At 41.2% G+C, this 72,089-nt stretch overlaps 1 protein-coding gene and 1 long non-coding RNA gene across 4 annotated transcripts; one reads left to right on the top strand and one right to left on the bottom strand.

Moving 5' to 3' along the window:
- Positions 1-39,940: 39,940 nt before the first annotated feature.
- LOC118723484 lies at positions 39,941-51,190 on the top strand. Its single transcript, XR_004989271.2, has 3 exons — positions 39,941-39,952; positions 42,467-42,472; positions 51,124-51,190. It is a non-coding gene; the product is annotated as an uncharacterized LOC118723484 (long non-coding RNA).
- A 6-nt stretch (positions 51,191-51,196) lies between these two features.
- On the bottom strand, positions 51,197-69,863 carry MRPL39 (mitochondrial ribosomal protein L39). Of its 3 annotated transcripts, XM_036445817.2 has the most exons (11): positions 69,720-69,862; positions 68,403-68,609; positions 65,930-66,069; positions 63,873-63,972; positions 61,830-61,897; positions 60,843-60,955; positions 58,383-58,448; positions 57,352-57,505; positions 54,648-54,695; positions 51,307-51,342; positions 51,197-51,270 (listed from the first exon to the last, which is right to left on the bottom strand). In XM_036445817.2, the coding sequence occupies exons 1-11, from the start codon at positions 69,781-69,783 to the stop codon at positions 51,253-51,255; spliced, it is 1,014 nt and encodes a 337-aa protein (XP_036301710.1). In that variant the 5' UTR covers positions 69,784-69,862; the 3' UTR covers positions 51,197-51,252. The 3 variants fall into 3 exon arrangements, with proteins under 3 accessions (XP_036301710.1, XP_045441303.1, XP_036301711.1); XM_045585347.1 differs by having other exon boundaries at positions 51,197-51,342; positions 69,720-69,863; XM_036445818.2 differs by lacking the exon at positions 51,307-51,342 and having other exon boundaries at positions 51,197-51,296; positions 54,644-54,695.
- Positions 69,864-72,089: the final 2,226 nt, after the last annotated feature.

The following is a 72,089-nucleotide window of genomic DNA, read 5'->3' as shown; positions in this document are numbered from 1 at the left end:
GCCCCACATTGGGGATAGAGCCTGCAAATCAAGCAAATGCCCTGACTGGGAATTGAACCGTGATCTCCTGGTTCATAGGCTGATGCTCAACCACTGAGCCATGCTGGCTGGGCATAAGTAAATAAATAAATAAATAAATAAATAAATAAATAAATAAATAAAATTTTTAAATAATAGTAATTATTTAGGGTATGGTTTGCAGAAAGGTGAGTTACCTGGCACAAAATTTCCAACTTACTGCTCTGGCCACTTAGTAACTTTATAATCATCTCTCTTGGTAGTTGCTCCCTGTCATTCAAGGAAGAGAAGAATACCCAGGCACAGAAAGCAGTATCCAAGGACAGAGGATATAAACTAGCGAAGAAGGAAGGTGGACCTTTGTTATTGAATCAGCTGCTGCTTGTGCTCTTCCCAGACATCTCAGCCACATGCAAGTATTCCTCGCTTAGGAGCAACCCTAACGCTTAGATGCCTAGGACAGATAGTCAGTAATATTGTACCTGGCTGAAGTCTTTTGAGGTTAATACCCCAGAAAGACTGCCTACATTTCCTTCCTTTAAATATAAATATTGGTTTCAGATAAAAAGGGAGAGGGAGAGAGAAATCGAAACATCATGATGAGAAAGAATCATTAATTGACTGCCTCCTGCACGCCCCACACTAGGGACCAGGCCCACAACCTGGACATGTGCCCTGACCAAGAATCAATTGTGACCTTCTGGTTCATAGGTCAATGCTCACCCACTGCAACATGCCGGCTGGATGACTTCCTGCATTTTCAAAGATCATTGCATCACGTTTAATATAATGACCTACTAGATATTTGAAAATTGGTTTAGAACATCAGAAGCCTCTTAGAAAGGTGATGATCTAATTTCAGTAAGAATATTTGTATCTTCCCCATTACAACATCTTCGCATAGAATTGCCTTGGTGTTTCCTAGAGGTGTTGTTCTTTTGGTAATGGAACATATCAAATAAACACTCAACCAAAATAAATACAATATCTTTCAGAATTTGTCAGTACTTCGCACTTCTAGTCATTCTTCATAAACTTTGTTACAACCTTGGAATGCAAACAATAATTATTATTAGTCCACTTAGCATAATGCTTGGTGCTTTTTAAAATGTAATAGCTGTCAATATTGTTATATTACATAACAATATGTTACATTATAATGTGTTACAAAGCCAACAGGAAAGAAGCCAGGCTATCAGAATCCATGCATATCATTTCAAAGCTGCACCTCTATTTGTTGTATTTATATTCACACACTTCAGTTGCTACCAAAACAAAAAACCAGCTGCTTCCTGTATGTATTGCCATAGCATTCCTCCTGAAATCAATTGCAGCTTCTCTTGATTAACCAAGAGTGGAATGACTCACTATGTCAATAAGTGTCCCGAACCACAGACACGATGTGGAGGATATGGCAGACGCAGCAGAACTTACTTAAAAACCATCCGCTATTGAAAAGGCATATATCCTAACGTGTGTCAGTCTTCACATGTTAGGACACAAAGTCTCTGTAAGTTCAAGAAGATTGAAATCGCATCAAGCACCTTCTCAGATCACAGCGGAATGAAACTAGAAATCAACCACAGTAAAAACACCCCAAAACATTCAAACACAAAGTAGGAGGCCAAGTACCATGTTATTAAACAATGAATGGGTTACCAACGAGATCAAGAAAGAAATAAAAAACTTCCTGGGAACAAATAAAAATGAACACACAACAACCTAAAGTGCATCAGTCTTTGGACAGCAAAATTACAAAGGTGTTTTAGCTTCCCTCACTAAAAATTTACACCCCAATGGAAACACTTTTCTGAAATAGTAGGTCAAACTTTGCAAGCAACTATCAAACAGTGCTTTGCAATCTCATACTGTTACCAAGACCTCGTCCACAGGAGATTAAAGTGATGCACATAAATGATAAGCCTTGGTGATATATTTTAAATAACTGGGAAGCATGTCCGTTCTCTTTAACAGAACTAATTTAAACATGTACCAATCATGTGTAATACTATGTGGGAGAATGGGGGGAAATGAACAACAAGAATGACCAGAGAGAGTTTCCCTAGCTCATACAGAAGGAAGATTGTTTCAGCCTCAAATTCAGAATGGCTACCTCTCTGAATTCTGTAAGAATCACTGTACTCTTGGTTTCACCATAGGATTGATCAGTCCATCAAAAACAGAGAACAACTAGAAATTCCTATTTCATGGACAAAGTGGCTGTGAAACTTAACAGCACACCTACTAGTACCCAGATACTCCCCTACCATGGCCAAGTCATCAGCTGTGACATTGAGTATGACCAGAACAAAGAATAGCCAAATAGCATGCAGGACCAGTAGACGTTAACATGATAACATAGCTAGTTGCACCAGGTATTATTATGAATGCTTTACATAAAATAACTCAGTCCCCACAATAACCCTGTATGGTAAGACCTTTTATTGTCCCTATTTTAAAGGTAAAGGGACCAGGTACAGGGAAGTTAAGTAATTTTGCTCAAGGTCAACCACTAGAAATTAGCAGCCTGTCCCCAGAGTCTGTGATCTTACCTATTATACTGACCTAAAGGTATATATTCTACTATCAGTAAACTTAAAATCACCCTACCTGTGTTGGGTCCCAGGTTCAATTCCAGTCAAGGGCATGTACCTCAGTTACAGGCTCATCCCTGCACCCGGGCCCTGGTCGGAGTGTGTGCAGGAGACAACCAATTGATGTGTTTCTCTCAATGGATATTTCTCTCTGTCTTTCCCTCTCTCTTTCACTCTCTCTAAAAATCAATGGAAAAATATTCTCAAGTGAGGATTAAAGAAAGAAGAAGAAAAAAAAAAAAACCTTAAAATCACCCTAAACTGGCTCAGAGCATCAGCCTGCAGACTGATGGGTTCTGGGTTTGATTCCATTCAAGGACACATTGCAGGCTCTATTCCAAGTAGGGAGCATGCAGGAAGAAGCCAATCAATGATTCTCTCTCATCATTTATGTTATTATCTCTCCCTCTCCCTTCCTTTTGGAAATCAATAAAAATATATTTTTTTAAAAATAAACAAAATTTGCCGAAACCGGTTTGGCTCAGCGGTAAAGCATCAGTCTGTGGACAGAAAGGTCCCAGGTTCGATTCCAGTCAAGGGCATGTACATTGGTTGCAGGCACATCCCCGTGGGATGTACAAGAGGCAGCTGGTCGATGTTTCTCTCTCATCGACGTTTCTAGCTCTCTCTCTCCCTTCCTCCCTGTAAAAAATAATAATAATAAATATTAAAAAAAAAGAAAAGAAAAGAAACAAAATCTTATTGAAAAAGAATTTTTTTTCAGATGAAAAAGATGTGAGAATACATCTGACATCTTTAGTAATTGATTGTACTGAACAAAAAATAGTTAAGGACTGATAAGTGACAGACCATGTTAATTAGCAAAGCATTTTCATCAAAAAACAACCCAATTCTGCTTTCATTAGAAACAAAAGATGCAAATACATCTTAGATGAATATTTTCTTTAACTTTATAGAATCCTGGACTGTAACAAAAAGTTTTTTAATATTTTAGTCAAGAGTTCTTAAGTTATGCTAAAGACTAGAACTGACTGCCCAGCCAGTGTGGCTCAATGGTCGAGCGTCGACTTATGAAACAGGAAACCACAGTTTGATTCCCCATCAGGGCACTTGCCTGGGTTGTGGGCTCAATCCCCAGTTTAAGGTGTGCAGGAGGCAGCCAATCAATGATTCTCTCTCGTCACTGATGTTTCTATCTCTCTCTCCCTTCCTCTCTGAAATCAAAAATATTAAATTTTAAAAAAGAATAGGACTGATTGGTCATTAGCGGACTCAAATTTCCCTGTGTATCAAGAACTGGCCAGCACAGATATCTAGCTATTTAAGAAAACAGCTTTCTGAATTTTCTCTCACTGATCAGAGACATGGCCTCACCAGTGCAGATAATCTGGCAGGAATAAAAAGGTTCTGATAGAGCAGAATGGCCTTGCTGACTATGCAGTCGCTATGCGCATGCTGCAGATAAAGTGACCAACTCCCCTGGGTTTGCCCAAGACTTTCTCAAGCTCAGCACTGAAAGTTTCATGTTCTAGGAATCCCTGTTTCCTGGAAAAACCAGAAGATTCAGTCATCCCAGAGCCAGAACTGCCTTCGGCCTTGAGCGAGACAGCTGCAGGTTGAGGGAAAGAACAGAGGTTCAGAAAAAGACAGCCTTTTATTCCAGCCCTGCCTCTGCCACTTACAGTAGGATCCGAGACAAGTCCCTTACCCTCTGAGACCCCATCTTCTTTACCTGTAATGTGAGGGCAACTTCCCCATGACTTTTTGAGAAACCACAAAAAGTTACTGGAAAAGTGTCTGGCATAAAGTAGTTGCTCAGCAAATAGTAGGTGCTATTACTATATTCCAGGAATTCTAAAATCAAACAGTAATTATATAAGCAACTATGTCTAGACAGGTTTGGTTTGGTTTTTGTTTTGTTTTGTTTTTTCTTTTAATTGGGGTGAGAGGAGGTGTATCTATGACCATGATCGTCACAGTTTTTTAAATGTCAGTTCATTTGACGGGATTTCTTTGTCAAAAATCCATGCTGATTCATGCCCAGTAAGATCATGTACTTTCAAATCTCATTTATGAGTAAAATTCAAATCATCTTTCCCAAAGTAAATGCTTAGGTTAAGAATATAAGTGCATATTACTACTCACGGAACTCTTTTTTTTTTCCAGTGGAATTTTAAGAAGAAAGAGGTGTGTAGAAACATCCAGTTATCTCAGTTAACCTGTAATATTCTGTATTAAGCTCGGTTTTTATCTGATAAAACTCTGGTTTATACTAAATACAGTATAAACTGTTAATTAAATGAAAACCAATATATAACCCAATGCTTTAAATTCTTGAAATTGACAAGCAATAATAAGTATCCCAGAATAAGGTCCACTAAATTCTGTGATTTTAATTTTTGTAATGATATTAAAAATTCATGTTTCACTGATGATAACTTTTGCATCCTATATTGTTCTCTAAGTACTTACTAAAGTATATATAATTTACTATATTTGAACTTTTAATAACATAAATAGGAGGCATTTTTATTATGAATTTTAAAATTTAGTGTCTAATTACCTGTCTTTTATTACACAAGGGCTTTAATTCACAAGTATGGATAGAAGATTGATTCACTAGAAAGTTCTTTTTTTCATCTATTGGGTACCATATTGAATAATCATTTTCAAATATTACCAAATTTTTTATTACTAAAATTATTTTTCTACTTTATTTTCTAATATGTTTTATTGATTTCAGAGAGAAGAATAGAGAGTGGGGGAGAGATAGAAACATCGATGATGAGAGAGAATCATTGATCAGTTGCCTCCTGCACGACCCCTATTGGGGATTGAACCTCAACCCAGGCATCAAACAGTGACTTCCTGGTTCCTGGGTTAATGCTCAACCACCACTGAGCAACACCAGCTGGGCTACTTAATTTTTAAGAATCAGTTTATACTTGAGCGAATAAATTTTTTAAGTTTATGACATGATACATCACCCAAAGCAATTAAAAGATTCTGAGAGGGAAACTCAAATTGCTCAGAGAAAGTGTGAAATCCCATGTGTTACTAAAATCAAAGGTCTGTCTTGATCAAAATTTTCTGAATATGTTGCAAGTGGATAAACTCATTCTAAAAACTCCCCACCCACATTGTTCTCTGAAGTCCCAGCCCTCACATTCCTTAGCATAGAATACATGTGGGGTGGGTTTTTTTCTCAACATGTGCTTTTTAAAAGTCAAATATATAATATTCAGTCTTGGGACATTACAGGAAATGTGATGTAGACTCTTCTTGTTACTGCAACCTAACACACACAAAAATCCCCTCTCCATACTGCTCATGTTCCTTCTTCAACAGCAGCTCTTTACATAGATTCTGTCAATATTTTAAGAAATACAGGATTGCCTTTTCCATTCACACATTTTTAATATTTCATATCCTGGTTTATTTGTTCTCTGTGTCCAGATTTCTGATGCCTCAAGGGCCTATAAAATAACTCCAGATTATATAGTCTATGTCCATCCTAAGCATCTTCAGCTCAGGGCTCAGAAACTTAGAGCAGGTTTCAATTTGGGTAGAGAAGGTTCTGAATAAAAAGCCTTTCTTTTCCTAATAGATTATACTTGTAAAGAAAAGTATTAGAACTGTCAGGTAAGTAAATGTTTTATTAATCAATTTTGCTGACAATATTACAGCACATTACTTCTCAAATGGCTGATTTGGAACTTCCGGAGTACCAAGAATTTCTGAAGTGACTTATGTACTCACGTGCTTTTAAACCTTAGTGTAGAACCACGTTGCAATTCCAAAACCAAATTCACCCAAGTGCCTAAGAGAGCCCATCATAAACCTGTATTTCAATTTTTATCCTTAGAAGAAGAAAAAAATTAAGAATACAGATTACTCCAAATCTTCTCTAGTACCCTCGGGATCCAGGGGGATCTCAAACTTCAAACCCTTACCATCAAACAGAACCCCTTTATTGAAGGGAAAGGGGTAAGTGGTTAAGTTTCTGAGAGATTATGCTGAAATATTCATTTTCATTTTCAAAATTAACCCAACTCTTTCATGAATTGCTGTCTATTGGAAAAATGAACTGAAAGTCCATTAGAGACTTTCTATTCTTCCACTTCATTGGGCTAAGAATTGGCTTGATCTTAGAGGTAGGTAATTCAGCCAAAGAGTACTCCAAGAAACAAAACCAAATCCACTTGTGTCATGTAGCTCTTAATATGGTATGTCCACTGTTTCTGCTGTTATCCTGACATGTTCTTTTTAGTGGCATTTTTTAAAAACCATGATAGTACATATTATCATATTTTCTCAGTTATCATTTTTCCTCAAACTATTATTGTATATTTGAGATAATCTTGAAACTGGTTTTTTGTAGTAAGAAATCTAAATATTTCTAGGTTGTTTTAATTGTTGCCCACAACTAAGTGAAATTTTAAATCCTTATTTATAGGAATGGACATTGCTTTGCCTGTTAAATAAAAAATAAAGGAAAATAAGAATTACTTATAATTAAAATAGAATATAACCACATTTTCCAGGTTGCCATTTCAGAAAGTTAATATCATCAGTGTGCTTTAGATCATTTTTTCTTTTATTGTAAATCCAGATTTATAATAGAATTGAATAAAATACTTAAATTGTGTGACAAAATAATTCCATACCACTCAAAACTTCTTCAGCCATGACCTAAAGCTTTTGTGATTTGTCGTGAAATTTTCCCCTAATTTTTCATGTATGTCAGCGTAATATAAAAGCTTCTTGACTGCTTTCACATGATTAATGGCTTGACTGGCATTTTCTCTTTTAAAAAAATGTTCTCTACTCACCTTCCCTCTAAGTGCAAACAGAAATAATCTTGATTTACTTTGCATATCTTGTAAGAATTTTAAATGATGTGTATTGCCTCTTATACTTTGGTTCTGCAACTCTCATAATCGATCTCTAACATTGTTCTTAACTGCAGTAAAGCTGCTTGAAATATAAAGCAATGAATGAGTTGGCATTGAAAATTTAAGAACAGCGGCTAGTACCACATAACACCAAGTAGAAGGGCAGTACCTGTTCTTTTCCACTGATGCAAACATAGGAGGGCTCATCATAATGGCTCACTATGGTTATCTCTCTCATTAACAAAGAAGTTAATGGAATGACTTGCTCAAAAACAAATGATAAGACGTGCTTAGAATTCAAAATTGTGGTTGATAATAGATGAAGGAGAAGGCAGGCCAAAAAACATGTCAGGCCTGGGAGTCAGCTAGGTTGATGGCTATGGAAGTGCATTAGGTGAAGAAGGGATGGGATGGGATTAGGAGTACAAGAAATCAACTCTTCTAGAGACAAAAGTGCATGGGGGGGAGGGAGACAAGAAATTAAACTTTTATATTACCTTATAAGAAAAGACAAGCATATTCTAAGGGATCATGCGATAGAGAGAATAATGTATCCACCAAAGAAGTCTGTGTTCTAATCCTGGAACCTGTGAATATGTGATGTTACATGGCAAAGGGAATTAAGGTTGCCATTCAGCTGACCTTAAACTAGGGAGACTTCCCCTGGAGTATCTGGATGGGCCCAATATCATCACAAGGGTTCTTAAAAGTGGAAGAGAGAAATAGAAGGGAATCAGAGAGATGTGACAGAGGAAGCATATCTTGTTATTGGCTTTGAAGATGGAGGAGGGGTCTCCAAGCCAAGCAAGGTGGGCAGCCTCTGCTGTCAGACAGAAAGAGCAAATTATCACCTTCTGTTTTGTTCAGGTTCTGGACGCATTAGATGATGCCACACATACAGGGAGACCAATCAGCTCTTCTTCCTCCAGTGACAGAAAGCTCTCCACTTTTAAGGGTTTACGTGATTAGATTGGGCACTCTTGGATAAACCAATGTAATCTCCTGATGTTATGGTCAGGAACTTTAATTACATCTGCAAAGTCCCCTTTGTCATGTAACATCACATACCCGTGGATTTGGGAGATTAGGGTACAGACATCTTTGGGGGAGATAGGAGACATTCTATAGACTAAACCCCAAGTCTAAAAGGAGCTAAATGCAGTGTGGTGAGGGTACCATCTTTCCCCTCTTCTGACTCAGGAATACCATAGATAATTTCTAGAGAGAAATGGGACACAAAATCCAGAGCTATACATACCAACCTGCAGAACCCACCTTAAATACAAAGACATTCTCCCCCTAGGAATGGAATGTAGCCCCCAAGGAGGTAGGGAGGAGCTGGGAATGACTCCACTGGCTTACACAGTCTTGGACGTGAAAGCAGAACTGAGATCTTCCAACAATGGCACCACACCCCCTTAGGTGAGCTGTTTCTCAGGACCCCACTGTGCTTTGGTGCTACAGAAAAGTAGATGGATCACCAAAAAATTCAACACTCATTCTGTGGCGCAGTGGAGAAAGTAAATTTGTCAAAGGTATGGTGGAAAGGGACATAAGAATCCTCTCACATTCTACCAGAGCAAATAGTATTTCTGAGCACAGCCACCCCAGCATAAGCATGAGAAAGGAATGGCATGGCAAGTATTTACCCAAAAGAGTTGAAAATGTATGTCCCCACAGAGAAAGGGAGAAAGACACCAAGGAAAGAAGGGAGAGAGGAAAGAGCTAGCATGCAGAAAACAAACAAAAAAAATGTTTCTTTTTTATATATAGATATAACATCTAAGTGAGAAAAATCCCCAAAGTGTTACAAATTAATTAGAACATTAACAAAAATGTTCAAATGTAGATTTTTTTTTAATGACATGAAAAGCTTGCAGGTTTAATAAAACAACTTGAGGACCTAAACAATATTATCAAAGACCGAATGAGTGAATTTTTAAGAGCAGAACACATAATACACATGGCCACAGACTAAATAACTGACAAGGAAGAAAAATTGAAGATAGTCAGAGTGAAGACAGGTGAAAAAGATGGAGATTTTTTTTAAAATCAGACAAAAACTAAGAATGATGAAATCTAGGTAAAGATAGTCCGGTATAATTGATGTCTGAAACAGGAAACTCCCCAAATAATATTGAGATCATCCTTAATGGAAAAATATTCAATAACATTTATTAAAGATAGGGGACAGAGGTTGGGCTCAACTCCTAACCCAGCACAGGCACATGGGGATTTATTGCCAAGGAGCAGGGAGTGGGTCAGTGAATGGAAAATTACTAAGAGGAAATGTCCAGGTACAGGAGATTCTGGCTAAACTGACTGGACGGGATTCTTTGCTGAAGACAGGCCAGGATGACCAGACTTCACCTGGATGGCAAAGGGTGAGGAATCTGATCAGATATCAAGGGTGGGGCTGATTCTGGTCACGCTGACTTAACAGGGTTCTTCCTAAAACTGGTTTTTACAAGAAAGGGCACAGGTGGGCTGAAGAGAAGACTCAGGAGCCTGACTCAAGTTTGGTCAAGCAAAGGATCTTTGTCAACTGCCTGTTCCCCTTGCCTTGTCTTTCTACTGACAGGAGGGACACTCCACTCAATTCTCTTAGAGGGAAACAATATGAAACATTGAATTTTATCTTTGTTCCGTCCTTTCATTTCATTTTCTCCAGGGACAGAGTGATTTATCTGGGGAGTGAATTTTGAATAAAGAACTGGAAATGGTGGATGGGTGCCTTTTGGCCCTTGCTTCTGTTCCGCCTGTGGACAGTCTTCTCTCCATCTCAGAGCAAGTTGGAGAGTTGTCTGGGAGGCATGAGGCAAGGGAAGTAAATCTGTCTAATTCAGGAGGAATGTCATAAACTCACATGGCCTCAGCCCACAAGTCATATTTTCTGGCTTTACAGTAATAAAGATAACATATTAAACTTCAATTAGTCTATCTCCTGGTCTTATTTCTTTTTTCTTTTAAGTTTGGGAGGGAAAGAAATGGTTGATATTCATAGGTTTTCCTAAATCCAACAGAATATTTTTTATTAAAAATATTCAAAGATATAATACAGAAAAAAAATCTTTCTAAAATGAAAAGAACTTGAATATGCCAGGTGAAAGAGTATATGTGTTTCAAGTATATTTATTGTAGAGCATATCTCACTCATAACAATCCTTTTTTACTGGTTGATTGACCTGCGAGGATAAACTTTTAAAATAGTCACACATCCCTACAGAAAAAGCAAATATCTTTGAAGGGGACCTAGATATAAAGCCAAGATTTCCTGGAGACAATTATCCACAAAGTCCTAGGTAAGTGATATTATTTAACAGAAAAGACAAAAATGAAGTATTTTGTTTGCTTCTTTGACATTATCCTGAGAAAGCATTTATATTCTTCTTTATTAGATAAATATTTGCTCATAATCATTTTTGTTTTAAATATTTTTATTGATTTCAGAGAGGAAGAGAGAGAGAGAGAGAGATAAAAATGTCAATGATGAGAGAGAATCATTTATCAGCTGCCTCCTGCACTCCCCACACTGGGGATCAAGCTCACAACCCAGGCTTATGCCCTGATAGGGAATCATACTATGACCTCTGGTTCATATGTTGATGCTCAACCACTGAGACATACCAGCAGGTCATAATTATATTTTAATATATCTACTTTCCTCTTCTACTGAACAGCTAAGCCAATTGGAATCTATTTTAGTTATTGTGAAAGCAAAGAATGAATTTTAAATTTAATCTTTTTCTGAATATTTAGCACCTGTCTCAAGATAATTTTAAAATGATTCATTCTATCTTACATTGATTTGAAATATCAGCTTAATGAAGATAGTAAAAAATATCTATTGTCCAGCCAGAGTGGCTCAGTTGGTTGAGTGTCATCCTGTGTACCAAAAGGTTGCCAGTTGGATTCCTGCTTAGGGCATATACCTTTTTTGATTTCCGGTTAGGGTACATATAGAAGGTAATGATTTAATGTTTCTCTCTCACATTGATCTTTCTCTCTCCCCCTCAAAAAAAATCAGTAAAAGCATATCCTCAGGTGAGGGTTATTTAAAAAAAAAGAATATAACCTGATTAAAACTAGGTCAAAGACCTTTACAGACAAATCACCAAAGATGAGTTTCATTTACTTATAAATAGCTAGTAAGTATATGAAAAGATGCTCCACAAAATATGTCATCAGAGAAATGCAAATTAAAACAACAATGAGATACCACTACACATGTATTAGAATGACCAAAATCTAGAACATTGACAATACCAAGTGCTGGTGAGAATGTGGCGCAACAAGAATTCTTATTTATTGCTGATGGGAATACAAAACAAAACATCCACTTTGGAAGCCAGTTTGGTAGTTTCTTACAAAGTTAAATATCCTCTTACCATACAATCCAGCAATCATGCTCCTTGGTATTTACCCAAAAGAGTTGAAAACGTATGTCTCCACAAAAGCTTGCACACGGATGTCCATAACAACTTTATTTATAATTTCCAAACTTAGAAGCAACCAAGATGCCCTTCAGTAGTTGTATGAATGAACTGTAGTACATCCAGACAATAGACTATTCCACATGTGTCAAACACAAGGCCCGCGGGCCAAATCTGTCCCGCCAGGCCTTGCAATGTGGCCCGCACCGCACTGTCATCACTGCACTCCGCTGCGTTTCCATCACAATGACAGTTTATGACTGTTCAGTAAACCATTCGGCCCGCGATTTAGGCTGGATTTTAGATTTTGGCCCCTTCTCTGATTGAGTTCGACACCCCTAGTCACTATTCAGTGCTTAAAAGAAATGAGCATCGAAGAGAACCAAGATGGCAGCATAGGTAACTGTCTGTACTTGCCCCGTGCCATAAACACATTAAAATTACAACTAAAGCCAAAACCGGTTTGGCTCAGTGGTAGAGCGTCAGTCTGCAGACTGAAAGGTCCCAGGTTCGATTCCGGTCAAGGGCATGTACATTGGTTGCGGGCACATCCCTGGTGGAGGGGGTGCAAGAGGCAGCTGGTCGATGTTTCTCTCTCATCGACGTTTCTAGCTCTCTACCTCTCTCCCTTCCTCCTCTCTGTAAAATATCAATAAAATATATTTTTTTAAAAATTACAACTAAAATACAGAACCATTATCCAGAAACACCCGAAAGCTGGCTGAATGGAAGCCCTACTAGAGAAGTAAAGAAGAAAGCACACTGAAATTGGTAAGAGGGGTAGAGGCGTGGAAGGGTGGGCCAGCACCCACATGTGCTGCTTTTGTAATCAGGAGGGAGATCATCTCTGCAGAAGCTGCCCAGGGGAGCAAAGGGTTCCAGCCCCACACCAGACCCCCAGCCCAGGGTCCCAGAGCTGGGGAAATAAGTCAGAAGTCTCTACAGGCAGGAGGAACTATGGGCTGTAAACACCAGTGCAGATATGGGCTCAGTGACATAGAGGCTGCTAGAGACCCAGCTGCTCCTCTTAAAAGGCCAGCACACAAACTGAACTCACAAGCTCCTGCTTCTTCTGAGCTCCAGTACCACGCAAGGCTCTGGGGGACCCAGAGAAGAAACTGGACTGTCAGGTATGAGGCAGGAACTCGGGGGCGGCTTTCTTCCAGACAGAGGTGTTCTCAGGGATCATTGTTCCCATGTTGGGACCTCACTGGTTGTAGGACACCATTTCTGCCAATCAGCCATTCCTGTTTGCTCCACCCAAGTGATTCCCTGAGACCCCACCCCACCCAATTTACAACCCCACCCACGCTGTGTGCAGCTGTTTTACAAGTAAATAGCTTATTCTTTCTCAGGCTAAAAACCTGTCAAACAAGCTGCAGCTGGGTCAGAAGCCCCAAACCTATTAATAAAAGGCCCAAGACCCAGCACCAGCACTAGCCTGCCTTGCTTCACAGCTAGGCCTCATTTTGGGCACTTCCAAACTCAATACAAAGAGGAAGGTTCTGCAGATCTCTCTGTAGCTCCTGTTGGGTCACCTTCCTGGAGAGCCAAGAGCCACTGTACCCAGTGGTTAGTGTCAGGCCGTAGCAAATTATATCTCTACATATCCACAACTGACACACTCAAGGGGCAGACTCAGTGAGCATCAAACCCCCACTGAAGCAAGTCCTGCTCCATAGGTATGTCTCCTGCAAAGCAACTCTCCCACTGTAGTAGCAGCTGGTTCTCACAGCTAATTGACCTGGAGATCAATTTTTCCCAGTGATACTAATAGTAATGGGGGCTCAACTATAACAAACTGTGCTCACAACCCACAAAGGGGTGCACCTAGAGTGCCCAGCTCAGGTGATTGAGGAGGCTGAGCCACTGGCCCTATAGTGCACCTACTACACAAGGCCACTCTATCAACTCAAGGAGAGTTAGCAGTTCTATCCAATAACATAGAAACAAACACAGGGAAGCAGCCAAAATGTAGAGACAAAGAAACGTTACAAACCAAAGAAATGGGGGGAAAAAGCAAACTACAGGATATAAAGTTCAAAACCACACTTATACCAGGTGTACTGGTTAATAATGTGGATTTTTTTTTCAATAGATGGAGTTACACATATGTTGATATATATGCGATTTGGTATTTTGTTGTATTGACAACAAGCTTCAAATCTTCATATGTCAAATTTGCTGAAGGTGTTAACATCATAGATATTTTTACACTTAAAAATATCAAATTTTGTGCCTCCCCCAAAAAAAAAGAGCATTTGAGGGCAATTTTAATTCATTACTTTATTTTGAAGAAAAGTGCTGCTGAAAGTTATATACTTCAGGAAGCTTATTGTGAGCATGCTCCATCTCAAGACACTTGTGAATGCTGATTTAATTGCTTTAAAAGTGATAATTTTGATATGAAAGACAAAGAACATCTAGCTCAATTGAAAAAGTTTGAAGACTAACAATTACAAGCATTATTGGATGAGGATGCATGTCAAATTCAAAAACAATTTGAAGAAAGAATAAACATTGCTCAGCAAACAATTTCTGATCATTTACAAACAATGGAAAAGCTTTTAAAGGAAAGAAAAATCAGTGCCATATCAACTGAACAAAAGACAAATGGAAAATTGAAAAGTCATCAGTAAAATGTTGCTTCCATGGCACAAAAGAAAGTCTTTTTTTCATCAAATTGTGACTGACGATGAAAAGTGGATATATTTTGAAAATCCCAAATGCACAAAATTATGTGTTGATCGAGGTCAACCATCAACATTGACTACAAGGCCAATAGCTTTGGAAAGAAGATAATGTTCTGCATTTGGTGGGATCAGGAAGGTGTGGTGTATTATAAGCTTCTAAAACCAGGTGAAACCATTAATACAGATCACTACCAACAACAAGTAATCAATTTGAACCACACTTTGATCATAAAATTATCAGAATGGGCCAGAAGACATGAAAAGTAATTTTGCTTCATGATAATGCTCCATCACACACTTCAAAACCAGCTAAAGAAACGTAAAAATATCTTGCCTGGGAAGTATTAACACACCCGCTGTATTCACCAGACCTTGCTCCTTCAGATTACCACTTGTTTTGATCAATGGCATAAGCACTTTCCGAGCAGCACTTCAAAACATATGAATAAGTAGAAAATTGGGTCTCTGAATGGTTTGCCTCAAAATAAGAAAAGTTTTATTGGGATGGTATCCATAAATTACCTGAAAGATGGGGGATATGTGTAGCTAATGATGGACATTACTTTGAATAAAGCATTTTTGATGTTTCCCTTCATTACTTTGAATAAAGCATTTTTTATGTTTCCCTTGAAATTAAAGTGTTTTCTTTGATTACAAAAATCTACATTATTAATCAGTACACCTGGTAAGGTTACTCAAGAATCTTCTAAAAACCTCCAAGGGAATTAGTGAGACTTTTAAGGATCTTAGTGAGAATGAAAAAAAAAAAAAAAAAAAAAAAAAAAAGGAAAAGGACCCATCAGAAATTAAGCATACACTAAATAATATACATGGATTCAACAGCAGACAAGAGGATCCTGAGAATTGAGTCAATGATTTGAAATATGATTAAACACCCAACCAGAAAAACAAAAAGAAAAAAAAATTCAAAAATATGAAGATAGTGTAAGGAGCCTCTGGAACAACTTCAAGTGTACCAACATCTTAATTATGAGGGTGCTAGAAGAAAGAGAGCAATATATTGAAAACCTATTTGAAGAAATAATGACTGAAAACTTCCCCCACCTGGTGAAAGAAATAGACTTACAAGTCTAGGAAGCACAGAGAGTCCCAAACAAGAGGAATTCAAAGAAGACCACACTAAGACACATCATAATTAAAATGCCAATAGGAAAAGACGAAGAGAAAATCTTAAAAGCAGCAAGAGAAAAATAGTTAGTTACCTACAAGGGCATGCCCATGGGACTGTCAGCTGATTTCTCAAAAGAAACTATGCAGATCAGAAGGGAGTGGCAAGAAATATTCAAAGTGATGAATAGCAAGAACCTACAACCAAGATTACTCTACCCAGCAAAGATATCATTTAGAACTGAAGGTCAAATAAAGAGCTTCACAGATAAGAAAAAGCTAAAGGATTTCATCACCACCAAACCATTATTATATGAAATGCTGAAAGGGTATTCTCTAAGAAGAGGAAGAAAAAGGTAAAGATAAAAATTATGAACAACAAAGTGGCAACAACTACATATCTATTAACAATTGAATCTAAAAATCAAACAAATAAAAAAAATCTGATGAACAGAGTAAACTGGTGAATGGAATAGAATCAAGGACATGGAAATAGAACAGACTGATGATTCTCAGAGGGAAAGAGGTGTGAAGGTGCAGAAAGAGATTACCGGTTAAACAAAGATCTTATATGCATGTATGCATTACCTATGGACACAGACAATAGGGTGGTGAGGGCCTGGGGTGGAGTGGCAACTGGTTAGAGGGGAGGTATGGGGGAGAAAAAAGAGGGACATCTGTAATAATCTCAACAATAAAGATTAATAAAAAGAAAGAAATGAGCACCAAGTCATGAAAAGATACTGAGTAATTTTAAATGCATATTACTAAGTGAAAGTAGCCCATCTGTAAAGGCCTATATACTGTATGATTCCAAAAATATGACATTTTGGAAAATACAAAACTATGGGGACAGTATAAAGATCAATGGTTGCCAGGTTTGGAGTGAGAGGCAGGGATGAATAGATAGAGCACAGGGGATTATTAGGGCAATGAAAATACTATAATGGCAGATACATGTCAGAGTATATTTGTCTAAACCCAAAGCATGTACAACACTAAGCATGAACTAAGGTTAACTATGAATTTGGAGTGACTACACTGTTGGTTCATCTATTACAACAAATGTACCACTCTGGTTAGGGAATGTTGGTTACAGGGAGGTTATGCATGTGTAGAGGCAGGGGTTATATATGAAATCTCTATACCTTTTTCTCAATTTTGCCATGACCCAAAAACTGCTCTAAAAATAAACTCTTTAGCCAAAACTGGTTTGCCTCAGTGGATAGAGCGTCGCCCTGCAGACTGAAGGGTCCCAGGTTCGATTCGAGTCAGGGGCATGTACATTGGTTGCAGGCACATCCCCAGTGCAGGATGTGCAAGAGGCAGCTGATCAATGTTTCTTTCTTATCAATGTTTCTAACTTTCTATCCCTCTCCCTTCCTCTCTGTAAAAAATCAATAAAATATATTTTTAAAAATAAAATAAAGTCTTTAAAAAATGAACAAGAGTATGAAACTTATCCTGGATATTATTGTTCATCCTTGGACACTTGCCCAGGAGACACATGGTACCAGGATATTTAACTCCCTAAACAATTATATTAATGTTTGCACACAATTCATTCCTCCTGGGGGGGGGGGGGGGGCGGCGAAGTTGTTTATAGACTGATGTATTCACACTTTTTCTCTCTATGATATACATATCCCACAAGGGGTGTGCAGTCCAATCATCTTGTTTACTAGTAAAGTCCCCTGCAATAATTTTTCCTTTTTTGCTCCTAATTTAGTACACAATTAAGTTCACTTGTTTAACTTGCTTTCAATTTTTAAGTAGTGCCTTTTTTAAATTGAGTTATTTTTGCTTTATGTATTTTCACAAGTAATTTGCATGGTTTCAAACTCAAATATACAAAGTAAAGTATATCATATAGGTCCTCTGTGTTCTACAAATGGACCCAATGGGAGGAGAACTTCTTGAATTCTTTTAGATCTTTTCTCAGTTAGGGTAATTTGTAAATATAATTTCCAAGGACAGTGGTAAAGATGGCTTATAAATGCAGCAAGAGTGATTATTTAATGAAATAAGAGTGATCATTTAGAGAAACAACAAGTAGAGCTTTTGGGCTTAAGACTGTCAGATTTAGGTTACCAAGTGTGGCCAAAACTTAAAGAGTAGATAGGCAGATTTTTCTCATCAGGTGCATTTATCCTGTGTTAATCATTATTTCCCCAATGGTCGTAGATTGGTAGTCTACTTCTAAAAGTCATCTGTCTGGGCTGGTGAGATTGGGTTGGCGGTCTACTTACTATCAGGAGGGCATTTGTTTATGGACTGAAATATTCCTGTAAACTTTACAGTGTAAAGCCTGAGACTCAGGATTGGTGCAGCCCTTTCCTCTATGGTTCTAAGGCAGCCTTTCTTGGATGTCTCTTTCAGAAGACATGATATTCACCTGTAGTTTAAGGCAGAGATCTTCCAGCAGCATGAAGGGAAAGTAGGCACAGCTCACCAAAAGGGTTGGATTAACCGATTACAGTGACTGTATAATACAGAATGGAGAAGAGAGAACACACACACACACACACACACACACACACACACACACATCTCCCAAGAAAATGTGTACATGCTTAAATAGTGGATAGCTCAATTTTGAAAATTAAATGTATTTTAATAAATTCTGCCTTTATAATTATTCAGATTGAGAGAGAGAGAGAGAGAGAGAGAGAGAGAGAGAGAGAGAGAGAGAGAGAGAATATCTCTATTGGGGTCATATGTAAAGATGTGGGTCTACATAATTTTGTAAGGACTCAGATCATTATAAAGCATAATAATTATGTATTATAAAATGTTTTTCAGACTGTAAACATATTGACAAATCTTTAGGACATTTTTATTTCACACCTCAAGTATGAGTCACAATAGTCACTAATGGACAAGTATATTTTATTCTAGAAATGAAATTTCATGTAACTGTTGAATCTTTGTGTGAGTTCTTGTGTCAGGTATTTTTTAGATGAAATGAGCATTGACTTTGAGTAAAGCAGATTGCTGTTTATAACATGGGTGGGCTTCCTCTAATCAGTGGATGGTCCAACTGACATACCCCAAAGAAATGTAACATCCTCCCCCAAAGAAAAGGCCAACATCCTGCCTACAGACTCCAAATGCACCATCAACTCTCCCTGGGTCTTCAGTCTGCTGGTCCACCCTGCAAACTGGGGACTTGTCAGCTTCTGCAATCACCTGAGCCAGTTTCTTAAAATAAATACCTCTCTCATAAAAATACGTTTACTTATACACAAACATACATACACACAAATATGGGTAAGAGTATATTTCTACCCATCGTAAAGAGAGAGAGGGAGAAAGAGGTGGGGGGGGGAGAGAGAGAGAGAGAGAGAGAGAGAGAGAGAGAGAGAGAGAGAAATACATCACAGAAACATATTCTATGTATACTTTCTACGTACTTTTTTAATGTACTGACTTTCAAATGTTTGTCTCTAAACTGTCGACAAGCACTTATTGTTGAGCTAATTTTAAAATATGGAGCATGCCAAATATATTTCAATATTTTCAGCACCCTCCTTCAATAAGGTGAGGGATTAAACCATTAGCACTCCCTGGAAACTATCTGGAAAGCCTCAAGGATGAACTGGGTGTCAGAGACACCTGACACGGCCATTTCTCTGAGTTTAGCCTCTGATCTTCGGAAGGCAATACCAAACATTCTTGGGAGAGAAAATTGGTCCTCCTAGCAAACGATATATATAGCCTGTGCTATTTCATTAACAAAAGTGACAATGCAATATTTTTTTTAAAAACAGAGCCAACAATAAGGTATAAAATTTAAGAATTTTAGTACTTCCTATAATTAAGAGTCTTTGTTGTTTAACTTAAAATAACAGGTGATGCTGGGACCAGTTTGGCTCAGTAGATGGAGCGTCGGCCTGCGGACTGAAGGGTCCCGGGTTCAATTCCGGTCAGGGGCATGTACGTTGGTTGCGGGCACATCCCAGTAGGGGGTGTGCAGGAGGCAGCTGGTAGATGATTCTCTCTCATTGATTTTCCTGACTCTCTGTCCCTCTCAATTTCTCTCTGTGTAAAGTCAGTAAAATATATATTTAAAAAAATAAATAAAATAAAATAACAGGTGCTCAAGAATTAGAAGAATTCATAAGGTGAGGCTGAATGAAACTTTCTGAGAGAATATAAAAGACAAAGAATAATGTTTCCACATGGAGAGCAAACTATCTGAAATAATTTTATAGTTATTAGTCCTTTATTTTCTATTATAAACTAAAGCTCCTTTTGTTTATTATCAGCATAGCATCTATCAGTATATATCTATAGTATGAAGAGGTAATATGAAAATTAGGCCAGGACTCCATAACAGGTCACGACCAGACAGGAGGAGTTTGCATGCACAGGCGAGGCCCGGAGTGGAGACAAGACAGAGGCAAGGGAGGCCTGCCTGAGCCGGCATGGTGGCTCAGTGGCCCCGGAGCAGACATAGGCATGGGGGTTGGGGGACACTACAAGTCAGGCTTGAGTCCTGGACCCTCTGTGGAGCCATCCAGCCTGACTCCCGCGGTGGCTGGCGCTGCATGAGTCGGGTGTGGTGCCTCCTCGCCCAGCGGGAATCGGGGCACCTCCTCGTGCGATTTCAATCACATGTTGGGCCTCTACTATCCTATATAATAAAGAGGTAATATGCAAATTGACCATCACTCCAACACACAAGATGGCTGCCCCATGTGGACACAAGATGGCTGTCACAAGATGGCCAGTAGGGGAGGGCAGTTGTGGGTGACTTGTCCTGAAAGGGAGGGCAATAGGAAGTGATCAGGCCTACAGGGGAGGGTAGCTGGGGATGACCAGGCCAGCAAGGGAGGACAGTTGGGGAGGACCCAGGCTTGCAGGGGAGGGCAGTTGGGGGTGACCAGGCTAGCAGAGAAGGGCAGTTAGAGGTGACCAGGCCTGCAGGGGAGGGCAGTTTGGGAGGACCAGGCCTTAAGGGGAGGACAGTTAGAGGTGACCAGGCCAGCAGAGGAGGGCAGTTAGGGGTAACCAGGCCAGCAGTTAGGGACAGGGCTGCAGGGGAGTGGTTAGGGGGTGATCAGACTGGCAGGTAGAAGCAGTTAGGGGCAATCAGGCAGGTAAGTCAGGCAAGCAGTTGGAGCCAGCAGTCCTGGACTGTGAGAAGGATGTCCGACTGCCAGTGTAGGCCCAAACCCACCAGGATCGGGCCTAAACAGGCAGTCAGACATCCCTCAAGGGGTCCCAGATTGGAGAGGGTGCAGGCTAGGCTGAGGGACACACACACACACACACACACACACACGTGTGCGCGCGCACATGCGCGCGCACTCAAATTTTGTGCACTGGGCCTCTAGTTATATATATATAAAGAGAGAAGAGTACAATGTTAAATAACAACTTTTAAAGTAATAAACTTTTGCTTTAAAGTATGTAACTGTGACAGCAACATACAGCCAATGGGAATGGGAGGGGGTGCGCCTCTGGGAGCACCTCCGTGGAGAGAGAGGTGTTACTAGTAAACTGTCATCACAGGGTGACATCACCACAGCACAGTGTGACATCCCAGAACGGGGAAGCTTGTAGAAAGCACTGCCTCTGGTTTACCCCTCTGCCAAGAATGTACCACTGTTGAAGCTTTTCTGCGTGACATTCCTCTCAAGACATTTTAGCAATGTGCTACTGGCGTGTGGTGTGGGAAGCCTCAACGACCTAGCCTACCAGAATCTGTAACCCTCCCTGCGAGCAGCACACACACACAGGGATTCCCCGTGACCATCTTGGGAACCTGTGTTTGAGTTGGGAACTGAGGAGGAATTTCTGTGGTCTAAATGCAAGCCGCTTGTGATGACTAGTGTATGTGTCTACTTGGCTAGGCCACAGTACCCAGAGATTGGGTCAAAGATTCTTCTAGATATTTCTGGGAAGGTATTTTTTAGATGAAAAGAGCATTGATTTTGAATAAAGCAGATTGCCATCTATAACATGGGTGGGCTTCCTCTAATCTTACTGATCTCCCCCAAAGAAATTTAAATTCAGCTGACATCCCACCTACAGACTCCAACTGCACCTTCACCTCTTCCCTGGGTCTCCAGCCCGCTGGTCTACCCTACAAACTGGGGACTTGTCAGCTTCTGCAATCACCTGAGCCAGTTCCTTAAAATAAGTATTTCTATCCTACATACAAGTTTACTTATACATGTACATACATATTCTGTCTCTTTTTTTAATGTATCTTTATTGATTTCAGAGAGGAAGGGGGCAGAAGAGAGAGATAGAAACATCAGTGATGAGAGAGAATCATTGATGAGCTGCCTCCTGCACACCCCACACTGGGGATCAAGCCCGAAATCCGGCATATGCCCTAACCGGGAATCAGACAGTGACCTCCTGGTTCATAGGTTAATGCTCAACCACTGAGCCAAGCCAACTGGGTGGTTCTGTTTCTCTTGAAGATCCTGACAAATACACTGTTTAAGTTTGCCCTAGGAAAATGTTAGCGTTAGATCCATTACCTTGCCAATACCTAGGGGAAGGTATTCAAAACACTGAACACTTTGGGCACCAAATTCTGAGGAAATGGTCGCTTCATAAAAACTAGCGTAGCCTTAGGGAAAGACAATTGGTGTCTCTGAGCATCAGGTCTTCTGTGGGGCTTCAGATACACTCCTATTGTGTAAAATGTGCTAATCCTTAGAGTGGAGGACCAGTGCCCTGGACAGCAGTGACCTGGGCCCTAGAAACTGACACTCCAGCTCTGGGGATATGCTAATTGTGCTTTGAGGTATGAGGTATATGTGGTAGTACAAGAATCTGACCTTTGTCAAGCTGTCTTCCTCAGATTTCTATCATTACTCATCCTGACCTCGTTTGGGTCACCATTCCTCACAAAGAACCCAAATTATATGTAAAGATACACTGGAGTGTTCGCATTTCCCTTTGCGTGAAGTCATGTGGGTTTCTTGCCTGCCTTAATCACTGGGAGGGGAGTCAGGAGGGGGAAGAAGGGGCACTTCTATTTTACTGGCAACAGTGGAGTTGGTTCCCCTAAAATACCAGGGTTAGCAAGCGTCCATCTATCAGTTTTGTTTGCTTATCTTCGTAGACACTTCCCTCTTGCTGTCTAGGGAACATAAACAGAAGAAGCACAGAAGTCTTGGTGAAACAAATTCTTAAGATACAGGCAGGCACAATGAATTCCAGGAATAAAAATAAGGCCACTGTGGCTAGAAATACACTAAGAGTGGGAATCTATATAAGATGAGGCCCAAGGGGGTAGTGGGACCCAGGTGCTACAGGGCTTGGCAGACCCAGTTGGAAGTTTGGAATTTCTCCTGAGTGCAAAGGCAAATTTCGCAGAGTTTTCAGTAACATCTCATGTAACATTTCAGTAGGTTTTTTAAAAGATCACCCTGACTGTGTATGCATTCCCAGAGAGAAAGGGGGAAGCAAGACAGCTGACTAAGCAAAAGAGGATGGTGGCTTGGGATAGTATTAGAAATGTGGTATAGAGGTACAGTCCTTAAATTTTTCTCATAGAATTTAATAGGTGGATGGTGGCACCAATTACTGAAATGGGTAAGACTATTGAGACATTTATTAATGTGGCCACATAAATCAAAAGCTCCAAATTTCGGAACTTGAAAATTAATTTCTGCTCTTCTTTATTAAAGGCATTCATAAGTCAGTGAATTTGTATTAGTACATATATGTAGAAATCTATAAAAAATACTATAGTATATTCTATATGCTTTATTATCATCCATAAACCCTCAATTGGTTGACTCAATTGGTTAACCTCTTTAGGTTACCTTTGAATATATACACTTGCTACCCTTCTGTTGGCCCCAGTCTCCTAGAAATGTTAATTTAATTCAGGATTTATTAATTACTTGTGCTTAATACTAAGTACTAGGCTGAGTATTATGAGAAATAGTATTGCACTAACTAAAACATGAATGGAATTCTTGAAGAAGTTACATTTTTATTAGCAAGACAAAACCAAACTGATGATGCAGCTAAATAATAAAATCAAGTGAGAATATTAAATACAAAGCTTACTAATAGATTTGTGACAAAAACGTTTAGACTGTAAGGTTGGAAAAATCAGGGAAGACTTTGCGGAAGAATAAACAAATGGAATGCCAACAAAAAACTGTGTTCAAAAAATAGAGTGGAAATCAGCAGGACTAAAGTTCTGTTCACTAATATCAAAGATATTGGACACTTTTAAAAAAAATTACAGTCCTTTGAGGCTTCGGTGAATACAGTATTGTTGAAAAATTAGGTCTTTCAATTACATTTTCTAGTAATCAGATTACCTGAAAGGATTTTGTTGCTATTTCAAAGATAATTGAGTCTGGAACATACTGAGTTGTGTTTCATGTTAAGTACATTAATGCTATGTCACCTTTTGGCTATTTCTATGCTACTTCTATTATTACCCATTTGTCTCCACCAATGCTAACCCAGAACTCAAGATTAGCTCTGGTTTCCACAGTTTACTGTCACTATTCATGCTCCTCCCTCAGATCTACATTTTCCCATTTCCTAAGGCCAACACTGGCTCCTTCTTAAATTATACTCAACAGAATGGACATTAGAATACTATTCTTAAAACAAACCTGGAGACCTCACTGGTTTGGCTCAGTGGATAGAGCATCAGCTCACAGGCTGAAGGATCCCAGGTTTGATTCTGGTCAAGGACATGTACATGGGTAGCAGGCACGATCCCCACCAGGGTGCATGTGGGAGGCAACCAATCGATGTACCTCTCTCACATCAATATTTCTCTGTTTCTCTCTTCTCTCCCCCTTTCTTCCACTATCTCTAAAAATCAATGGAAAAATGTCATTGAGTGAGGATTAATAACAACAACAAAAAGAAAACAGATCTGGAGATGAAGAAGATGCTGCAAAAGAGCCATTGGAAATATTTAATTTATAAATAAGTCTCTGTGAAGAGAAAACTGGGATTATTTTTGCTTATTTATAAGGATATAAAGAGAAAACCAGACACCGTTACCATAATCAGTGAATGCTATGAATTGAATTCCGTCTATCCTCAAATTCATAAGGGTGGGATCCCCATCCTATAGGATTAGTGGCCTTATAACAACAGAGTGAGAGATCTCTCTCCATTTGCATGCTCTGAGGAATGGCCATGTAAGAACATGGCAAGAAGGTGACTTCTGTGAGGTAGGAAAAGCGTCCTTACCAAGAACCAAATTGGATGATACCTTGATCTTGGACTTCCCAGCTTCCAGAACTATGAGAAAAAAAATAAGCCCCACAGTCTACATTATTTTATTATAGCAGCCCAAGTTGACTAAGATAGTGAACAACATCAGAGTTTGCAGGGTGGCTCCATTCCAGTTGCCTCATTTATACACCTGGACTTTGGTAGAAACAAAACACAAGAGCAAGCTGTGATAGAAGTCTTCCTGGTCATTTCAAGGTAGAGGGGGGAAGAAAGAAGGGGGGGGGGAGAGAAAGGGGGGGAGAGGGAGGGAAGGAGAACAAAGACAGTGGAGAGTGATTTACTATGAGTGACTCATCGATTCACCAACTGAAGCTGAGAACAGTCAGGCCAGGGGAGCAGAGATAAGAACAGGCTGAGGTCAGATACTGAGTGAGTGAGTGCCATGGGGGTGGGCAGAAGAATTTTCTCTCTATGTGATGATAGTAGGCAGGGAAGCAGAACAGTTCCCTGTCAACATTGTTCATGAACCAAGATGTTTTCCAGAATCTCAGTTCAGTCCGAAGACCCTAATTCTTCCTCCATTACATGAAATTTTCCAACATACTAGGACAAATGAACTTCACAAAACATTAAAAAATAAGGAGGAGGAGGAGAAAGAGGAGGAGGAGGAGGAGGAGGAGGAGGAGGAGGAGGAGGAGGAGGAGGAGGAGGAGGAGGAGGAGGAGGAGGAGGAGGAGGAGGAAATGGGTCTAGAACAAACCAAAAAAATGCATTACCAAAAAAGTATAACCATTAAGGTTATAAAAGAAGTGATCTTCAGAAGGCAGCTTCTCATGAGACAACGGATGCACACAAATGATGTGAATTAGCACGCAGCAACCAGAGCCTGTAGCTCATCACAGTAACCACCACTCTCCTCCTCAGAAGTGTGGCTTCACCCTCCTGAGCTGTGGGGACGGGTGAATGGAAAGGTACAGTTGCAAGGTGAAGTCTCTGTAATTTGTCCATTTTGTTGATTTGTTGGAAAGAGATTTTTGAAGGCATCCCGACAATGGAGAATGTCACCTCACCCCCTAAACCAGTAACCCATTTCCAGAAGAAATGTGGGTGAGAAAAACACGCATTTCAGACTTGAGCTGCCAAGACGTTATAGGCAGTGAAAGGAAGACAATTGAATTAGGACAGAATGAATGAAAAAAAAAAACAACTTCTGATGCTTTGTGACTGAAAAAATAAAAACCAACACTCTTTATTGAGTCCGACCATCTCTGAGGCAACATGTTTAGCCGCAGGCATTCATTGTGGCTGTGCCACTGGTGGGTCTGGAGGAAGCCAACTCACCCCACTTCATCCCCAGGGAGAGAGAGAGTGTGGGTAAGTTCACAGAGTAATGGATTCTCTCCATGTGACTGTCCAACAGAGTACAGCGTGAACTGCCACCTTGTGCTACCCTCAGCGTGTGGGCCCATCCTGACATGTTAGTCTAATTATTCAACCGCCATCTAGAAAGTATCATCCACTCTGAGAAATGTGTCCTGAGCTCCAAGATGAGTTTAGTATTAAGCTCCCAGGGAATTTTTTCACCATGATTACTTTTTTTAAGGAGAGAGATGGTAGGCTGGTTTTTAACCATTCCCCGTGATTGTTGTGGTGTCTGAGGAATTCCGTGAACTTCTGGGGCTTGGGGTGAGACTTCCTCGTCGGTATGTAGTCATGCCAGCTGCCACAATCCATTCATCATTCTCTATAATAAGTAATACCGACAAGTCCCACTTTATCCGGGAGGTCCTCGGGCTGGCCTGCTCAGGCCCTGATGAACATGAGTCAAAAGGAGACATAAATGAGGAAATTAGCCCCGGGTTCGTTTGCTAGGTCTGCCGTAACAAACCGGGTGTCTTAAGCGACAGAAATGTGTTGCCTCACAGTTCTGGAAGCCATGGGTCCAAAATCCAGGAACTGGCAGGGTTGGTTCCTTTTGAAGGTTCTGAAGGAAGGATCTGGTCCTTCAGCTCTTGACCATCTCCTCTCTGTGTCTCTTCACATCGCCTTCCCTCTATGTGTGTCTCTTTCTCTACACACGGCACTTCTTTTATAAGGATACCAGTCCTACCGGATTCGAATCCCACCCTCAGACTCCATCATACTAATTACATCTAAATGACCTTCTTCCGCCGAAACCGGTTTGGCTCAATGGATTGAGTGTCGGCTTGGGGACTGAAGGGCCCGGGTTCGATTCCAGTCAAGGGCATGTACCTTGGTTGCAGGCATATCCCCAGTAGGGGGTGTGCAAGAGGCAGCTGATCGATGACTCTCTCTCATCGATGTTTCTAACTCTCTATCTCTCTCCCTTCCTCTCTGTACAAAATCAATAAAATAAAATTTAAAAAATAAAAAAATAAAAAAATAAATGACCTTCTTCCCCAATAGAATCCCAATCTATGGTACTAGGGGTTAGGACTTCAGTATGTAAATTTGGGGGAGACACAGTTCAACCCATCACAACATCATGGGATAACACTGTGTCAATAAGTGGCCCTTACTTTCCCAAGCTTTCATTTGGAGCGGGCACCCTGAAGCTGTCATCTTATTTAATCACTATCTCCCTGTCTTGATCTGCTTAGGATGCCATAACTAAATACTACAGGTGGATGACTTAAACAACAAACATTTATTTTCTCAGTTCTTGGGCTGGAAAACCCAAGATCAAGGTCAAGCAGGATTCAGTACTTGGTGAGGACTCTCTCTCTGGTTTGGAGGCAGCCACCATCTCACTGTGTACTCACATGATCTCTTGGTATGCAAATGTGGAGAGAGAGGGAGCTCTGGGGTCTCTGCCTCTTCTTTAACTTTTGTTTTTAATCCTCAACTGAGGACATGCTTATTGATTTTTTAGAACAGGGATGGAGGGAGGGTACCAGGGAGGGAGAGAGAGAGAGAGAGAGAGAGAGAGAGAGAGAGAGAGATCAATGTAAGAGAGAAACATTGATCAGTTGCCTTCCCATATGCCCTGACTTGGGGATCATACCAGCTACCTTGGTATGTGACCTGGCCAGGAATTGAACCCACAACCTTTCAGTATGCAGGCCAATGCTCCAACCAACTGAGCCACCCTGGCAAGGATTCTCCCTCTTCTTAAAAGCACACCAACCCTATCAGATTAGGGTCCCACTCTTACAACCTCATTTAACCTTTATCACCTCTTCACAGACCCTATATCCTAATACAGTCACATTAGGGGTTAGGGCTTTAATATACAAATTGGGGATGGCGCCATAATTCACTCCATAGCAATCCTCAGTGGAAGTCATAATTACCCTCATTCTCCAGGTGAGGAAACAGACACAGAGGTTAAGCCCCAAGTTCCAAAGCTAGAACTCGTGTAAAATGCAAGTTGGTTGGACTCCAAAAATCCAATTACCTGTCCACCATTACTGGGTCTCCCAAACCAGGCCCTATTGTGAGAAAAGAGATAGTTTGAAAGACTTTGCCGGTGTCATTAACCAGCAGAAGTATCAGGGGTTCCTTTTCCCTCAGCACACCACCCCTTCTCCAGCTCCTGAACAGACAGACACCTACAGGCAGGCAGTGAGACTGTGCTGGGGAACTATGCCCTGGGGACAACCTGGGTTTGAATCTCAGCTTCACCACTCCCTATGACCTAAAGCAGTGGTTGGCAAACCTCGGCTCAAGAGCCACATGCAGCTCTTTGGCCCCTTGAGTGTGGCTCTTCCACAAAATACCATGGCCTGGGCGAGTCTATTTTGAAGGAGTGGCGTGAGAAGAAGTTTAAGTTTTAAAAATGTGGCTCTCAAAAGAAATTTCAATCCTTGTACTATTGATAGTTGGCTCTGTTGAGTAATGAGTTTGCAGACCACTGACCTAAAGCAACGAGCTGAGTCTCTCTGTGCCTCAGTGCCCCTCCTCCTAGGATCATAGTGAGGACTGAGTTCATCCAGGTAACGAGTTTTAGAACAAGGCCTGACACGTGGTACCTGCTTTATAAATACATTTGCCTTCATTGTAGCCACTCTTTTTTGAATTACAACGAAGAGGGAAAATAGGGGCCTTCAGAATAGCGGGTTTTAAGATGCTCCCAAGTTCCTTAACCAACCTGGGCCATCTATTAGTTAAGAACATGCATTTACTAATTTTCTGGCATGGGCTTAATACAAACTACTCTCAATCATCTTTTTCCTTTGGGATAGAGATCCCAGTATATGGGGACTTGTGCTGGAATCCAGCAGCTGTTGGTCTTATCTAAAAAAAAAAAAAAGTCACATGGTGATGATACTAAATCCATTCCTGACTTCCCCTCCTCCTCCCCACCTCCTTCCCCAACCCCCGCCCCAGTTCTTTCTTTTCCCTCAAGGTCTAAAAGCTTATGGCACTGAGGCTCAAGAATGAGTTACTCAACTAGGCTTGCCGCTTAACTGTGCCATGGTCTGGACATAGTGTACCCGTTTCCATCCAACGTGTCAAGCAGCCTGTCTCGGGAAAATACCCCACCACCAACCTCCACACTTTGGTAGAATGGTGGAGAGTAAAGGAGAGAATGAAAGACAAATTAAAAATGACTGTTGCCCGAACCGGTTTGGCTCGGTGGGTAGAGCGTTGGCCTGAGGACTGAAGGGTCCCAGGTTCGATTCCAGTCAAGGAGTGTGCAAAAGGCAGCAGCTGAATGATGTTTCTCTCTCATCAATGTTTCTAACTCTCTCTTCCTCTCTGTAAAAAATCAATAAAATATATTTTTTAAAACCTTTTTTTTTTTTTTAAATGGCTGTTGCTCCAGGCATACGTCCTGGGGTGGGAAGGAATACTGCTGAGACCAAACTTAAAGAAGATGCGAACCCTCTACCCCCGCATCCCCACGGACACATGTGGGGAATAGCAGGCAAGGCAGGAACCTACGCACACCCACGGGGCCCATCCCAAACCCAAGGCTCACTCCGGAAGATAATGATGGGGGGGGGGGGGGGGTTCCCTGGAGGAGCCACTTGACCTCCCCCCAACCCCCACTGTTGGGGACACGCGGGCCCCCAGCTGGCTCCGTGGGGGGCGGGAAAAGCCTCCCGTCGCTTCTCTTCGCCTCCCCTTTTTTTCTCCTCTGCAAGGATCCCTGCAAGACACCCCTCAACACCCACCCACCCACCCACCCACCCACCGACCCGTCCCCAAAAGTGGCAGCTTCCCCTCCGCCCTTCCGAAGGCGCGTTCGCGTGCGTTTCCCCTCCATCAGGAACAAAGGCTGGGGAGCAGGAAAGTACGCGCCCCGCGTGGGGAGAGGCCAGCATTCGGGGGGTGTGACCCCACGAGAGAGAGAGAAAGAGAAAGGGGGGAAACCACCCCTCCTCCCGGCACCGACCGGGCTTTCTGGGCTTTTCCTTTAAAAAGAAAGAAGAAAAAAGAAAAAAGTTTTTCAGGCCGCAGGTTCCAAGAACCGGCGGGAGGGGGCGAGGCGGGGGCTTTCGCGGCAGAGGCGCCGGGTCGGGGATGAGTCACGGGCGGGTTATAAAAGGGTCGCGCGTCGGCCGGCGCGGGCTTCCTGTGCGCGGCCCGCCCCGTCGGGGGCCGGAGCGGACGGAGGGACGGAGGAGGCCGCCGGGCCGGCCGGCAGGTACGCGCTGGGCCCCCGGCTTCCCCCACCGGGCGGCGGCGGGGCTGCGGGGCCGCGATCGGGGCGGGGAGGGGGGCAGCGGAGGGAGGGAGGGGCGCGCACGTGGCTGCCCGGTGCCCGGCGCGAACCCCCTGCGCGCCCCGGAGCGTGGTCCGCGGGGCGCTGTCCGGCTGTCCGGCCGGCCTCCTCCTCGGGCACCCAGGTCGCTGGGCAGGGACCCGGGGGGAAGGGAAGGCGCCCCAGACCTGGCGCTCAGCGTCCCCGCAGTTTCCTGGCTTGGGGAAGGGAGGGACCTAGGACCTGGCGCTGGACCAGCTTGGCTGCTGGGGCGGCCGGACAAGGGTGTGCAGGGCGCGCTTAGGGGCAGGGTGGGTGGGCGGGCCCCGGGGGACCTGGCTGCAAGACAGATCTCTTCTGTTTCCTTTTGAAAGGTAACTAAGGACTCGAATTTTTTGTAAAAGTTAGAGCCGTCATAGACTGTTCGATTGCGTGTCTGCAACTCTTAGACGGGAGGACGGAGCAGAGGTGCAAGGAGCTTCTGTATGTGTTTGCTCCCAGGAAGGGTGGTGGGTGGATAGAGCGCTTTGATTATCTTTTTTTATTATTATTATTTTCCCAAACCCCTGGCTGGTCGCTATCCTTGCACATTTTACAGCTCCCAAGGGAGGGCCAGATCTTTTGAATTTTATATATCATCTAAAGCATATAATGCTATGATGATAGTAGGATGGTTATGGATAACATTTAACCTGGAATTACGGAAAGTGAGAGCTGACAGAGATAGAAGGGAGAATCCAGTCCTTTTAAAACACGAGGAGCTGAGGCCCAGAGAGGTAGTTACTTTTCCAACATCCTTCAGCACATCCAGACTCTCCTGTGATCTGAAGGGGCCAAGGAATCTAATGGTGCTCAATTTGGGTTGTATCTTGTATCAAATAGATGCGGTTAAGTGGAGACATGCTTTTTACATGGCATTACGTAGCCATTTCAAGCCAAAGTTAGAAGTCGTGCCTCTTGCATCCCTTAACAAAATGTGTAATCTCCATGAACGAGGGTGGCTGAACTCTTAACAGTCAGGGATCTGACCTTGTAAGATGGAGATATATATATATATATATATATATATATATATATATATATATATATATATATATATATATGAAGTATTTAATTGCTTGTCTATGCGAACAGTACTATAAGCTAAAAAGTTGACATGTCAATTTCCCGCCTTCTGTCTAAACGGGCAGCTACAGTAACAGACAATTGGCAGGGTAGGTGGCAGTCTCCCCATTTTGCCCCTGAGGAATTTGGGGCTCAGAGGACTCGTGTTCTCTAGTGAGGTCACCAGGTCCTTAGTGTACAGCCTGCTTTTAGGTACGGATGTGGGATGTGGGATGTGGGATGGACGAGGGGGTTCGGGGTGCACACCACAGCCTTTTGTCTCTCGGTACGGGCTCATTTCAATTACTTTCAGGGGACCAGAGCACATTTAGCAATTACTTCTGCCGCCTGGAGCAGTCCATAAAGGCCAGCAATAACCACGTTCCCTCCCACGGTGGGGTCAGCTCCCCCTGGCCACAGGCCCCAGCTTCCTCACCACACATGTTAAGAAAGAGACACAGGAGCCCTGGCTGAGACCTACACTGTTTCAAGGGGGAACGGTAACACGAGCACGAACTTCTACTCTGGAATTTGCTGGGCTCCTTAATTAGGTGGTGATTTCACAAAAACAAAATCCCACCCTAGCTGGTTTGGCTCAGTGGCTAGAGCACCAGTCCCCAGTTCGATTCTGGTAAAGGGCACCTGCCTGGGTTGCAGCAGGGGGTGTGCAGGAGGCAGCCAATCAAGGATTCTCTCTCATCCTTGATGTTTCTATCTCTCCCTTCCTCTCTGAAATCAATGAAAATATGTTTGTTTGTTTTTAAAAATCCCTAAGTGCTACCTTCCCTCTAGGGGAAGGCCACCATCACGTATGCCTGTGCCAGACAGTCTTCTAGATGCTGGACAGGAGACAGACATGAGGGAGCCCCACCCTCATGAATCTAAAAGGGAAAGAAGCCCTGACTGGTTTGGCTCAGTGGATGGAGCGTCAGCCTTCGGGCTGAAGGGTCCCAGGTTCGATTCCGGTCAAGGGCATGTACCTTGGTTGTGGGCACATCCCCAATGGGAGGTGTGCAGGAGGCAGCTGATCGATGTTTCTAACTCTCTATTCCTCTCCCTTCCTCTCTGTAAAAAAATAAAAAATAAAATAAAATAAAATCTATTTTAAAAATAAAAAGGGAGAGGAAAGACTGATAGGTCATGGCGATGCCATTTTATATTATTTCAGATGCAGTAACACTAATACTGACACTAGCTAGAATGTGCTGTATTTTCCAATGGCAACCCCTCAGCTTTCTTTACAGCTCATCAAATTGGTCTTCTGTGAATTAAAAAAAATAAAAATCCACCCCAAAAAGCCCCAGGTCTTAACTTTTGAAAAGTTTTTTCATCAGCTATTTTATGTTCTGACTAAGATCTACCATTCCCTTTAAAAGAGGGTGTGTGTGTGTGTGTGTGTGTATGTTAGAGTAACAATTCTTAACTCACATCCAATGGAGATTACCTGTGCTTTTCCCAGAATTTTTGTTTGTTTGTTTGTTTGAATGCAACCTCACACACAATTTTGCCTTCATGTCAGTGGCTCCAGGTTTCCTTAAGTCTCAGCCGCACCCTCCTGGGGGTGGGGTTGATGATCCCCGCGTAAAACCTGGGGGACTAAGTCCCTGAAAGGCAGAGCGGGTGTGCACTTTACCTTGCACCTGGACTGGGCACCTCTGTCCTAGACTCGCTGGCGTCTCTTCAGTTTTGTGAGTCATCGGCTATGGCTTCGCTGAAACTGCTGATTTTAGTCACTTCACTGCGCTGATGGGAGGCTCCCAGCTCTCCCCCTTTTCCCTCCCCCGCCCCCCCCCCCCCTCACTGTGCAGAAGCCTGTCCCGGGGAAAGAGCTCCAGCCTGAGAACCACCGCAGGCCTCCAGTTCCCAACTCGGTGCGAATTCCCGCGTCTCCTTTTTCACATCTCTAAAACGGGTGGCTGGGCCTGAGTCATTTCTGAAGTCCCTCAGACCGAGGAAACTCTGCGATTCCAGTATGACTGCCGCCTCACTTCACTTTCATGCATCTCCTAAGACCCAGCTGGACTCGGTGAACGCCCCTCCTCCACCATCAGAGACAGGGAGAGTCAGTGAGGACCAACCAGCAGAACTGGCTGGAGAATGTACACTGCGTGGCCAGAGTATGGTGATCTCTGAACGCATAATATTCTGGCCACTCAGTGTACTTCTCTTGAGTACCTCGTTTATTTGACATCAAAGATACTACCCTGTTTCCCCAAAAATAAGACAGTATCTTATATTAATATTGCTCCCAAAGATGTGCTAGGTCTTATTTTTCCATGAAGAATACAGTACACATTTATTGTTAAATGAAAATAAAGGAAATTTATTACCTGTATATGGTAAGGTAAATTAATTTTCATTCTGAGACAGAGCCTAGTGGGGGGCCTTATTTTCAGGGGATGCCTTATATTTCACTCAGAAGCAAACCTGTAAGTAGGTCTTATTTTCTGAGGATGTCTTGTTTTCGGGGAAACACGGTATAAACTGTGCACCTGATCAGTTTTCCCCTTTGCATTGGCTGATAGAGAAAGCTCGGGGCAAATTGGTGGTTCATCTCCAGCAAAAGTATCTAGAATACTTTTGGTTCCCATTTGAGATACAAATACTCTGAGTGGCCAGATTAGTAGGAATTCTGAGGTCATAATGATCTGGCCAACTCAGTGTATGTCTGTCTTCTACTGGTCTTACTGGCCTCAAAACTGTCCCATTGGCTGAAACTGGATGGAATAAGGAAACTGTCACATTTTGAAAGCCTCTCTTTACCCTCACCTTTTCACTGACTACAACTTCTACATGGAATATCCCCTTTATCTCAGACTGCTAAGGTAATGTGACACGTTTAATTTGATCACTGCTGTGTAATTCTCACTCGCCGTGAGACACTTTTCCCGTCCATTTTGGCTTTGGGGTTACAGTATTTCAGGTCCTTGAGCACAACCACCCAAAAGCAGGTTTTCCCTCAAATCAACACACCCCGTGCCTGAGCAGTTCAGCATTCTCACTCACGACTCCAAGATTCTCAGCAAGGTGCCTTTGAACCAAACGGCACCATTCCCATCTTTACACACAATGACACACTCAACGTTGGCCGAGTGGAATGGTTTTTACAGGTGGTGAATATCTGTGCCAGTTCCGAAAAGCAGTATTCACATGTGGGTGCACAGGGTTAAGGCGATGGCAGAAGCAAAAGTCACTAGTCCAGAGCATCAAGCAGCTGATTTGATGAAATGGTGATGCTATGTTTGGATGAGGGGAAGCGACTCGCTACAATGAGTGAGTGGCCTTTGTGCCATTTCTCCATTAGTGAGAACGGTCTGTATACAGAATGGGTCCCTGGCTGTCTTAACAAAAGGCTTGGCTCCTTTATGTTGCTTGGGTCTCTGTCTTGTGGTGTCTTCCCTGCCAGTGTTTAACCTATCAGGTCACTTGTCTGAGCTGCATCGCCCCAGGTGTGAGCAGAGGTTAATAATGCTCATTCCTAAGACTGTTACAAGGAATGAGCGAGTCCATGTACGTCAAGCTAGAGGCTGGCCCTGGGGTGTCCTTCAGAAGTGTTTGCAATGATGAGGTGAACATGGGTGATCCTGTAGATGCTACTAAACCAATCAGGAAAGTGGGGCACAAAAACAGTCTGGGAAAGTCAAGGGCATAGGGACAAAGGATTTTCTAAAAATTCTTGACAAGGGGAAAAATGGTTTGGTTAAACAGTTTCAGAATGAATTCTTCTTAACCCATAGAAAAATCTACTTCCGAAGAAACAGGTTGGTGTACCTTTGAGCAGTTACTTAGTCTTGTTAGAGATTAGGAAACCAAAGAGTTGCTTTGATTTTGCATGTATGTGTTTTTTCGATAACCTCTGATTTATGCAATGATTCTGTTGTACAGTAGTAAGCATATCTTAACTGTACTTTTAAAACCACACGTGATAGATGCACACATACCTGCAGGTGTTCATGACTGATGGCATTGTGACGGTGGCTAGCATCCACTGTGCCCTGACGGTGAGCCCAGTACCTGGCTGTATGCTTTATTCATTGTGTCACCTCGTCTCCCCAACGACCCTCTGAGGAGGTTCTATCATCATCTCCATGTTTAGAGATGCAACGAAGACTTCAATATTTAAAAAGAGGCTATCACGATCAAATATCACACAGCCAGTAGCGTTGCTGGGCTCAGGAATGCGACCCGGGCAAATAGAAAACAACAGAATAACACCGCCAGCCCTTTCACTAAGATCCACTGACTGTGTACAGTTGCCCTGTTTCTCTCTGTCCCTATCCACCTGTCTCTGTATGGCTCTGTCTATGTCAGACCTGCCAGGCATGTCCTGAGAATGAGGACCTGCTCCGCTCAGTGAACACACATGATCACAGCCTCCAAGTGTAGTTTTACAAAGACAGGAAGCTAACTAATCTTTACCTACAACTTTGGATCGTTTTTCTGGTGGGAGTTCCCATCTCTCTCCTAGGCCCTTGCCTGGAAGCCTCTGGATGTTAACAGTCCATTACTAATCTAGAATGCCAACAAACCTCATGCACGTATGTCCACAGTTGTGAGCTTCCATTACACTGGTCCTCCAGGAATCTGAATGTCAGTTAAAATCTCACTCTCAGGCTCCAGTGCAGGGTGATGAGTGGTCTGAGAGGATGGAGAGAGGACTAACCTGCCGAGGGAGGGCAGAGAGGGAGGGTCACACCAGGAGCTGACAGGAACCCAGCCTCCAGGAGTTTGCTGTCTGTGAGAGAAAAAAAATAAGGCCCGATGCACAAGTCCATGTGTGAGGAGCAATTGGAAGTGGGTACCAAGTGGCTCAGGGCGTGTATGAAACCTTGTCTAGTGAGGACACATGCAGGAGCGCCAAGCAGAACCCTCCTTTGATGTGTGAAGGCATTGAGTTAAACGCCGTGGGGTGGAACAAGTAAACAGAATGGTGTTCGCCTTGTGACACAGGGCATCCTCTGCGTGTGGCATCAGAAGAAAGCTTTTGTTCCCAGAACTTGCTCAGTTTGTCTGGCATCATTCTCAATTCACAAACCCTTCTTCCTCGCTTGGGATCATTTTGGTGTGCAGAAATATTAGAAAAATATGGACTGGGACATTTTTTTCAGCATTAAAAACCAGGAAGTTTTTTTTACTGAAACAAGTTGTAGAACTTATTTACAAATCAAGTAACTACCCATGGTTTTATTATGGACAGTGACTAAGACCTTCACTTTTCAGATAAGGCTGTGGAAAAACACAGGTTAGAAATATGTTCCCCCAGAGTCATTCCGTGGAGTAAGCAGGAGGGGAGGCAGAGAGCCCAGTTCCGTGTCTTGGACCAGTGACCTCACACTGGCTCAGCTTCAGGCCTGAAACGCTGGGAAAATGTTATCAAACATGATAAAAGCAAAGGGCAGGAGGGAGAGAGCTGGTGGGGAGTGGCGGGGTGCAATAAGTTGCTTTAAATCATGGCTTTTCATTCGTATTTCTTATTTACACAAAAGGTTTTCCATATGTCTAACAACCTTTTAATAACACATTTCCATAAGAGAGTTTTAACAATAATCTCTTTTTCATTCATAATTTATTTTCAATATCCTGGTTTTTTAAACTGAAGAATGCAGCATAGTCCTCTAAAGCTGATATTCTTTCTCATCTGTGCATTCACAATGAAGTAGTCACTCAGTATACTGTTTCCATAGTGATCTTGAGATGCCCACATTAGCTTGTTTCTGAGACGGTCCAAAAGTACGTCACACGCTTAGTTTCATGTGTTAACATGTTACTGGCATAGATCTTTAAAAACACTCCTTTCCTGAGTTTCAAAATATAGAAAGGTGTGTTGTATTAGAGCTATTTCGTGTGCAAACCAGTCTTTTCAGTAAAGAGCTCTATCTTTGGAGTAGTAGGTATCTTTGTTAAAGAGTTCTTAATGAGAACTACCAAGAGAAGGATTATTAAATTTTTGTGAGAGGAAAATATGCTATAGTGAATTTGTAATTTTTTCCCCAGCAATGGCTTATAGAGGGAATTTTTCTTAAATGTCAAGTTATCTTATTCCCCAAGAGGTCAGGATATTTTTTTTAGAAGATGGATGTGGCCCAGTTAGTGGCCATCTCAATCAGTAGGAGGCCTTACCATCAGTCCCCTTTTACTGATGGCATTTGTGTACATTGAAGAGGAGACATATTATTCTGCCCCCTTTTCTGACAGCACAGAAGTTGACTTCACTTTAAAATCAGTTACTGAGATGTAACACAGAACAATATACTCTACATAAAACATGTTATTTAAAAAAAAAAAAAAAAGAAAACAGCTCCACGGGAATAAACACACTTGAGGAAGCCAGCCACCTGAATATTTCTTTTGGTCAGAGAACAGTGAAGGCCTTTTTTAGAGAATTGCTGGGAAATTAAACAATGAGGTTTTCATAGCATGCGGGAAGATTGAAACATAAGGGACTGAACTAAAACTAAGGCAATAATTGTTTTCAACACTTCATTTGTGGCTATTTTATGGTGGGCATGGAAAAGATGAGCTCTCAAACTATTTTGGCTCTATCCTCATCTTTGCTCTAAATCACTTTATCCCCATGGGAATGTACCCACCTGGGTCCTTTGGCCTCAGTCCTTGCTTTCAGAGATAACTAGCCCAATAAGCAACTCCAAGTTGACATGTCAATAGGAAGGTCTTCTACGTCACCCTTTCCTCCTTCTCCCAATTACACCATTGCGTTTCAAGAACAGCTTACCTGAAGCATTCCCTGCCACCCAGGTCCTCCCCCCCCCCAAAGGAGATGGTCCTAATGGTAAGGCATTCAGACTAGGCAGAAGGGAGGCAGTATGGAGACGTAGAATTTTCAGAGGAGCGGGTCTTTGAAACATCATTGTTTGGAGTCACCTTCATCTTTTGACCCTAGGTTAAAAGCTAATTGAGATTGTCATTCCAAAGAATAACTAAGACAAGACCAAATTTTCTCAGGGTCTTAAATTTAGATATTTCCACGAATCTTCACTGCAGATTTTCATGACTTAATCCAAACAGCAACTTGAGGAGATAGGGAATCAGAATGAGTTCTGGTGGGGAAAGCCAGACACAGCTTTCTTATACAATTAATTGCATGCTAAGTTGCCTTCAGCAATTCAACATTGAATTCCACTTTAATGATTCCAGTTTTTACTGGTACAAAAGAAAAATAACAAGGGGGAAATATTTAAATAAAATTATCTAAGCCATCATTTTAATTTTCAAAAGTGTAATTTTATTACCTTTACACATGGAATGGCTTTGGAGCTAGAATTTGTATGACTACATCAATATAGGATCGTATTTTTTCAGTAGAAATAGGTGTACATTCACTTTGTAACAACAAATTAATAGTTTCCAAATATTTAAACATTTTGGGGTCAATAAAAGGAGTCACATGATGGCTTAGTTATGACGATGGCATGCAGCTTTGGTAAGCAAATAGTAAATGGTTGGTGCTGAGAATAAGCAGCAAAATGAAAATAGATAAATTTATAAAATTTATGATTCATATAGGAAAAGAGATCCTTAGTGACAAACTTAGGAATTATTCTGCTATAAATATTGCTGATAACATCTTTCTGACTAATAAATAAGAATAAAAGGGTAGCCCAGGCCAGGTGGCTCGGTTGGAGCATTGTCCTTCTACCAAGGTTTCAGGTTTGATTCCTGGTCAGAGCCTTACCTAGGTTGTGGGCTCTATTCAGTCAGGGCACATACCTAAGGTATGGGTTCAATCCGCAGTCAGGGCAAGTACAGCAGGCAATCAATTGATGTTTTTCTCTCCCATTGAGGTGTCTCTCTCTCTCTCTCTCTCTCTCTCTCTCTCTCTCTCTCTCTCTCTCTCTCTCTCTCTCTCTCTATCTATCTCTATCTCTATCTCTCTATCTCTCTCTCATTTCTCCCATCCTCTCTCTCCAAAATCAATGGATCTCAATTATGTGAAATTCTTCTTCTGCCACTCTACCAGCTGGGCGGCTGTCCTGATTCCAGAAAGAACCAGCCATTTCTTATTACCTCATGACATCCTCTGCCCAATGCCTTGGCTAACAGATTAGCCTTTGTTGCCCGGGATCACTAATTTCCACTTGGACACGGCAGTTCTGTTGTTGGTCAGCTTTAGTCCTCCTCGCAGCCCAGGCAAACACACTGAAAATAAACACTGCCTCAACACTGAATGGCCTTCTGCCCATTCTCATGTCTGAAAGTCTACTGAAGATACTTTTTTTTAAAAGCTATTCTGGGATACTTCCTCTTTTATCCTGTTTATTGGGGTATGTTTGTCATCCACCGTTATGTTTTGAAGGAGATTCAAGATTGTGTAGCATGTTTAGGTGAACTGCCCCTTTCTCTTCCGTTTTAGGAATTCATTGTGCCTGAGCAGTCCAGGTGACACAGTATCACTGTTTTGGTTTGAGTGCTGAGAACAAGAGGAGGTCTGTGTGATGCTTTTTATTTCAGCAAAGCTTTCATTCGGCCAATAACAAAACAAAAGCTGTTAGAGTTCAATAGTATAGCACATTGTGCAAAACACTTGTCACTTTTTGAGTACTCTAATCAGGCAACTCCTATGTATAGTGAAAAAAGATGAAAGAGGAAAAAGAGGATGCTAAATGTATTTCTTTTAATGCATCTGCTCAGATGTCACCTTTAAAGAACAGGAGAAAAAAAAATATGGATAGAATACTGTGTAGCCATTAGCTTTAAATACAAATCAAACCAAGCTCTTTAAGAGAAGCTTGGATTATATTAGTTTGGGAGGAACTAACATTAGGATATTAATATATATTTATAAAAATGAATATTTATATTGGCCAAGGTATGGTGTGGAAGGAGGGGGGGGGGAGTCCTTTTTATAATCTTGACTGAAAATCAGCAAGATGAACTAAAATTCTGAATTGACATCTTTTAATGCAAAGCTTTTCATCCTTCAAGTAATTCATCTCCGGGAACAGAAAGTTGTTGTTTTTTTTAAATCACTATCAGTAAGAATGATATATTTCCTTGGTCTGGAAATTTCCAAGCCCACGATATTCTTCTGCCCTATCAAAATGTATTCACTGGGGAATTTTTAACTTGATACATTTCTTTTGAACTTAATCACCATTTCACATCTCGCTGGGTTTCGTGATTAAATGAGAAGAAGGGGATACCCCTCTGGCCCCGAGAGGGGCCACGCACTTGAGTGGCACTAACTTCTAGGTTCTGCCCCAGGAACACCGAAACCAGAAGCTGTGGGAGAAATGTCACTTCATCCGAGGGTAGTAGACTCATACGCTAACAGGAAGTCGCAAATTCATCTTTTTCTTTTTTTAATCTCCTCGTTGCTGAAGTATTTTGAGACACAGCACTCTGTAAATCACACTCCCTTTACATAGACCAAAATCCAAGCCCCTGGGAGCCGCTTTTCCCAGAGGAATCGCCAGGTAGCAGATGGGGACACTTTAGGATGGCTTCATTGGCAGGCAGGGCCTTCATTGCCTGTATTCCTTCTATCTCCTGAAAAAAGGTAAGAACGATAAAACCTCAGCTGCTCATTACAGGGTGAAAACCTAGCCCACACTCCAAAGAGTGGTTTTGCTTTTAGTTTAAAGCTGACACATATGCGTAAATAATTCAGAACTACAGGACAGAATTTACAACATAACACTTAAGAACAGGCTTCAAATACGCCGAGAGGTAACACAGATATATATATCATCTTTAAATTGCCAATTTCTCTACCCTCTTCAGCAAATGACTTCCTGGGATTTAATAAACTCTTTCCTTGACCAGAGGTAAACAGAAAATAAAGACTGTTTTTGCTTTTAGATGTCTAGCTATCCAATTTAGTAACTATAAGTGGGTACACAACCACCTCTCTCTCTCTCTCTCTCTTGCAGGTGGTGCTCACCAGGAAGGGGAAATTTGTGGTTTGAATTCTTCATGCCTCATCCTCTGAGAGCTGGAGGCCTGCTGGAGGCTGTATGCTGTTAATGCTAATCGTGATAGGGGTTTTTACCTCCGACTGACTCCTACATGTTAGCATTAACAGGGTACACTGCCTGATACCAGCGTTCACACGGAACAGACGTGCTGTGGGAGGAGGACGAAGAGGCATGAGTCACCCTGCCACAGAGACTCGGCTCCGGGCTTCACTGTAATTTCTCAAACCTTCATCTGGTCCCCGGGCAGTTGCACCTTAAACTACATTTTAGGAGTTGGGTCATTTTAAAGATTTAGCAGCAATATGTATTCCGAATGAGAACACTGTTAACTTGAATCAGTCAAGCACACATCTTTGTTTTTACCTTTAAAGGAGAACACATTCGGGTCATTTTTCATTCTAAGTTGTGGTTTGTTCATTAGAACTGCTCACAAGCCCTTTCAAAGCTTCAGCTGGAAGACATGGGGACGAAAGACATTCTGAAACAGGTTTCTAGGATGTTTTTGTTGTGAGAAATTAGAAAGACCACTGATTGTCTAGCAACATTTTTAAAAAGATTTAGAAATTAGTATTTCCCCCATGTAGTAGCTTTCTATTTAGACTTCAGTTTAAAATTAATACTTTTATACAAATTGCAAGCTATAAAAATAGTCACAGGGATATAAAATACAGCATAGGGAACATAGTTAATCCTATCTAATAAAAGTATAATATGCAAATTGACTATCACTTCAACACACAAGATGGCTGCCCCCATGTGGACACAAGATGGCCAACAGGGGAGGGCAGTTGGGAGGGACCATGCCTACAAGGGAGGGCAGTTGGGGCAATTATGCCTGCAGGGGAGGGTAGTTAGGGGTGACCAGGCCAGCAAAGGAGGGAAGTTGGGGGCAACCGGGCCTGCAGGGAAGGGAAGTTGGGGGACCCTGGACTGCAGGGAAGGGCATTTGGAGGGTACCAGGCCTGCAGGGGAGGGTGGTTAGGGTGACCAGGCCTGTAGGGGAGGGCAGTTAGGGGCAATCGGGCTGGCAGGGGAGGAATTAGGCATCAATCAGGCTGGCAGGGGAGTGGTTAGGGGGTGATCAGGCTGGCAGGCAGAAGTGGTTAGGGGTAAGCAGGAAGGCAGGCAGGTGAGCAGTTAGGAGCCAGTAGTCCTGAATTGTGAGAGGGATGTCCGACTGCCCGTTTAGGCCCGATCCTGGTAGGATAGGGCCTAAACGGGCAGTCGGACATACCTCGAGGGGTCCCAGATTGGAGAGGGTGCAGGCTTGGCTGGGGGACACACATCCCATGCACGAATTTCATGCACCAGGCCTCTAGTAATGCTATAACAGCCATGTAAAGTGCTCCATGGTACTAGACTTCTGATGGAGATTGCTTCATAAGGTAGATAAATGACTAAGCACCAAGTTATATACTTGAAATTAATAGTATATGTCAACTATAATTGAAAAATAAATTTTAAAAAATACTTTTACTTGAACCTTAAGAAAAATAGAAAGGCTATTACACTGAATTTGTATTTCTAAAATGAAATAGTTTGATCAATCAGCATGGCAAATAATGTCTGAGAGCTAACTCCTGGTTTTTTTCCTACAAAATACAAAGGCTTAATTGAAAAATTTTGTATCTGGAATTAAGTCCCAAACCTAGGTTCAGCAGCTTATTCACATTGTAATGTCCAGGAGTCAGAGAATCCACTTTTCTTCTATAAGCCTGTTTCTTCGTCCAAGGAATGGGGCTAATCCTTTACAAGGTTGGTTTGAGGTCCAAAAGATAGAGAACTGTTTTGTAAAACATATAGTGCTACATTGATGTTATAATTAACATAACCCAAGTACCAGTCCTTCCTACTTTGTTAGAGAAAAGTTATTGATTTGATTGGCAGAATTTTTAAAGTTTGGATCTCCATACAATTTTTCTCCATACTTAACTCTATCATTTACAAATAAATAGCCAATGGTAATGGTTAGCAACTCTTCCCAACATTTTGTCAAACAGTTACACACTATAACCAAATAAATCTCTTGAGTCTCTAGTGATTAAAATTAATTTTATGGCCTTTTGTAAGGTACAATCTGTAATTTCAGAAGTTATTCACACAGAGAGAGACAGTGGGGGGGGGGGGCGGATTATGAAAATCCTGAGGGGAACATTCCTGATTCCTAGGACATAGTCTTCTCACTGAGGGCACCCCCTTGGCCTAGCCCCATTTCTGTTCATGTTGTGTGAGCTGCCAACATAAATTCTCCTCTTAACCCTTGGAAAGAACATTTGGCTCTATGGAGCTCCCATGTCGGTGTGTCACATTCAAGGGTGTTTCTTTGGACTATTCTTTTTTTTTTTTTTTTTTAATATTTCTACTGATTTTTAGAGAGAGGAAGGGAGAGGGAGAATGAGTCTTGCACTCTCCCCCACCACCACCACCACCACCACCACCACCACCACCATCAGGGATCAAGTCCACCACCCAGGCATGTGCCCTGACTGGGAATCAAACCAGCAACCTTCCAGTGCATGGGACAATTTCCAGCCAACTGAGCCACACCGCCCAGGGCTACTCATTGCATCTGCATGTTTATCAACAAGAATAGTCCTTATTTCGAGTCCCGGTTCTTCAAAAAAAAAACAAAAAACTGAGTTTGCTGCATAAAGCCACAGAGTCCCAGAATGTTAGGCCTGGAATAAGACTTTGATGAGAATCCAGTATTGCCCTTCTGCTGTTAGAATGAAAAGCTATAACTAAGGAAAACTGCTGCAGAATGCCTTATGTGGAGAGCACTGGAATACACGGGTGAAACATAAGCGAGTTAATCTTTCTAAGCCTCAGTTTCCTCATCAGTAAAATGATGAATGTATTTCATAAGGATGGTTGGCTAACTGAGACAGTGCACGTGTATAACTGTGTATAGTAGTAGGAGGGGACTAGAACCACCAGGGGGATCACCATGTAAATTATATATTTGTCTGACCATTATGCTGTATACCTGAAACTCATAAAATAATGTTGAATGCCAACTGTAATTGAAAAATAAAAAGAGCACAATATCTATTATGCATTAAGTGTTAAATAAACAGTAGCTTTAAAACTTTGTTCATGGTAACTATTTCAATCATCTAAATCAAATATCTACCATAGCAGACCTCCCAAAGGACACAATAGACCTCCGATCTATCCTTAGTTCCATGATGTTAACCCAGGGGACGTAGATAATGCCAGGGTCTCTGGGTTTTCACTAATGCCCAACTCTCTTCGGCTTCTAGTCTCTGATCTGATCTTTGATGCAGTCCTCCTGACCAGTGTAGCCAACCATTCCAAAAATTCTTGGAGCATGAGTAAGACTGGGTGTGTTTGGTTTGGAGGAAGTGTTAAGTAGCTATGAAGTGTGCCTGTGTTGGGGGGAGGAGGGAGCAGTGAAAAACAGAGTGGCTAAAGAAAAAGTGGGTTCTGTGGTAGATGGAGAAGGTAAAAAGAGCCCAATTTTGTACCCGGAATACTGAATTGAATGAGGCACTAAAATATGCAAGACATGGTTTCTTCTCTTTAAGAATTGAAGAATGTCAAGGGAGTTGCTAGGATCTGACTTACTTTCCCCAAAACTTGCTGAATTAGAGACCAGACCTTTTCTATTCGCTGTCAGCAGCTACATGAACCCAGAAGTTAAAAATACAAAGAAAACAAAATAGAATAAGGAGGAAAAAAGTGAAGTCGGGGATTGAAGAATATGTAGAAAGAATATTCTAGGAATATTAGAATTTTCCTGAAAACAGACGATAACCAATACCTCAAAAAAAGTGGAATTACTTGAAAAGGGAGCTTTTAGGAAATAAAAAGTCCATAAGTGGGAAGTACTCCAAAAGAGCTAATGTGGTTCTCAACCAATGACTAGAAAACAGTAAAACCAACCAGTAAAATTTACACATAAGTGTACAGCTTCCCACTTTGGATTTCAAATTCTCTCATGGCAATAAGGATAAGGAAATAATGTTCATAGAGGGTTTTTTTTTCTTTCCCATTACTGTTGTGTTTTTTGCTTGTTTGTTTGTTTGTTTTGTTTTTTTAATATATTTTATTTATCTTTTACAGACAGGAAGGGAGAGAGATAGAGAGCTAGAAACGTTGATGAGAAACATCGACCAGCTGCCTCCTGCACAACCCCCACCAGGGATGTGCCCTCAACCAAGGTACATGCCTTTGACCAGTATCGAACCCGGGACCTTTCAGTCCGCAGACCGACGCTCTACCACTGAGTCAAACCGGTTTTGACAGTTACTATTGTGTTTTAAGCTGGCCAACACATATTCCTAACCACCTAAGTAATAGATGTTTTTGAGGTGGCTTTCTCAGATACCATCCCAATGATGTCTTCTATATCTCCAATCATCCTTCCTTGTAGTGCTCAGTAATTTCCAGTCCTCTAGCACTTAACGCACTGCACTGTGATTTCTCTGTGCTAAAGGAAGTGATACCCTTCAAGGCTGATCCACCATCTGCACATTCCCATCCACTCAAATGTTTACTGACTCAATCACCATTATTATTCCAAGTCCAACTGTAAAAACAGAAGTGAGTTTAAACACAGTGAACATTTAACTTTATACTGATAGGCTCAAATAGGTGATTTTTGATGAATAATTCATTATAGCAAATAAAGACTGAAAAGTTCTGCATATAACTGAAGAGAGCTAGGACAGTGGTTCACACCTCCGAGACTTGTCAAGGTGCAGGATCCCAGCCTTCCACCCCCACCTCCATCCCCCGAGATTCTGATTCTGTAATGGAGGTCAGAAACTACCTTTCACCAGGCTAACCAGGTGATCCAGATGCAAGTGGTTCATAAACCAACTCTGAAAACTGGTTTATACCCAGTGCTACTGCTGATATGGCAACCAGAAATGGCACCCAGCAGAATCCATACAAATTTAATGTCAGTTTACACACCATTCACTGTATAATGAGAGGTTCTGTGACATGGGCTGAGTGATTAGATGCCCTGTCGTTGACCTCTTAGGGGGATGGCAGCAATTGAATTTCAGGTCTTGTTATCCCTCTCGAACAAAAACATTCTAACCATCTCAAAAAAATCCACCTGACTTGAAAGTTCCCCACAGAAAATAGCTGCCCTGTGTTCAAACATCAGCGGCAGCCAATCAATGGCCACGTACTCTCCAGACTCAAACTACAAGCTCCTGTTTGGAGCAGTAGTTAGGGGAGGTCAACAAGAAGGGATTGGGTGCCAGCCCCACCTTGCAAAGAGTGCACTGACTAATGAAACAATCACAAAATATCACTGCCATGCTGTCTCCCTCTCCCACCCCTATGCTGACAAAACTTCCCAACCATCATACCCAGTCTCCACTTAGGAAAATCCTATCCTTCCCTAAATGCGGTCAGCTCAGCAATTTCTATTCCCTTAGCCCATGCCAAGCACACAGAAAATGAACTCTGAAAAAGGTCACCCCCAGAAATGATCTTTCTCCTCTGTTCTTGGAAGCACAGCGTGTAGCTCTCCTGTACAAGTGCTTTACATCATGCCCCACACGTGTTATTTGCGTAGGCGTTGCCCTCCCTTCTGGATCATAAGCTCCCGCAAGAAAGGAACATCAGTTTCAACTTCTCTCACTCCGCTCAGGGCCTTGCTCACAGTTGCCTAAGTGGAATGGGAAAATGTATCCAAGTCTCCACTGACTTTGGAAACATGGAATGTTCTGTTGCTGGAGACTATCTGTACCTGGCATACAATCCCAACTTCAGGAACTGTTTTTCCTTGTTGACTTGTATAGACGCATTACAGATAGCTCAAGCATCAGTTTGGCTTTTCCTAAATTCTGCAAATCATGAAGGTAGTCTCCATATTTATTTTAAGAAAGTCCATAGTTAAAAATGTGTAGCTAGGAAAACGTATCCTCAATGGTTATCAATAAAAGAATAAATCAACCATAGACCATACAGTAAATGGAATACTACAGACCCTACATGTATCAACCATCTCTGCGTGTTATTACATGGAGCAACATGCTAAATGTGACAATATAACGCTGAGTAATAAAAGCAAATTGCAAAAGGACATGTGTCATGAACCCAATTATGTTTAGTTTTAAAACCGAAAATTGTATTTGTGAATCATGAAGAGTAAAAATATGCAGGGTAGTGTTTCTTCTTGGAAGGAAATGACATGAGGAAGACTTTCAATGAATAGGTAGATACACAGCATCTGTTAAACGTGAACAAGATTCTATGAGCAAGCAAAAGAGCTTGCAGAAAGGAAAACATGCTTGACATAATGAGAACTACATTTTTTTAAAATTAGAATATAAATGCAAGGAAAATAAAAGGATACAGAGGACCAATAAAGAAGATCCAAAATCCAACTAAATGATGTTAAATAAACAGAGAAAGTAAAAAGGAATCTTTTTTTTTAAAAAAAAGAAAATTTCCTAGAGCTCAAGACAGATGTCAACATTGAAAGTACCAAAGGGATGAAAAAAAAAGATAGAAGGAGATATACACAAGTGGAAAAATAAACTGTGTTCATGGGTTGGTAGAATTAATATCATTAAAATGTCCATATTACCCAAAGCAATCTATAGGTTCAATGCAATTCCTATTAAAATACCAATGGGTTATTTCACAGATCTAGAACAAATACTCCAAAAATTTATATAGAACCAAAAAGACCCCGAAGAGCTGCAGCAATCCTGAGAATGAACGAAGCTGGAGGAATTACAATACCAGATATCAAGTTATACTACAAAGCCACTGTAATCAAAACAGTCTAGAACAGGCATATAGATCAATGGAACAGAATAGAAATCTTAGAAATCAACCCAGTCCATTATGCTCAATTAATATTTGACAAAGTAGGCAAGAGCATACAATGGAATTAAGACAATCTCGTCATTAAATGGTGCTAGGAAAATTTTCCAGATCATTACAAAAAATGAAACTATCCCACCAACTTACATCATACACAGTTTAATTCAAAGGCTTAACTGTAAGATCTGAAACCATAAAAATCCTAGAAGAAACCATTTTGAGGCAGTGAAATCTCAGACATCTCTCATAGCAATGTTTGCCAATACATTTCTAGGACAAGAGAAACAAAAGAGAAAATAAACAAATGGACTAAATCAAAATAAAAGCTTCTGAACAGCTAAAGAAACCATCAACAAAATGAAAAGGGTGTCCATTGTACGGGAGAAAATATTTGCCAATGACACCTTTGATAAAAGGTTAACATCTAAAATATATAAAGAACTCATACAACTTCACAAAAGGGAGACAAACAATCCAATCAAAAAATGGGCAAAGGACCTAAATAGACAATTCTCCAAACTGGACATATAGATGACCAAGAGACATAAAAAAATGTTCAAAGTCACTAATCATCAGAGATGCAAATTAAAACAGCAAGATGTCACTTCACACCTGTCAGAATGCCTACCATCAACAAGTCAACAAATGACACATGCTAGCGAGGTTGTGGAGAAGAAAAGAAATAAACCTAGTACACTGCTGGTGGGAATGCAAACTGGTGCAGCCATTATAGAAAACAGTATGGCATTTCCTCAAACATTTAGTCATGGACCTGCCATTTGGCCCTTTAATCCCACTTCCAAGAACAGAAACACATGTGAGGTCAGACAGGGACTAGGATGGGCTAGAATGGGTCAATGTGGGGGGAAAAGAGGACATATGTAATACTTTCAACAATATTCTTTTTAATAAATAATAAATTAAAAAATAAGAAAATACCAAGGAGAGTAACTGATTATCTAATTACAAATAAAATTTTAGCATTTTACACACCAAGAATAGTAAGGACCTTAAAAGTGTCCATAGTGTATACAAGTGTATGGCAGAATGGGAGATGGAGAGGAGGCAGCATTGCAGAGAACAGCCTATATAGAAAGGAATAAAATCAAACTGATATCAGACTTCTCATTAACAACATCAGATGCCAGAAGATCACTGAGTTGCTGTCAAAGACGTGATAGAAAATTGTTTTTTAATCTAGAATTCTATAGCCAACAAGTTGATCAAATATAAGTTGCAAAACGAAGTCACTTTCGACATGCCAGGACTCTCCCTTGAACACGTTTTCTCGGGACATGAGAAAGTTAATCAAGGGAACAGAAAGATATGGACTCTAGGAAAAAGTAGATCCCTCCCAGGGGTGAAGAAATAAATCTTGATACAAAACCTGTGCACTAAATCCAGAAAGCAAGTATTCAGACCAGAATGGAAATTCTTTAAAAATATATTTGTATTGATTTCAGAGAGGAAGGAGAGAAACATCAATGATGAGAGAACCATTGATTAGCTGTTTCCTGCACGCCCCATACTGGAGACCGAGCCTACAATCTGGAACCCTTCAGTCCACAGGCCGACACCCTATCCAGTGAGTCAAACCCGATAGGGTGGGAAGAAATATTTTGGCAAAATATTTTTAATATCTCAACTTGCCCAAGGCATGGGGAAACAGGTACTCTCAGACTCTATTGTTTGACTGTGTGGCAAAAGCTTTTAGAGGCTGAGATCTGGTAACATCTGTCACTAATTCCACTACCAAAAACTATTCCTACAAAAGTAGACACATGAACAGCATAAAGTGGTACATAAGAACATGTGAGTGAAATTACTTAGGTTCAAATTCCAGCTTTACTACTTGCCAGTTCTATACTCTTTCAGTTTCCTTGTTTACCAAACGGTAACACCTACTCAACAGGTTGTGAGGATAAAATAAAAGGTTCCATGTGAATCACCAATATATAAGAAATAATCAGTTAACTTAGTAAATAATCTATCCACAAAACACTTGGCATTGTGCACAAGGATCTTTACTGAACCACTTTAAAGTAATGAGAAATGGAAATAACTAGCATGATCCTATTTGTTTTTAAAAGATTACTTTTGTATTTGTACAACTGTGTGTGTGTATGTGTGTGTGTGTGTATATATATATATATATATATATATATATATATATATATATATACACACACACACACACACATATATATATATATGTCTAAGCGACAGGCCGACTGGCAGTAGGTGTGACGCGCACTGACCACCAGGGCGCAGACATTCAACACAGGAGCTGCTGAGTGACAGCAACTTTGCAGAGTGCCCTCTCGTACTTCCGGACCCCTCAGGGGATGTTGCACTGCAGGTTTCAGCCGGATCCCCTCAGGCCAGGCTGAGAATCCTGCTTACTCCACAGATGCCCTTCGAGCACCAGTGCCATCCCAGGTATGGCCGGCAGGGGGGACTGTGGGAGGTTGGCTTCGGCACATGTCTGGCCCATCTCGCCCAGTCCCACCCCGCTGGCCACCTTCTAATTTCCTTTCAATGTGCACAAATCCATGCACTGGACCTCTAGTATAGTTATACATGTAGAAAGAAACTAAAAGGAGAAAACAGGCCAAAGTGTTACATCTGGGGACTGTGAGGTGACAGGTTATTTCTGCGTAAAATTTTTATTGTGAACAACATGAGCTGAGAGAAAGAAAAAAAGTAAACATCAATATAAATTTAGGGAGAAAGAGATAGATGATCTTTATGAGCACACACATATGTTACATAAAAAACTTTTATTTTAACTTACTATACATGTTTAAATTTTATGAAGCTACTAGGTAGATGCACTTTCCTCTGCAGGTTTAGTTTCATCTGCAGGTTTAGAAGCACTTTCCTCTGCAGGTTTAGTTTGATCTTCAGTTACCTGTAAAAACAGAAATAGCTTTACTTTTCTAATAAGCAGTTTTTGTTTTATCCTTCACCCACCATTTAAAAATCACTCCATAGTCCTTCTCTTCCAATGACCTTTGCCTGCCTCCTTCAATAGTAATTATAACTGAAAGTTAACTAGAAAGAGAGGAAAACTTATAAGGCCAAGTTCTCATTATAAATTATCAAGTAAAGCACAACTCCATTAAAAATATAACTATATAGCCTGAGGCTATATCTAGGCTTCTCCAGTTTGTCATTTTATTGGGAGGTATAATTCTATTTTGAACATAGAGTATTACAGGCTTAGTACTAATAGGTGTCCGTATGTTCATACAGTAAGTCCTCACTTAATGACATCAATAGGTTCTTCGACTTAAATCAAACTGCGCATAAAGAAACGAATAATACTGTAAGCTAACTGATACAACAACAGTTAATTTTCTACAGCATCTCATCTTTATAACAAAACATTAAAATGAAGGAAACAACCTGCTGTGTATTACTCTATGTCACTTAGACACATCAATTAAATAGGACTAATCTATTCCTTATCACCTAAAAACTTGCCTCACTTCCTGCATTATCTATTTCAATGAAGGCTCAACACAGTTGCTCACACTGGGCATTGGTGAATCCACAATTCTGTTACCTGATAGTCCATCAACAGTCCTAACTCTACCTTAGTAACTTTCACAGCCATTCTCGCTGCCGTGCCTGAACTTGAGAACCTCATCATCTCCTATCTTCCTAAGAAGAGTGCTCACTGAAGTTGCAGCTACTTTCCACACCACCCCCAGAATGAGCTTTTAAATCAATCAACAGGAATAGCTGCCAATAGGTCACTACCTGTTAAAATTCTCATGACCCAAATCACCTTCAGGAGGGGGATGCAGAAGCTAAGTCACCTTTAGGAGGGGAATGCAAATTCTAAATTGGGGAAGATGAGCCCTTGATACACTGTTTCAACAAATTTCATGTGACTGATTGTACAGTTAGATTCGTCTTACATTCACCATGCTCTCCTTACCTCCATGCCTCTATACAAATATCACCCCCAACGCATCCCCCAGCAAATTACCTGCCTGGCCCACTTTCATTCATCCTTTACAACCAGCTGAAGAGACTCTGATTGCTGGGAACCTTCCTTAACCAACCCCCCAGCTTGGTCTGGGTTCCATTCCTCTGTGGGAGCCCCAGAGGTACTCCTGAACTGTCTGCTTATGTCTAGTTACTGCATGAAAGTAACTTCCGTGGAGAAAGTGAATTGATTTTATTCATTTTTGTATGCACAGGTTCTGCCATAAAAACACTTGGTAAGTCCATGTTAGCTGAATCAATGATCATATGTTTAACCTTTTAGGAAACGGCTCTAGGGTCAAGCATCAGGCTGACCTGTGGCAGGGCCACAAACAAGTCCCAGCCCGGAGGCCAGAGCTCTCCTGGCATAATTAAGCCTGGCCTTGTAGCCCTCCCTAATTCCTTCCTAAGTAGCTGACGGGCTGTGGGAGGTACAGCAAGTGTTGACGAAACAAGAACATGTGTATACTTGTTAATCTACCCTTGTTTTAATCAGAATATAAAATGAAGCATCGGCTTGCAGGCTGGGTCTTTTGTGTCCTCAGCCAGGCCTGGGAGAGCCACCGGGCCCCAGCTGTATTCTCTGGTCTGTCTTTTCTTCAGTCCTTCACCGCCCCCCCTCAGGTTCACCTTTGGCCGTGCTGGCGCGGCACATAACCTACTCTTTTTATTTATTTTATTTTATTTTTTTAATATATTTTATTGATTTTTTACAGAGAGGAAGGGAGAGAGTTAGAGAGCAAGAAACGTCGATGAGAGAGAAACATCGACCAGCTGCCGCTTGCACACCCCCCACCAGGGATGTGCCCGCAACCAATGTACATGCCCTTGACCGGAATTGAACCTGGGACCCTTCAGTCCGCAGACCGACGCTCTACCGCTGAGCCAAACCGGTTTCAGCTAACCTACTCTTTTTAGACAAGCACAATGGACAGTAGAAGAAACCTGAACCAGAATTAATGTTTCTACAGTCTAGGTTCCTATGTCTGCTATTTTCCTGCATTTTTTCCCCCTGCTTTAAAGTATTCAGTTATTTTCCCTTCTTGAGTTTCCCTTACTTTACACTCATTCCTTCTCTTTCCTTCATCTAAAATGTTCATTGTAACCAACCAAAAAGACAAAGTTATTCAGTCCATTCAAATATATTCTCTCATCAAAATTACATAAATTTTACACAAAACCATTGTGACTAACAATAAGTTCTACCTATAAGTTTATTAATAAAAACTAAGTATAAACATCATCATAAAAATAATCAATAAATAATTATTGGGTAAGCCCCTGTATGCCAAATGTTGGGCTCAAAATTTGGGATTATACATATCAATATATAACAAGCCCTGAATGGGTTAACAGACTGAGTGTAAATGCACTAGCAAAAACAAGCAGAAAACAACATGAGGAGGTATATAATCCCCGAAATTGTACAAATGGATATTTGGTAAGCAAGTATTCTGAGAATGTTTCATGGCGAAGGTATTGAAGAGTAGAATGAAAATAGACAAAAAGAGAGTGGGAATGAAATCCAGATGGAAGAACTGCGGGAAAGAAATTAATAAACTTGAAGACAAGTTTGATGTGTGCTGATTAGTATGTTTGCAAGCTTGATGGAAAATTAGGGGAACCAGGAAAGGCTTCATGTGATGCGGCTGGATTACACAGGACATCTATCAGATAATTTAAGTAAAATATCAACGCCTAACCTATGAAAGGTTGACTAGGGACAGTAATGGTCAAGAAAAATCATCATTCCTACTTATGAAATCTAAATGGTAATGACAGCATAAACTACAAAAACGCAAGTATTTAAATTTGTTTTTCAGGACATTTGCACATTTAATGTCAATAGTCAAGACAGTTTTAAAATATATCTGACAAATCTTTATCCTTGATGTTCATTAGGTATACAAAAATATTACTGTAAGACCCAATTAACACCATACAACCTTTAAGAACTATTACTACTATATCGAATATTCTTATTTCTCTTCAAGTTCTCTAGTATCATTTCCATATTAATAAACAAACTCAAAAGAGGATTACAAACTATAATTTTTCTCTTACCAAAATACTGCTGGGTAAACAACCATAAAACTGCTTTAGCTACTGAGATAACTAATTTATTTTTTTCTTCCTTTCTCTTTCTTTTTTTGTTGTTATTGCTTAATTTCAATGAATGTCTTTGTAGAAGAGTACTCACTGGCTGTTAAAAACACTTACCAATTTCCGAGACCTTTCCAATAGCTTAGTCCATATCGTATAATGTGCCTTGAAAAGAAAAGGTTTATTATGAAAAATAAATCAGTAAAGTTAAAATAAAAGGGGCTGAGTCTTTGTTTATATATTTATACATACACACACATACACACACACACTAGAAGCCCAGTGCACGAAATTTGTCCACGGGAAGTCCCTAAGCCCATCCTGCACTCTCTCCAATCTGGGATCCCTCAAGGGATGTCTGACTGCCCATTTAGGCCAGGATCGGGCAGTTGGACATCCCTCTTACAATCCAGGACTGCTGGCTCCCAACTGCTCGCCTGCCTGCCTTCCTGATTGTCCCTAACCACTTCTGCCTGCCAGCCTGATCACCCCCTAACCACTCCCCTAACAGCCCGATTGATGCCTAACTGCTCCCCTACCAGCCTGTTTGCCCCTAATTGCCCTCCCCTGCAGGCCTGGTCCCCCCAACTACTCTCCCCTGCAGGCCTGGGTCCACCCAACTGCCCTCCCCTGCAGGCTTGATTGCTCCCAACTGCCCTCCCTTGCAGGCCTGGTCCTTCCCAACTGTCCTCCCCTGCTGGCCATCTTGTGGCAGCCATATTGTGTCCACATGGGGGCAGCCACCTTGTGTGTTGGGGTGATGGTCAATTTGCATCTTACACACCTCTTTCCCCCAGAGAGGAAGGAAAAGGGAGAGAGAGATAGAAACATCAATGATGAGAAAGAATCACTGATCAGCTGCCTCCTGCATGCTCCATACTGGAGATCAAGCCCGCAACCCAGGCATGTGCCCTTGACCAGAACTGAACCCGGGACCCTTCAGCCTGCAGGCTAACGCTCTAACCACTGAGTCAAACCAGCTGGGTGGGGACTGAGTTTTTATACAGGTTCTAAACAAAACAAACACATAAAGAGTTAGTCAGTACTAATGAGGCTAAATGGTTATAAACATGGGTTAGACTCGCAAGGGTCCTCAAACTTTTTAAAGTGGGGCCAGATCACGATCCCTCAGAGAGCTGGAGGGCCGGACTATATGAACTACTAATTCCTACTGTAACACCTCGGCTGCGCTCACTGCCCAAAAAACCTGGCGGGCCGGATCAGACTCCTCTGCGGGCCGCATGTGGCCCGCGGGCCGTAGTTTGAAGACGCCTGGTAGAGTAAGGGAAAAGGTACCATGCAGAACAGCTGCTTTGTTTGGCATTCAAGAAGAAGTCTTAAGCCCTGAATATGCCATTCTTCCTCTGCTGTTCTTAATCACTACCGTCACTGAGAGCATTCCTTATAATGGAAGAAAAATCTGCCACCTTGCCCACAGACTATGGTTCTTTCCTTAAGTAGCCAGTTTCAACATGCTACAGTTATGGTTTTTCAAACCATAATCAAGCACAAGGAGAGGTTCATTAAGAACCGACTATGTCATCATCACACCGAAATGGCAGATCTAGAGATTAGCAAATCACCCTCAAGAACAAGTAAAAATAAGAGACAATAGTAAAACTGTAGAGCTAATTTCCTTAATCCTTCACAATCGTATGTAGCGGAGGATTAATCAGAATTCATTAATAAAAACTCAAAGTGCATAATGACCACATCAATTTTATTAAGTCAGTTGAAGGGGTTACTGAGGGACATGGGTGGGCCAGTGACCACTTCATAGTGAAGGAGCTGCTAATACTTATAATAAATGGTAAATTACTAACCATGTACATGCCAATCCTTCTGGAGAAAAGACCTGCGTTGGTATGTTTAAAGGGAAAACCATGCCTAACTCAGGCAGAATGAACAGCTGGTGCAGAAACCTTACAGCAGGGGAGGAGAACACACAGCCATTGGGCCATATTAAGGCCCCAGAAATTATTTGGTCTGGCCTTGCCAAGGCAATCCCAGATGGGACTCAGAATTCAATAAATTTAGAAGCTTTCTTCATAGCAACATAAATTTCTATTAAGTGAATGATGTTATAAATTTATTAATAAAAAATATATATAAGAAAAGAATTAGCAAGGGTGAGTGAGAGCAATATGGAACATGATAGACTTTGGCTTATGACTAGACTATCAAAATTAGGAAGAGCATGCCAAAATAAGGCCAAAGGGCATTCCAGATCTTACCAGTGTGCACTCCAGTATTCCTCGTGCACCCTCTCCTATACTAATTTGAAAGATTATAAATGCTCTCTCTCTTTTTATTTTTCCAACTAATGCTTCTCCTTCAAATTATGTTTACATCCTGTTTTTTATTATCTGTTTATATCCTGTTTTTAATTATGTTTTTAAATCATAAACTCAAGTTCATAAACCTTCATCATCATACAACTTAATAGAAATTAAAATGTTATATCCTTCATATTGGTATAAAAATCAAGACTAACTCATATGAGGGATATAATGATCAACATAATTTAATGATCAAGAATAGATCCAGAGACAAATGGTAGGGGAGGGATGTGGGGTTAGAGAACGACCAAAGGACTTGTATGCATGCATATTAGCATATCCAATGGACAAACACTGGGGTGGTGGGGGCTTGCCCAGGGTGGCAATGGCTAAGGGGGGGGGGGGGGGGGGGGGAGATGGGGAGGAGGATCAAAGTGGAAAAAGGAGACATATGTAAAACTTTAGATAATTAAAAAAAAAAATCAAGACCAAAATTACAACCATACCCAAATTGGATGACCTGAAACTTTCCCTTTACTTACTCTTAAGTGAACAGGCAAAGAGAGACCTTGAAATCTTCGTGTAAGACTTGACTCGGTGGCCTGCAGATTATGAACCGCTGACACTTCAAACTGGGAACAAATACTTGTTCTTGGAATAAGAGGGCCTTCAGTCACATCAATGAAGTCACCAAATCTGATTTGATTTTAAAAATAAACAAATAAAACCTCAAAATCAAATGATTTACAATACATTGGGGAGGGGGGATCTATCCATTCTCTTTACGTCCCTAACCAAGAGCATTCTACATATTTCATTTCAGTTTCAATGGCCATGACATAAAAATCTCAAGTGAAAAAGTTAAGTGAACCTTCTTCTAGATTAGATAAAACTTCTTCTAGATTACATATAACTTCTTTCTAGATTGATATAACTAGAGATTTTTAAGATCACTAAGCACATCATGCTATCAAGTGGATCCAATGTTTGAAACGAACAGCTTACAAGTTTACAACTCACTGCAGCAGGGTTTAGAATTCAGTATTTAGGACAGAAACAAAGAGGAGTTTCCTAGAGGAAAAAGTTAAGCCCAAATCAAGAAAATGTGAGGTTGAGTTAGCAGTCGCTGACTATGGAATGAGTTCACATGATGCACTGTCTTAGCGCTCTCACCCCCGAGTCGGAAAGCACATTCCGGTTTAACTTACTTATATATGTTACAAGTGTAACTACTCAGATTATCATGTGCAATTCATAATTATGCATATTTTGCTCAACTTCAAAATTATCTCTTAAAAATTACATTTTTAACAATGGTTTTCAAATCTTGAGATGCAGAAATAAAAATAACAATAAAATGAGGGACAGAAACCACAACTATTTCTGAAAATAATTTAAGACTCCCAATTATTACTCTATCTAAACAACAAACAAAGCAATAAAATAAGGTAATGAGAGTAACCAAGCAGGACACAAGTTCATCTTTTTTAGCTGTAAACTACATTCAGGTAGCAATAAAGCTAAACCTTACTATAAAATTAGCATAACAGCCACTTTTTCTATTTTTACTTACCTGTGCAGCCTGACTATTCTGTCAGGATTCTGAGATGCTTTCTCTTCTATGAGATCTACTTTATACCTGAGAAGCAGCAAGAAAAAATTTAATTAGTAAAATACAAAAAGGAGCCCAGCCAGCGTGGCTCAGTGGTTGAACAAGATCAAGGGTTTGATTCTTGGTCAGGGCACATGCCCGGACTGCAGCCTCAATCCCCAGTGATCAATGATTCTCTCTCATCATTTATGTTTCTCTCTCTCTTCCTCCCACTTCCTCTCTAAAATCAATAAAAATATATTTTTTTAAAAATACAAAAATGAGTTTAAAGAAACCCTTTCTCATCCTCCTCAGCCAGTTTTTGAAATAACGGTTTACATTTAGAATGGTTTACAGTCCACTTACTGCCACTCTCCTTCTGCCGGAGTCCCAAGCATTACTGAGGGAGCCAATTCCCTTGCATACGTATCCCTCCCCACCCACTTCGAAGAGATGCTTCTGTCCTCTGAGAGCCAAAGCCTGATCACTAACACATGAACCAGTCAAAACTCTTCCGATCTCTCAAACTTGCCCCCAAACCATCTCCTCCCTCCCTCCCTCACACAGCCAGTTAAGTTACCAAAGTCCTGCACGCCTCTGCTGGACTCTGGCAGCTTACAGGAAAGGCAAACCCTAGTGCACATGGCATGAAAGCCTACAGTGCCGTCCACTAAGGTAGCTATGGAACACTAACATGTAATCAGTCCCAACTGAAATGTGCCTCAGTGTAAAATACATACCAGATTCTGGAGACTTAGGATGAGAAGGAGAATATAAAATACCATTGCCATTTTTAATGTGGAAATAGCATTTTAAATATAGTTTAAATAAAATTTATGATTAACTTCACCTTTTTTTTATTGATTTTTTAGAGAGAGAAAGAGAGAGGGACAGAGAGTTAAAAACACCGATGAGAGAGAAACATCAATCAGCTGTCTCTTGCACACCCCCTACTAGGGATGTGCCCGCAACCAAGCCGACACTCTATCCACTGAGCCAAACCAGTTTCAGCAACTTCACCTTTTTTAAACTTTTTTTTAATGTATCTTATAGAAAATTTAAAGATAGTTCACATTTTTATATATAAATATTGATTTCAGAGAGGAAGAGGGAAAGAGATATAGAAACATCAATGATGCCAAAACTGGTTTGGCTCCGTGGATAGAGCGTCGGCCTGCGGACTGAAGGGTCCCGGGTACGATTCCGGTCAAGGGCATGTACCTTGGTTGCGGGCACATTCCCAGTAGGGGGTGTGCAAGAGGCAGCTGATCGATGATTCTCTCTCATCGATGTTTCTAACTCTCTATCCCTCTCTCTTCCTCTCTGTAAAAGATCAATAAAATATATTTTAAAAAATAAATAAATAATAATAAACATTTAAAAAGAAACATCGATGATGAGAGAGAATCATTGACTGGCTGCCTCCTGCATACCCCCAACTGGGGATCGAGACCACAACCCAGGCCTGTGCCCTTGATTGGAATAGAAACTGGGCCCCTTCAGTCCCAGGCTGATGCTCTATCCACTGAGCCAAACCAACTAGGGCAGCTCAGATTTTATTTCTATTGGGTAGCATGACCCTAGAATTTTGGCATGGTGATCTGATATATTCTGGTAATCCAAGGAATTTCTTATAGAATCAATGGTGGTTTGGTTCTATAGTACTACCTCAATATTTTTACTCTCATTCAGTTAAAATAGTGTATAAATACTGGTTTCTAAATACACTGGTTCCAGAATATGTTAGAAAAAAAAATAAAGAGTTCCACAGGTTAATACATTTGAAAATTATTGTTTTCTATATCCACTTTGGGAAGGTTTACAGTAAATTTTTTTATGTCACCATCCTCTGAATTCAGTATGTTTCTCAGTATATTAACTAAAGTCTAATGGGAGAATACTCCTGTCGCAAATCACTTTGAAAAATGCCAAGCCAGCGTATCAATTAGGGAGGCTTTTATGACTAATAAAAGCTCAATTTTTTTTATTTTTTTTCCAACAAAATTTGCTTTCATTTAGACTTTTTTTCCTGAATTTTTATATTCAGCTTTTAAGACTATAAAAACAATTTTTATTTTCAATCCTCACCCGAGGATATTTTTTCATTTATTTCCAGGGAGAGTGAAAGGGAGGAAGGAAGAGGAAGAGGGAGAGGAAGAGGGAGAGGGAGAGGGAGAAGAAAAGGATGAGGGAGAGGGAGTAAAAGAGAGAAATATCAATGTGAGAGAGACATATCATTTGGTTGCTTTCCATTTTCACACCAACCAGAGCTGGGACTTGACTGGGAATCTAACCACTGACCCTTCAGTGCACAGGCCAATGCTCTAATTGTTGAACCACACCGGCCAAGGCAAGAATATAAAAATTCTTAAGAACTGAATTTTCTATATTACATATAACTTTGGGAGGTTTAATTTCGCTTTAAAGAAAGCCAACACGTACCTGTTGTGTTGAAATATTTCTAATGCTACTTTTGCATCAACTTCCAATGTTTCAAATGGGAGGTCTTTATAAATTAAAGTAATAGCATCTTTTGTGAAAGAACGTAGGTTCTCCTTAAAAATGAAAAGTATTAACATTTGTAACAATTTCCTTAAAAGTATTTCAACATAAAGCAAGTTAACTAAATTATATGTTTAACACTGTAAATCCAACTAAAACAAAAGCAAACTAAATCTGTCAGGAAAGGAAGTTATTAATTTGCAATAATTAAGTATTTGGATCATGAAATATAGGGCTAGCAATTTCTCCCAACCCCACAAACTATAAAACTTGCAATGTATTTTTAATTAAGATATCAGCCCACATTAATAATTTTTAAAGACAATCCTATAAGAAATTTTAATAACAATTTCATTCAAATGAAATAACCTCATATTTACTACAATGATATAACAAGTAGGAATGCTAGTAAATAGTAAGATATAAAAGTCTGTTTACATTATGGGTAAAATTAAGCTTTTTAAGTGCATATGGAAAAATTGTTTATGTGATTCAGAAAGTTTCACTAGCAAATGTAATGCTACCATTAGCCCTGTGTAAAATATACCAAACTATACTGTGGGCATCCAAGTTTAAAGCTGTAGGCTCCCAACCACCACATTAACCAAGAGAGTTAATCTTCTATATTTTATATTCTGGTCATCTTGAAAACCAATATTTTAAAAAACAGTACAAGAAAGACAGCATTATAAGCAAAGGTCAAGCAGAACATAAAGCTTCCATACAACTGACCATGCTGTTGTGAGTGCCTTCGTTCATATGTCTCTATCTTAAATACACTGAAATAGTAATAACGATAGATAAGATAGATAGATTCATTCTTATAAATACCTCTAATTTCCAGTAGCATTCAACAATACTAACAGGAATCATTCTACCAAAGAAAAGCACAGACTCTAAAATTAATGCTCCAAAGGGTATACTTACTTTTGTTGGCATCCACTCATCAAGCCTCTTATCCAAAACTACATCATAGCAGAAAGCTCCAGCAATTACTGTGAATCCAACCAAAACAAAAGCAAAGTCAGATCTGTTAGGGTATAAAGTTACCAATTTGCAACAACTGAATATTTTAACCATAAAATGAAGGGTTAGCAATCTCTCCCAACTCTACAAATTATAAAAATATTACCAGTATCCCAGGTACTTGCCAGAGTTCTACTGACTTTCCCCCACCCAGAAAATTAACTAGTTTTGTACTTAAAATCATTTATTGAGATTTTCAACTATTTTTGTTTGTAAACACTTCTACGTTTTAAAAATGTGATCTATTGCAATAGTATACATACTATTGCAAAATCCTAGTTTTATCAAATTTACAAAAAATATAAACTATTTCATCTTCTCAAAATGATGGCCCTCTCCAAAGTCAGGGCCATTTCTGGTGACATAGTACAACCTAACTTGTACTGTAGCTTTCTCCAGAAGTCTATTTATACTCCCAGTTCATCATCCTCCATACGTTCGACTTGGAAATAAATGCTTCAGGTGGTAAGAAATAAACACAGAGACAACTAAATTACATAAAATTCACATTCAAGAGAAATATTCTCCTCTAATTCTATTACATTAATTATCGACAAATGGAATGTCGGTATGATGGTAATTTATACTAGAGAAAAATTATACTAGATGTACCATTTAATAATGTAGGTTTTTTTTCAATAGATGGAGTTACACATATGTTGATATATATGTGATTTGATATGTATGCTATTTTTTTGTATTGACAGCAAGCTTAAAAACTTCATCTGTCAAATTCGCTGAAAGTATTAACATCATAGACATTTTTACACTTAAAAATTTCATGCCAAAAAGAGCATTTGCGGGAAGTTTTAATTCATTACTTTTATTTTAAAGAAAAAGTTACTGTATGCTTTGGAAAGCCTATGGTGAACATGCTCCATCTCTAGATACTTGTGAACACTGGTTTAAACGCTTTAAAAGTGATGATTTCAATGTGAAAGACAAAGAACGTCCAGGTCAATCGAAAAAGTTTGAATATCAACAATTACAAGCATTATTGGATGAAGATGCGTGTCAAACTCAAAAACAACTTGAACAAAGATTAATTGCTGCTCAGCAAACAAGTTCCCATCATTTACATGCAATGGGAAAGATTTTAAAGGAAGACAAATGGGTACCACATCAACTGAAGAAAAGACAAATGGAAAACAGAAAAGTCATCAGTAAAATGTTGCTTCAATGGCACAAAAGAAAGTCTTTTTTTCATCAAATTATAACTGGCGATGAAAAGTGGATTTATTTTGAGAATCCAAAATGCACAGAATCATGCGTTGATCCAGGTCAACCATTAACATCAATTGCAAGGCCAAATTGCTTTGGAAAGAAGACAATGCTCTGCATTTGGTGGGATCAGGAAGGTGTGGTGTATTATGAGCTTCTAAAACCAGGTAAAACGGTTAATACTGATCGCTACCGACAACAAATAATCAATCTGAAACACTCTTTGATCATGAAACGACCAGAACTGGCAGAAGACATGGCAAAGTAATTTTGCTTCCATGATAATGCACCATCACACACTTCAAAACCAATTAAAGAGACGTTAAAAGATTTTGCCTGGGAAGTATTAACTTATCGCAGACCTTGCTCCTTCATATTACCAATTGTTTCAATGGATGGAACACGTACTTTCTGAGCAGCACTTCAAAATGTACAAAAAAAATGGAAAATTGGGCCTCTGAATGGTCTGCCTTAGAACAAGAAAAGTTCTATTGGGACGGTATCCACAAATTACCTGAAAGATGGGGGAAATGTATAGCTAATGATGGACATTACTTTGAATAAAGCAGTTTTGATGCTCCTCTTGAAATTATCGTGTTTTCTTTGATTACAAAATCTGTCATTATTAACCAGTATACCTAGTAAATGAACTCTGTACAACAGCAAAGATAGGTACCAAAATACTCAATGATTAAAAAAAGCATATTTATATGTGTACATTACCAGGCACTTCTGGAGCTCTGACCAAATTGACCAAGTATTCGTCTTTGAATGCCCTCTCTATCACACAGCCCATCATCATGGCACAAGACCGCCAATAAGCCTAGAGAAATAAATGTACAAAGATTCACTGAGATCTAGTCAACATTAACATTTAGGTTGACTTTCGACTTAGGAAACATTTCTCAAGTATCTGTCCATCCTCAGCACATAGCAATAAGGACCATCAGTCCATAACATTATCTATGCCGAGCTAAAACCACAAAAGAAAGAAACACCAACTTCGTGTTGTTCGCAATGTTTCTGTGCAAGATACCAGACACTATGTTTATCAACTGATAGTTTTATTATCTGGTAATAACTTTACTTTTCACCCAGGATCAAGTTAACTTGTTAATAAACATATGCTAAAGCAAAATAAATATATTTATATATACCTGTCTATAACATTTGTAAATATGGAGGGAAAACTCAACTTTCTAGTATTATTTATGATTCCTATCCTATACCTAACATCATGTACGTCACTCACATTAAACATATTTACAGCAAAGCAACCTCATTTTCCTAACACTCTTTGATCCACAGACATCCTCATACAGTACAAAGCAATGACCTTGTTGGAGTCGTAGAGAAGCTTGAGTCCTGCACACCTGCCCACCTTATGCCCCATAAAAGCACTACTATGGCTGAGCACTGACTTTTATCAGCCCTTTTCCACACCCGAGGACAGGAGTGAGCTCACCTGGCTGTGCGGCAGATTGCTCCAGAATGTATTCTACAGAACCACATTGCATACACTAAAATTAAGTATAAACATGGGCCTTGAAGGCAAGTAGCAAAATGTACTTCTTCATCCGTGCTACACAAATGTTTGTAATGTCTGCTGAACTCCAGAGACAGAATGCCTAAGTTCAAATCCAGGCTCCACGGCTTCCTAATCTGGCAATCTTGGTCAAGCTAGTGAACCTCTCAGCTGATTTGTCAGGAAAATAGAGATAATAGCACCTATTTTACAGAATTTTTATGAGGATTAAATGAGTTAATACCCATAAATCATCTAAGACAGTACCTGATACATAATACATATTCAATGTTGGCAATTACTATTGTCTGTCACTTTCTTATTTATGTACTTTATTAATTAAATACCTGCTTTGCCAGTTAAGGACAGAGTCCCATAGGGACATGATCCCTGACTTAACAAGGCCAAATTAAATATAATATTGTAATATAATATTGTACCTAGAATTTAAGTTAAAATATTTTACCTAGAGACATTAGCCACGTGTTGTGAGGTTCTAGAAGAAAGAGATTAATTCCACCAAGAAGTAACTAAGGAGGTTCTACAACGCAGGTGGCATTTTAAAAGATTAATAGGATTTTAAAAGGGAGGAAAGAAAATACTCAGAGTTGAAAGGAGAACTTCAACATAGGCAAGTAGGATAGCAAAGGATAAATTATGACCAAGTCCTCTAGTGTAGCTGGAGCAAAGAGGAAGTGGAAAGACGCATTGGGAGGTGAGGCTCGAAGGTAAGCTGAGGTCAGATCACACAGGTCAGTTCCTGGAAAGTCATGTGAACAGTTATGTAGGCAAGTTCTTTAGGGGTAAGTGACATGAACCTAGTCATGTCACTTAATAAAATTCTTACAGGACTATTAAGAATGCTTTAGTATTAAAAAAAAAAAGGGGGGGGGGGGTGGAAGCAGAGAGTTAAAAAGTTTTTTAAATAATTCAGAGATGTTCAAAGATTGTATTCCAACAGTAGCATGGGAATGAAATCACTCACTATATAGAGGGTGATCAATAAGTGTCAACTGAACAAAGACATAGATGTAAAAGGCATGCCCTATCACTTCCTCAAATAAAAATACAGAGAAATGGTATTATCTAAACTATGAAAATGCCTAATCTAACAAGTAAAACACAGTGTAGTACAGGACAAGACCTTGGCTATATTTGCACATTTCATGTTCCACAGAAAATAGATTTTCCTAAAAAGGAGAAAGAAAACACTAGGTGTAAGGGCGGGGGAAAGAGAATATGGAAACAGAAATACCTTATTAACTTCTTCTGGATCACGATCTTTGAAAGTAAGAAACTGAATTTCGCAGGGCTTGGTCAAAGGCTTATACATGTCCCACGGCTGTCCGTCTACCAGAGCCAGAATGGACTTCTTGCAGTACCACTCACTTAAATCTAGAAATTTAATAGATTGAAGGTTAAAATCTAACAAAATTCAAAGTGAGAAACTATATGTTTAAGTGCTACATTATGAAATAAAACAATAAAAGGCAAGATTCTGCAAGTTGTCTTTTTTTTTGTGGGGAGGAGGGAACATAAAAATATTATATATTACACCTGTAACCAATAAAAAAAGTACTACTCAACCCACCCAATATATTGTTGCTTATTAACAAAATTATCCAAACCATGTACAAAACTCATAAAGGCTGAGTCAAGTTTGAAATTAACTTGTCAATAATTAATAAAACAATTTTCTAAGAGCTACACTGAAATATTCAGAGAGCAGCAGCCTGGACACATTCGTATATATGCACACACAACTTAAAGGAAGAATGTATAACTATACTTTCACAGTAAATCTGTTCTAGGTGTGTTTGGGGTCTTGCTTCCAAACTCTCTCTTACTTCCCTAATTAGATGGTTTTCAAGTACACAGCTACTCAAAGCAGTGGTCACACTATAGGGTCTAAGTTACCGTATCACCCACTGCATCAATGCCATAAAGGCAGGGATCGTGTCTATTCTTGCTCACCCATCAGCATGTCCAGAGCCTCGCACCAGGCCTGAAATGTACAAGGTACTCAGCCTAACTTCACTGACCGACAGAAGGTATGAATAACAAGCAAGTCTCAGGGCAGGGGTCATGCTGAGCGTGGTTCAGAACTTCATTCATCTCTACTCGATGTGAATAAAGATCCGTAAGGGCCTGAGCTTCTCATATCCTCCTCTGTAATCCAGATACCTATCACATAGCAGAGGGTCAATAAATGCTCAAAAAAAAATAAGTAAACAAGCCGAAACCAGTTTGGTTCAGTGGATAGAGCGTCAGCCTGCAGGCTGAAGGGTCCCAGGTTCAATTTCGGTCAAGGGCATGTACCTAGGTTGCGGGCACATCCCCATTGGGAGGTGTGCAAGAGGCAGCTGATGGATGATTCTCATCGATGTTTCTAGCTCTCTATCCCTCTCCTTTCCTCTCTCAAAAAAAAAAAAAATCAATAAAATATTTTTTTAAAGTAAACCATTATCATAAATACTAATTCAAATGTCAGAGTAAACAAACATTGAGAGTGTACACTTTATGGGCCAACTTAAGCTGATAACTAAAGTCACTGAAATGGAGTCATTACCGAATTTTTCCAAAAGTTTGAACAATGCAGCTACTCATCTACTTAAGTGAGCACATGGGTGTATAACTATTTGGGGTGGGGCTTACATTTAAATACTATCAGTTCTACCAAATCTACTACACAAGCATTCTGATAAAAAATAAAAACGTAGCAGTCCCATTCCCTTCGCTGCCACACCACATCACACACAACAAACATGCTTACCCCAATCACATCCACCACAAGCGCATTTGCACGCTCACATTTACCACATTCATGCAAATGGAAACAAAAACACAGCACACAAAGAGGCAAGTGGTACGGAGGTCATTTACGTTAGCCTCTGAGGACTAGGAAGGAAAAGGAGCCAAACTAGCTGGTCACTGCAGCCAGGGCAGTCCCTTCACCCCAAATGCTTTACCGAGACCCTCATGGTGACTGAGCACCGCCTAAAGGGGACAAGCTAGCCCAACCAGTGTGGTTCGGTGGTTGAGCGTCCACCTGTGAACCAGGAGGTCATGGTTCAATTCTCAGTCAGGGCAGATGCCCCGGGGTTGGGCTTGATCCCCAGTGTGGGGCGTGCAGGAGGCAGCCGATGAATGAATCTCTCTCATCATTGATGTTCCTATCTCTGTCCCACTCACCCTTCTCCCTTCCTCTCGAAAATCAATAAAATGTAAATACATAAATAAAAATAAAAGGGACAAGCCAGCCTGATCAGTGTGGCTCCGTGGTTGAGCATCAACCTATGAATCAACAGGTCATGCATGGTTCAATTCTCCCCGGTGTCAGGCTTGATCCCCAATGTGGGGCGTGCAGGAGGCGAGCCGATCAATGAATCTCTCTCATCACTGATGTTCCTATCTCTGTCCCACCCACCCTTCTCCCTCCCTCTCTGAAACCAATAAAATTTAAATACCTAAATAAAATTTAAAGGGGCAAGCTAATGGTAACAATGTTTTCAGGTCGGCACTCTTCTACCCTAGACTTAGCCAGATTCATGCAAACACTAGCACCAGCTGAGCATGACGGGACCAATCTTTGGAGCCCCACGGCACCCCCAGGAGCTGGAGCCCCAGGGAGCGGACAACAAGGTGCCAGAGGGAGGAGACCCCCCGGGGACCTTCAGAGAGCAGCCGCAGCCTCCTCTCCTCGGCACCGCTGTAAATACATTACTTACGCATGGCACAACTGTACGGCGTGGAGACGTTCTTATTCATCACAAACGTGGTGCCAGCGTCCGTTTTCCCAACGAGTTTAACCTCGATCTTCTCCACCCGCGGAGTGAGCGATGCCTGCCTGTCTTTCTCTCTATTGAAGACGTCGTTCTGCATTTCGATCAGTTCGGTCGGGGACAGCTGAGAAGCTGCGGAGGTTGCTATCCATCCTGCGCAGAGATAACGGTACATCAAGACGCGGGAGGAAGGAAGGGATGACCCTGCGGTGCTCCCACCTCCCCATTTCCCTACAACAGTGTTTCCCAAACTTCTCTCATGATGAGAATCACCTGGTGGAGTTGTTAAACTACAGATTCCTGAATCCCAACTAAGAAGTGCTAAACCAGAATTTTTGAGAACATATACGTAAAATTGTACAATAAATAAAATTTTTAAATAAAATTGTACAATTTTACCTATATGTTCCCAAAAATTCTGGTTTAGCACTTCTTAGTTGGGATTCAGGAATCTGTAGTTTAACAACTTCACCAGGTGATTCTCATCATGAGAGAAGTTTGGGAAACACTGCCCTACAACAAGGAAGTGAACATGAACGGGACACAACAGACCGGTGGACGCCGCTGGCCCAAATGCGTGCAGCGACCCAATGAAACCAAATTAAATCACGAGGACGCCCCCTCCCCGGCCCTGACCCTCGCCAGGACTCCCGCTTGGCGCTTTGGCCTCCGCCGGACCTGCAGACCCCGCCGATGTCCTCCGTCCGGTTCCCGTCGGTGACTTACTACGAGGGGCCAACAGGGACCGGGAAAGGGGCCAAACTAGAGCCGTCGCTGGGAAGGTGAGCCAAACTGTCGCTGTGATAAGGCCTTGGGGACAAAAGTCCCCAAATCTGGGCGGGAAACGCTGAGCTTATTTTCGAAACTCCAAAGAGCAGGACTCGAATCTTTCCAATCTTTCCAAAAATCGGGACTTAAAATTAAGACGCCACGGGTCGCGGGCAAAATTGTTGAAAATCGAGACTGTCCCGCCAAAAGCGGGACGACCTGGTCACAAGATGCAAAGGGGAACGAGGACATGGTGCACCGGGACGTGGGCTCCTTTGCAGAGGCTCCCCAAGCTCCAAGGCCACCCGCCCCCGTCCTCCGCGCCCCCGGGATCTGCACCCTCAGGCCCGGAGGGGGCCCCGGTCGCCGCAGCCGGGACTTTAGAGCCGCCTCCGCCTCGAACCTGCAGGACCTCACGGGGCCCGCCTCCGGCCCAACCTGGGCGGCCCCATCCTCTAAGCCCCGCTGCCCGCCCGCACGGCCGCTGGAACTCACGCCAGCCCGCGCCGCCCCCGGGGACGGCCCGCCAGAGCCGCGACCCGCAGAGCCCCACGGCCATCGCTTCCGCCCCGACCGCAGGCGCCGCCGCGCGCTGGTTCCTCCTGGGTCCGCTTCCCCCCGGAAACGCGGAGCGCGCACTCGGGTTCCGGGGACAGTTCCGTTCCGGCCCCGCGCTCGGGCTGCGCGCCACACGCGTCCTCACCCTCCCCCGTCTGCGGGTTCGAGCCCGGCCCACGAGCGAAATGCTTGCTTCCCGCAAACAATATGCTTCTGGGGAGAGACATTGGCAAAAGGCAGCTTCCGTTTACTCTTGCTTTCGGGGTCAGCCCGGCGGGCCACGCTGATGACATCTTCTAGTTCGTGGCTTAGCTCGCGGTTTTGCAAGGATGGGTGTTTAGGTCGCCTGCACCGGGTCTGCGCCCGGGTACCCCCATTTATTTAGCCAGGATGTCTCTGTTCACTTAATAGATTTTTCAGTGGCCCTAGCTAGTTTGGCTCAGTGGATAGAGCGTCAGCCTGCGAACTGAAGGATGCCCGGTTCCATTCCGGGTAAGGGCACATGCCTGGGTTGCAGGCTCCATCAAATGGGAGGGGTACTGGACGCAGCCAATCAATGATTCTTTCATCATTGGTGTTTCTATCTCTCTCCCCCTCTCCCTTCCTCTTCGAAATTAATGAAAATGTTTGTGTGTGTGTGTTTTTAAATAGATATTTGGGTGAATGAATGAATGAATGAACGGATGCCCTTGCAAAAAGTTGCAGAGCAACTAATTCCTTTGTCATACCAGAGTGTTACTGCTATTGAAGTAAGCATTCCATAGGTAAAGTGTGGGAATGCTCTTATTCAGCTCTAGCTGGTTTGGCTCATTGGGCAGAGCATCTGCCTGGGAGCTGAAAGGTCCAGGGTTTGATTCCAGTCAAAGGCAAATACATGCCCAGGTTTGTGGGCTCCATCCCCAGAAGGGGGCGTGCAGGGGGCAACCAGTCAATGATTCTCTCTCATCACTGATGTTCCTATCTCCCTCTCTCTCCATCTATGAAGTCAATGAAAATATATTTTTTAAAAAAAAAAAAAAGAAATGCTTTTATTCAAAGTTGTTCAACGCTGAGACTTTGCTCGAGGCGTGCAAATTGACAAATGCAGCCCTTGGCTTTTTCCCCCTCGGCTCTTTGACTTGCAATGAGAATATACTACCACCAGGGGGAAGCACCGAGCTTAGGAACATGTAATAAAACAGGGAACTGAGCTAAAATGTTTGAAAGCCACAAACTCCAGTTATAAAAGTACCATGGATGTAATGTATAACATGGCGACTATCATTAACAGTGCTGTATTGTATATTTGAGAGCTGCGAAGGGAGTAAGTCCTGAAAGTTCTCATTACAAGGAAGAAAAAACTTTATTACTTTATGAAGTGATGGATGTTAACTTATTGATTTTGCAACATGTACCTTAAACCTAAGCAGTGTTGCATATCACTTATAAAACTTAAATTTTAAAAAGAACCATACCTAGATAGACCTGCCTACATGACCCGGAATTTATTTCACAACTGTGCAGGGAAAGTGTAATTTATCTTCACTTTTAAAGTGAGAAATGCAAGAGTTGTTATTCAAATATTTTGATTTTACATTTTAAAATTAGTGCACATGTTCTTGCTTGGAAAATTTTTTAAAAAAATACATTATAAGGTACCCCAGTGAAAAGTCTCTCCCCCAGCTCTTTTCCCCATTCACAAGTTCTTACCAAAACCTCCCATAGGATGGCACCATTATTACAATAATTTCTTGTGTATACTTGAGAGCTCTTGATGCCTCTCTCTGATAATTCAAATATAGACATAGAGTTAAATGGGTAAGGATTTTATTGGGGGAAATACCTGTGAGAGACAACGGGAAGAAGCCAAGTAAGATTGACTGCACGTGAAATGGAGAAGGAAGGAAGGTAGAGTGGAGGCATTCTTGAAGACTTGTGCAACCTAAAGAAGATTCCTTAGCGGGAGGCGAAGGTCTTGAGCCAAAGTCAAACAAAAGAGGGGCCCAGTGTCCCAGGAGCAGGGGTGCCTCACAATCCCACCACACTCAGACTTCAGCTAGGAGCTGGGCGGGGGGCAAGTCTGAGCAAACATGATGGATGTCCTTCATGTCATAGTTTTGTCAACAACTGGGGAATTCAGTCAGTCATGCTCCCTGTAAGTGAAGGTTAGTGAAGCACAAATAAGCTGTATTTCCTAAATCAAATAATGGAAGAAGCACTTGCTACGTGTTTACATTCCCTGCATAGTCACACACACACACACACACACACACACACACACACACACACACATGTGCTTCCACCTGTCCTGACAGGTGAGAATGGACT

This window comes from Pipistrellus kuhlii, unplaced genomic scaffold (assembly GCF_014108245.1).
Source record: "Pipistrellus kuhlii isolate mPipKuh1 unplaced genomic scaffold, mPipKuh1.p scaffold_m20_p_2, whole genome shotgun sequence".
Taxonomy (NCBI): Eukaryota; Metazoa; Chordata; class Mammalia; order Chiroptera; family Vespertilionidae; genus Pipistrellus; species Pipistrellus kuhlii.
The sequence above is the reverse complement of the archived record's forward strand: the minus strand, read 5'-3'. Positions and strand labels throughout refer to the sequence as shown.

Excerpts from the sequence above, each read along its gene's own strand:
- MRPL39 (XM_045585347.1), bottom strand. The coding sequence starts at position 69,783 with ATGGCCGTGGGGCTCTGCGGGTCGCGGCTCTGGCGGGCCGTCCCCGGG. Across the intron at positions 68,610-69,719 it reads CGGGGGCGGCGCGGGCTGGC|GATGGATAGCAACCTCCGCA; the intron begins GTGAGTTCCAGC and ends ATCTCTGCGCAG. Across the intron at positions 58,449-60,842 it reads GAAATATTTCAACACAACAG|GTATAAAGTAGATCTCATAG; the intron begins GTACGTGTTGGC and ends GCTGCTTCTCAG.